Source organism: Equus quagga, chromosome 1 (assembly GCF_021613505.1).
Source record: "Equus quagga isolate Etosha38 chromosome 1, UCLA_HA_Equagga_1.0, whole genome shotgun sequence".
In the NCBI taxonomy this organism is placed as follows: domain Eukaryota; kingdom Metazoa; phylum Chordata; class Mammalia; order Perissodactyla; family Equidae; genus Equus; species Equus quagga.
This window is the reverse complement of record NC_060267.1, coordinates 111,616,321-111,688,409: the sequence shown is the minus strand read 5'-3', so window position 1 is coordinate 111,688,409 and position 72,089 is coordinate 111,616,321. Positions and strand designations below refer to the sequence as shown.

At 40.6% G+C, this 72,089-nt stretch overlaps 2 protein-coding genes across 5 annotated transcripts in view; one reads left to right on the top strand and one right to left on the bottom strand.

Moving 5' to 3' along the window:
* Positions 1-14,606, top strand: part of CNTN4 (contactin 4) — an 870,265-nt gene extending 855,659 nt beyond the window's left edge. For all 4 annotated transcript variants that reach the window (XM_046652823.1, XM_046652828.1, XM_046652821.1 and 1 more), the window contains 5 exons: positions 727-839; positions 1,402-1,588; positions 2,020-2,132; positions 9,260-9,428; positions 12,020-14,606. In XM_046652823.1, coding sequence (XP_046508779.1) covers positions 727-839; positions 1,402-1,588; positions 2,020-2,132; positions 9,260-9,428; positions 12,020-12,120 — 683 coding nt within the window. In that variant the 3' untranslated portion in view covers positions 12,121-14,606. The remainder of the gene's footprint in view (positions 1-726; positions 840-1,401; positions 1,589-2,019; positions 2,133-9,259; positions 9,429-12,019) is intronic.
* Positions 14,607-21,948: 7,342 nt separating this feature from the next.
* IL5RA (interleukin 5 receptor subunit alpha) lies at positions 21,949-63,449 on the bottom strand. The gene is made up of 12 exons (XM_046684269.1): positions 63,381-63,449; positions 59,138-59,236; positions 54,410-54,494; positions 52,679-52,824; positions 51,533-51,671; positions 48,768-48,921; positions 48,506-48,693; positions 46,271-46,416; positions 42,057-42,195; positions 29,419-29,515; positions 28,216-28,300; positions 21,949-24,991 (listed from the first exon to the last, which is right to left on the bottom strand). The coding sequence occupies exons 1-12, from the start codon at positions 63,447-63,449 to the stop codon at positions 24,905-24,907; spliced, it is 1,434 nt and encodes a 477-aa protein (XP_046540225.1). The 3' UTR covers positions 21,949-24,904.
* Positions 63,450-72,089: the final 8,640 nt, after the last annotated feature.

Here is a 72,089-nt window from a genome sequence, read left to right as displayed (position 1 = left end):
AAATATTTAATAGTTATATATTGATTTGAATTGCATTCGAAAAAAATACAGCTATCAAATGAAAACCAGGATTTTATGAATGTTAGTATGCATGACATGGCTAGGTTTTTCTTTAAGAAAGACCACGGAAAGGAAAATATTAATATATAATAATGGTCTATATCTCTGGCGAAAGTAACTGAAATTGGGGAAGCAGTCTTGGTCCAGGCTCTCCTTTGCATTTGAGGATGCTGAGGCCCGTGAAGCATAAATGACCTGTCCAAGATCAAACAGTTTGCTATGTAGAACTGAACAGTCACCTGGCTCTCCTGAATCTTAGTCAAGTCAGGTGACTCTCCTTTTGCCTTTCTCTTTCATTTTCATAATCCAGTGACTAAGACTCAGGTTCATCTATGACAAATGCTAATTAAGAAGGATGTGTGTTAAAGGAATCACTGGCTATGAAAACGTGGTGCTTAAACTTAAGTAGTGTTAGGTTAGTTCCCTTTCACCTACCCCCAAATTTAGACGCCAAAGACTTTGGACAAGTCTCTTCACCACCGTGTTCATCACCACCCGCCCCCCCCCAGCCGTTAATCATGGCTTCTCTATAAAAAGAGGATTTGGATCATAATCACTAAGAGCTATAATATAACCATGGATGCTTTGCACCTTGTAATGCCAGTATCTAGAAGTTTGTCCTGATGCAGCTGATAGAGTGATAACTTTTTCCATACTCATCCTCAGAACCCACCAAACCACCAGCCAGCATCTTTGCCAGAAGTCTTTCTGCAACAGACATTGAAGTTTTCTGGGCATCCCCGATAGAGAAGAATAGAGGACGGATACAAGGTTATGAGGTAAGCAAGAGATATGAGCCTTGAGTCTGGGAAAGAGTCCCTAGGTCTCAGTGACACTTTCAAAACACACTCTGATGCGAAAAAGACCTGGATTCCCATTTAGAAGCATTTGTTTTAGGGAACAATTGCTTCTAGGGGAGCATTAATGGAAGCACAGAACATTCCACTGTGAGATTACCCTTTTCTGTGGTATGCTCCAGAGATGTTTTTTAAAATAGATGGAGGTATAAGCATTTATGAGATAGTTGGCAAAATGAGCTTTAACTTCTGAAATGCCTGGGATTCCTTGGGCTCAAAACAAAGGTGGGAAAAAAGGGAGAAGTAGCCAGCAGTGGTTGCGCCAATTTACATCTCACAATGAAGCTAAGAACAAAAAGGGGCCCTTCTTACTGTGGATAATTTCTCAGAGCATACAAAGCTCTTGGTTCTGAAAGCTCTGCTTGTGAATTAGAATAGAAAATTAACTCAATCATAAGAATCTGTATTTAAAAAAATTACCTGATGACATTGGAAATATCCCCAATAGTTATGATTTTCGAGGTCTTCCTTTTTATTTTCTCAGGTTAAATACTGGAGACATGATGACAAGGAAGAAAATGCCAGAAAAATACGAACAATCGGAAATCAGACATCAACAAAAATCACCAACTTAAAAGGCAGTGCACTATATCATTTAGCTGTCAAGGCGTATAATACTGCTGGGACAGGCCCCTCCAGTGCAACGGTCAACGTGACAACCAGAAAGCCACGTAAGAACAACCTTGCTCAAAAATATTTTAGGGATTCATTAAACATATCCCAAGTTCATTCCGCATCCCCACCTCCCAATGATCATTTGCATACTAATTGGTATCATTATGTGGATTCAAATTTACCTTAGCATTTTAACTGAAGCTTTCTGAATACCATACAAAATTCATTGCTCCAGAGGACAGAAAGATAAATGTTTTTCTCCTTACTGGGAAAGGCTACTTCTTTTAGCTATAAATGTTAGGCGACCAACTGAATCTTTTTCCATTTGCAGTGCTGTATCTCGTCATATTTTAGTGACCTTGAAGACACATATTAGTGCAATAGTCCATTAAATTGCCTCTACTCTCGAATTGTAGTAAGGAGATATTCCTCAGAATCCATTGAGACTTAATAATCTGTGACTTCGTATATCTTAATTTTTTTATAGCACCAAGTCAACCCCCCGGAAACATCATATGGAATTCATCGGACTCCAAAATTATCCTGAATTGGGATCAAGTGAAGGCCCTGGATAATGAGTCGGAAGTAAAAGGATACAAAGTGGGTAATTTCTTTTTTGCAAATGCTGTTAATGGGGACAGTCTCTTCCAATGAATCATATGAACCGTGTTCTCCTTTTCTCTGATGATACTCTCACAGCCTCTTTAGGAATCTCTGTCCTCAAAGTGGTCTGGTCTGAGTTTTATAAATGGTCCCTGGCAATGGGCCAGGATTTAGAGAATTGCCTAAACTTTGGGTTCAGACAGAGTCAATCTGATATGGTTAGACCCTGTGGTGGGGACTCTGAAAAATCCTGAAGAACCACATTTTTAACGTGTCTACTGTCGGTTTTGTTTTGTTCTTGTCTTGGTTGTATTCTTTTAATCAACAACTTCTCAGTATTACTAACGGTTAATCATTTTTGTTCATATTCCTATTGTTAGGGAGATGCGTATATAGAAAAAGAAGCAGAGATTTTTTAGAAAATTCCTTTGCCTGATTCTATAAATGTTAGCCAGACTTTAAAGAGCTAGAAATGAAAATGTATGTAGCCTTGGTGCCCCAGTTAAAATGGGTTATAAATATCTTGGGGTTTTTTACTTTTAAACGACGTTTGAGGCAATCAGTGCAGGTCAAATGAAGGTGGTCTGCAGGCTGACTTAAGCCCATGGGCTGTGACGTTTTTGCACAGCGATGTTGAGAGTAGCAGATTGGCAGTGCTGTCAAGCACTAGTTAAAGAACATGGACCGTTGGGAAGTAGTTGGTAAAGCCAGAGCTGGAATTGGGAGTTGACATAGTCATTAGTAAAGCCTTGGGCGATGTGATTAGAGAAGGATTCGGAAAACCTTCCTTTTCATGGACTGTTTTTCCTTCACCTGAATGGCATAGTGACTTGTATTCTGCCAGCAGAGAAACATTCCCTAAAAACTAATTTGCAGACCTTTCACTGAGTCCTTTTTTAAAGGCAACCTCTTCTGGAAGGGTCTTAAAGTATACAGTCATGCATTGCTTAGTGATGGGGGATACATTCTGAGAAATGCGTCGTCAGGTGATATCGTCATTGTATAAACACTATAGAGTATACTTACACACACCTAGAGTGTCTAGCCTACTGCACATCTAGGCTACATGGCAACAGTCTGATGGAACCACCCTCGTATAAGCAGTCCATTGTTGACTTAAACGTCATTATGTGGCGAATGACTGGATAACATAAAGAAACGGGAGACCTATGTTTTGGTCCTCTATTGGCTATGTGACTTTAGGTAGATCACTTAATATCTCTGGGACTGCATTTTTCTTTTATTAAAGGAGAAATTTTATTTTCTAGTATCTTCATTTTCCTCTGAGCCTTTGCATCTCTGTTCCATCTCCTTGGGACTGTACCCCTTACTTCCACATTCTTAACCAGCCACTCATCTTTCAGTTCTGAGCTTAGAAGCCTTCCCTGATGGCCAGAGCTCTCTCTGTTGGCCATATTTTTTAAATGGCCTTTAAACCTTCCATCCTCTTGGGTAATTGTAATTGGCTGATGCCTTATTGTGAATCCCCATACTGTGGACCTCAAGAGAACAGTGGCTGAATTTCACCCTGATTTCTCCAGCCAAGCATACATTCAGTCTGGTTGTCCTAGAAAGGAGGTCTCATTTCCTGAACTCCTAAATCGTTAGCCTCTTAGTGTGAAATAATGTCAGTTTATCTGATCAGTTTTATACAGGACAAGAGAGACTGGAAGATGAAAGAGGGAGGAGTCCACTAAAATGAGGAAAAGAAAGAAGGCAAGAGCAAAGACAGACATTTGCAACTTTGCAGTTCTATCCCAGGCTAACATGACAGGACCTTAATCACCACAGGAAAGAAATGCAGATGTGATGTGGCCCAAATTGACTTAACCAAACCAAGAGAGACAGTGAAAAAACCGAGAAATTGTCCCTCCCAGCTTGCAGTTTCACCCACTAGAACAGATTAAAAAAGCACAATAAAAGTGCAGAAAGCTTTAAGAGTCCCTGAGAAGGGGCACGAGTTTCGTGAGAGAAGCTTTAACTAGATTTTAAGCTCATGTTCAAGCTGGTGCTGAAATAAAATCGAAGGGCAGGGAGCTACCTAAACTGTTTCAGGCAGCCAGGCAAAATGTTAGCTCAGCAAGAGATCCTAGAGATCATCTAGGCAAAGCCCTTCATTTTACGGATGCGAAAACCGAAGCCTGTTGAGTTGAGTGACTTGGAGTGCCCACAGCTTTCACAGAGGCAGAGATCTGTATGCAAGCTGAAGTTTGCTTCAGTGAACTGGGTTCAAAAGATTATAGGCATGTTTTAGGAAAAAAATTGAGGAACAAGTATTATTTAGTTGCCATTTCTTTGTACTCCTGTCCGCATTCAGAAACTCTCATATGAGCTTGTCTTGGTCACACCTTTCCAAGAAGGCCCTTCTTATATTTTTTACCACAACAGACACTTTGGCAGACCTCTCGGAGATTTACTTGAGCAGCATAGAATCAGGCAGGGTGTGGTGGAATAAAGCAGGGCAAGACAAACTTGGGGCATTCACCTCCCAGAAAAGACCTGCTGGGCCTGGCATAGGATGGGGGGAAATTTTTATTTCCATAGAACAGGAATAAAACATTGGAACAAATGATAAGCAGAGAGCTTGGAATCTTTCCATATCAGAGCAGCAGATCAGATGATATAATCTATTTAAGCCATGGATTTAGACATTTTTTCCAAGTATGGTTTTTCATGTTGGTTCACTGTATCCTGTAGATCTAGATTATTATGAAAAATATAGTGGCACCTCCAAGTTGGGAATTTTGTATCTAAGGAAGCATCAGTGATGGATGGGTGTCAAGTGTGTGAAATGCTGCAGAAACTACATGTGTGACGGTAGAGAAAAGAGAAGGAGGAACAAGGTTAGACCAGATGGTAGGAAAGGGCTCTTTCTGAATTCTTCTTGATTTCCGACTCAAGAACCCTTCTCTTTAGGGCTGGGATTGGAGGAGCCAGAGTCCCCACAGCCCCAGTTAGATCCCAAGGAATCTCACTGTAACTGGCTCTAGATACTGAATTGCTATGTATACCATGTAAATGTTTGGAGATGTATAATTTTTTTAATTACGCATATGATTTGTGTGTGTGCATTTATTTTTGCATTTTTACCTAAATTGTCTAAGTTCATGGGATTTCTGCTTAGGTAAACAGTCTTAATAAGAAGTTGACTTTAGGAAGTTTGAGACCCAGAATATTCTGTCAGCACAAATCCTTAAGCTACTTTGTGACACTCAAGCTAACAAGAGAACATACAGTTTTAGTATCACAAGCCAAACTGCCTACCAAGCCAGGCAGGTTACATAAATGGGTTAAGTTGACTCGGTCCTTTCAACAAATATTGTAAATATATGTGCCAAGCACTGTTGTAATTTATTTTAACTTTGTAATAGCCCATGAAGTAGGTACAGTTATTAGCCCCAATTTTATAGATGAAGAACTCATGGCACAGAGTTTAGTAACTTGCCTACCTCACATAACTAGTCTATTTTGTCCCAGCTTTATGAGATATAATTGACATATAACATTGTATACAAGTTTAAGGTGCACGATTCGTTGATTTGATACATTTACATATTACAAAATGATTACCACCATGGCCTTAGCTAACACCTCCATCCCATCACATAATCACCATTTCTTTTTTATGGTGAGAATATTTAAGATCTATTCTCTTAGGAACATTCAAGCATATGATATAGTATTATCAACGTAACTAGTGTATTGAAGACCTGGGATCTGAATCAGGCAGTATGGATCCAGAGTCCCACCTTTTAGCCACTCAGCTATTCTGTCTACCAGCAATAAACAAATATATCAAGTAGTAATAAAGTACTACCAAGAAAAATAACTCATAGTGAGGGGAGTAGACAGTTCCGTGGAAAAGACAGGAGAGACATTATTTTATACAAAGGCCAGGGAAAGCCTCTTACAAGAGGTGACATTTCAGTTGGGCTTTGACAGAAAGGAGGGAGTGAGATAGGCAGTTCTCTGGGAAAGAGTGTTCCAAGCACAGCAAACAGGATGTGCAAATGTCCTGAGGTGGGCACATGGACACAATAGACAGTGTTGGAGACTGTGACAGACTGCAGAATTTGTGACTGTCCAGAATAGGCAGTGGCTTCTCCAGCCAATTGCTGCCAGAAAGGAATGTAGACCAGCATGGCCACATCTTCCAGTTTTTCAGTAGAACTCAAACTTTTTCACCTATAATTCCTTCATTTTTAATTGGTGACATGTAACTCAAAAAAAAGTAAACACCATAAGGACCAAGCAGTTAACATATGCAGGCCAAATATGACCCATGGGCCATCAGTTTTCTCCTGTCTAACCCCCTTATTTTGCATTTATGAAGACATAGATCAGAGAGGGGAAGGAACTTGCCCATAAGCACACAGGTATGGCCATCCAATATTAGTCAAGAATACGGCCTGTGGACCCAGACTGCCTAGGTTTGAATGCTCGGTCCACAACTTGCTGGCCCCTGGGCAAATTGCTTAACTTCTACAGTCTCAGATTCCTCATCTTTGCAATCAAAATAACAAGAGTGCCTACCTCAAGAGGTAATCCATGTTAGCATTTAGAAAATACAGTGTTTAAACACCTAGTAAGGGTTCAACAGTGTTTGATGCCATTATCGTCATGCCCATGAACCCATTCTTTCTCCTTGTCTTCTATCCTGGGTTGTATGAAATGCAAGCTCAGCCTTCAAGTCAGTCAGCTGAACGAGTGTTTGGTGTAAATAAAGGTTTTATAGGCCTTTATTTAGGTTCCACTGCAGTCGGTAATATTACAAGACTGATAAGCAGTGCTGATAAAAGGGCTGCTTTTTTGTGGAAGTGTTTCTTTTGGATTTATATTTGAAACTAGTTGAATTCTCTGCACTCTGGCAAGGACCAGAGGTAAATCAAAGAAGCAATTTATTCCTCAAAGCCAGATGTGCCCTTGCATCCCATCAGCCAGCCCATGTTCCTGAAGGGCTGTGATGAGATGCTTTGACACTCACTCCTGAATGTGCCTGAGGATTTATTTGAGCCTGATCGTTAGTGAGGGGATGCTGAGTTTGATACAACTGATGCTCCAAAAAAGGAAGGGGGAATGCTTATGAATCTTTCCACCTTAAGGAAATTGTGTTTTCCACCTTGTATTAGAGAGACATAAATTAAGGTGATGAAATGCCAGGGAACAAATGGGATCTAAACCATTTTAAGGGAATTTTATGAATTTCACTTGTGTTTGGTTTTTCTTGCAATAGAAGAGTGACCTTCTGTCTCTAACCTCAGCAGATCAGATTTATAGTGGGCCTTAGGGAAGGAGGAACTAATCTTGTAGTTCTCCAAGTGTAGTCCCTGGACCAGCTGCAATGGCATTATCTGGGAACCTGTTAGAAATGCAGATTTTCAAGTCCCAGCCCAGACATACCAAATCAGAAACTCTGGGTGGGGGCCAGCAAGCTGTTTTAACAAGCCCTCCAGGGGCTTCTGATGCATGCTCAGCTTTGAGAATGCCTGATCTAACCCATGATCCCCAGCCCACATTAACATCACCTGAAGATCTGGTTTTAAACAGTCGCATAGCCTGGACCCTGCCTCTACAGAGTCTGACGCAGGGGGGCTGCAGACCGGTTTCTCAGCCTCCTCACTGCTGCCTCTTCAAGCTGGATAATTCTCTGTTGTGGGGCCTGTCCTCTGCATTGTGACATCCTTGGCTCTAGCTACTATGCCAGTAGCTCCTGTTGTAATAACCAAAAGTGTCTGTGGACATTGCTAAATGCTCCCTGGGGGGCAAAATTGCTCCTCTACCCCTCCCAGCCTTGTTGAGAACCACTGGACTACAGCAGTAGTATTTTCACAAGCTCCTAAGTCCTTCTAACACACAGCCAGGACTGAGAACCACTGATGTCACCCAACCCTATCTTTCCTATTGTCAGGGGAAACTGGAGCTGGTGGGTTATAGAGGTTTAAGAGTACAGGTTTAGGAATCCTCATCCTGCCACTTACCGGCTCTGTGACATCTCTGAGCCTTAGTTTCCTCATCTGTAGAAAGGATTAATACCTGTCTTCTCGGATTGCTGTGATGATTAAACATGGTGATGTCGATAAAATGCCTAGCTCATAGCAAACATCAGAGAGTATTTGTGGGATAGTTATCATCACAATTATTGTTGTATCCAGAAAGGTGGATGCACTTTTCCAGGCTTTTATATTTTGTTCCTCATTGGAGTTGATGATGATCAGCATAGGCACTACCAGGCAGGTGAATGTGTTTTCACGAGACCTAGTTGGCCACCTCATCAAATGAGCCTCTAACCCAGACTCAGAGCCAGTGGCGGCCAAGAAGGGAAACAAAAGTGCGTGAGGGGACTGCTAAAGCTGCAGACACTTCTAGAGTGACTGCGATTTCCACATAACATCCCCTATTTTGTATGTAGCTCAAAAGGGATTCCCAGTGGTAGGAAAAAGGGAGTTATTGCCCTTGCCTTTCAAAGATCCTCTCCCCGTGCTGGAATGCCCTCTCTCCAAAGGATCCACGATAATAGTAGCTTATCCTGCCCTGTGCTTCTAACTTTTGCCAAGTATGCTTCCATCTCTTGTTCCCTTTGAGCTCTCGTAGATACTATTTCTTACATGCTTCCTTTAGAGCCAGGCCTTTCCCTATATTCAGTCCTTGTGCAATCTTGAGAACACCCCAGAAAGGTGGGTATTATTATCCCCATTTACAGATGAGAGAAATGAGGCTCAGAGAGGTGAGGTAAGTGGACCATGGTCACACAGTGGCCAAGTCTATTCTGATGCCAAAGCCCCTCATGTGTAACTGAGCTCTATACATCCTCAAAGAGGTATTAATTTTTTCAGGTGTGCTAGCTGAGCCTTCCAGAGGTTATGTGAGGCCACACAGCGTGTTGGTAGACTCATGCTACCCCCCAGCCCCATGCTGCAGTATCCTTTAAACTCTTTCCTCATGATGAAATGGCAGCTGCAGACATGGCCCTTGCTATAAATGAGCCTCCCAAATGCATGTGGGCAGCCTGACAACCTTGGTGGCCCTGCATTTCACTCGTGCCCAGAGGTGGAAACAAAGGAAGGCTCCATCTCTGGGGCCTTTGTGAGGACAGCAGGTGACACCTGTTCTTTCTGTGTTGGCAGGTCTTGTACAGATGGAACAGACAAAGCAGCACATCTGTCATTGAAACAAATAAAACATCGGTGGAGCTTTCTTTGCCTTTTGATGAAGATTATATAATAGAAATTAAGCCATTCAGTGATGGAGGAGACGGCAGCAGCAGTGAACAAATTCGAATTCCAAAGATATCAAGTAAGAATGCCTTTTTTTCCCTCTCCCTTCTCCCTGCCTAACTTATCTTATAAGCCTTCGCAATGAGTCAGAGCTTCAATGAAATTAAGCCCACAAAGAAAGACTTCTAATAAAAATGGACCATACCACCCCCTTCCTCAGACAACTGGTGTTTGCTGATCACAGGCATTTCATGCAAAAGACAGTTGGCCAGTTTAATCTGTTCCAATCAAAAATTAGATTAAAGCAGCCCCAAATCGGTCACACAGGTTTTTCCATGTGGCCCCATGTGGTTGGCGTCTACAATAACCCCCAAATTACAGCTTAGCAAGTTAAAAGCATGCCTCAGTCAGGAGGAACAAGCAAAAGAGTACTTTAAAGTGCTTTGGCAATTTGTCTCTAGTGAAACGATGTAATTCAATGTCTTTGGCTAAAAGTATTTTGAACTTGACACTATTTATTTTGAATGTGTGTGTGTAACATATGTACATAAATGCATATGTCTATATATAGTCAAGATTATTTGTTTTTAAAGATTGTTGAATAGTTTTGAGAGTATTCTTTTTTGAGCAAATATATTCATTCCTACTTTTCAAATCCTATGTTTGCAAATATCTCAGCACATTTTTTTTTTTGTCATTGTTGTGTGACTTCATTTATTTGAAGGAAAAAAAAACAGAATAGCCAAATCCATAAACAGAAATCAGATTAGTGACTGGCTGGTGGTGCGAATTGTTGTTTGATGGTTACTGACTTTCCATTTAGGGTGATGAAAAAGTTCTGGAACTAGATAATGGTACTGGTTGTACAAAATTGGAGCCACTGAATTGCACACTTTAATTTAAATGGTAACCTTTATGTTATGTATATTTTACCACGATAAAAAAAAATTGTAGTTAGATATCTAAGTGTCAATTTTCATTGGCCTTTGGATTTAACAGTCTGGAGATAAGCGATTCAGTGAAGACTGGAGATATAAATTTTCAAGCCCTCAGTGGAGAGATGATATTACAAATCATGGGCAAAATCCTTACTGCAGAGTCCTGAGTTTCAGCCCCTCTGCCAAGTGTCCATCGCATTATTTTTCAGATGAGGAAAGAGGTTAGTGTGTCTTGCTGATGTCAAGTTAGAATAAAGCATCCACTAAGCAGTTTTAGTTGCGTCTATAACATTCGGATGCCTCAAATCAGAAGAGAAAATGTTCATTGGTCCTTTCACCCTTCTTCTGAATAAGCATTTGTTAATATTAACGAACAGAACAGGACTTCAGATGGGAAAACCAAGGCTGCAGCAAGCTATGCTCTGAACTCAGGAGTAGTTTGCCAGTTTCCAGATGAAGTTTCTATTTATTACACCTTTTTTGCATACAAAGACTAACAGCATTTTTGTCTTATAAGAAACTGGGGAGAATCGAATTCTACACCTCGTTAAACCAAGGGCTCTAACTTCTGTTGAAAGGGAACCAGATTTATGGTGAGATGTGGAACTAATCTCAAGGCCACAAAAACAAAACAAGATTGGGGTTTGTTTTGAGGTTAGTTTATCTCACTTTGTTAAAATCTCACTTCACACTTTCTTATCATTGCAAGGATTATAATTTTTTTTTTAGGGTGACTGAGATTCTTGGTTTAATTGCTTAGAAAAACAAAGTTTAAGCAATTATCTTGGTATAACTAGCAGATAACAAGGATGTAACTTTGAGCAAAACATGATCTTTTCCTCAAGAGATTTTTCCATTTTTTTGGTCAAAGATCTGACAATCTTGAAGAAACCTCAAATGACAGTTGCTAACCTCTTAGTATGAAAAATGTAAGACCTATAAGAGAAAGTTTTTAAAGGATTGAGATTATTTTGGGGGGTCTGGGGGTGTACATAAACAGACATGGGATCAGATCCCAATTCAGCTGTTTACTAGCTAGGCGAACTCGGACAAGTTCTCTTACTTCCCTAGGCCCCAATTTCCTCATCTGGGAAATGGTATAGCAACAATACCAGATATTCTTAGGGTTTTTGTGAGAATTGTGTCATACTGCTCGGTGCCCAGCACAAAGGTAGAGTTCAAAAGGGAGTAGCAATTTTTATTTGGGTGCATCATTGATACATCATATTTTAATAACATTACCAGTAATATTGAAGATTCTTCTTGTGTTAGATGTGGACATCCTCATTCTACAAATGCTTAAATGGAGGTCCAGAGATGTCCCATAGCCTACTCCCACATTCATAGCTAGGAAGTCATGAAACTGACATTAAAAAGTCGTTAGGAAGGGGCTGGCCCCGTGGCCGAGTGGTTCAGTTCGCGTGCTCTGCTGCAGGTGTCCCAGTGTTTCATTGGTTCGAATCCTGGGCGCGAATATGGCACTGCTCATGAAACCACACTGAGGCAGCATCCCACATGCCACAACTAGAAGGACCCACAACGAAGAATGTACAACTATATACCGGGGGGCTTTGGGGAGAAAAAGGAAAAAAATAAAATCTTTTAAAAAAAAAAAGTGGTTAGGAAATGGTCATTTCCAGTAGAATCCAGCCAGTTCTGCTGTTTCCAAAAGCCCTGTGGCCTTGCTTTCCAGGGTGAGGCGATGTTGAGTGAATTTATTTTCTCTTTGCAGATGCCTATGCAAGAGGAGCCGGGCCTTCCACTTCAAATGCATGCACGCTGTCAGCCATCAGCACCATCGTGATCTCCCTCACAGCTAGGTCCAGTTTATGACGAAAGTCATCTAAAGGACTTACTGTTTATAATATAAGCAACATTTAGCTAGTTGTTTTGGAGACACCCAGTACTAAGTAATATTGTTGTTCAAGTACATCTTATTACTGGAAAAAAAAAATGTTTTTTGCTTCTTTAGGAATGGCATTATACAGTACTTCCTCAAAGCAAATCTAGCTTTGTCTGAAGTTTCTTTGGAAACTCTGCAATGCACTGAAGACATCTGTAATATGATGTTACCAAAGCAGTTTACATATGTCCTTATATGCATATTTTTTATTATATATTTAGTGTTTTATAGAATTTTTTAAAGTTAACATGAAATGTAGATATTAATTTTTTTCCTCTGCTGTAAAATGCTATGGGCAACACGATCATACAATTATTATTTGAAAATATTTCCTTTAGAGACAGAATTTGAAACTCATCTTGGTAAATAAATTGCAAATGACTTGTACAGTTTTACAAGGATCTAGTGCAGAGCAGCTGAAGGCTTGGTCTGTAACTCAAGGCTGCTGTCTGTAAATGACTCTTCAGATGGTTAACGCATTGCATCAAGTCCTTTTGACACGTACACTTTGTTTCCCAACCTGTTGTCAATTTTGTTTGACCCAACTTGAGATGGTTTCAGGAATGGCTGCAATCTCAAAACCTAAACTCACTGCCCAAGAGGTACCTTGTGCAATACTCCCATCCCTGAATTTAGCGGTGTACGGTAAGACTTTCTTTTCACACCACTAAGTTAGCATCGTCTTTGTAGTAGCATTATCTTAGACATTAAATTTGAAGTTAAATATCCTGTAGTAACATAGAGCAAAAGTTACTATACTCAACCCAGTCTTTCAAAGGATAAAAGATAATTTTACTATCTTTAAATGTATCTGTTTTGAATGTACATTTTTAAAAAAGGTAATTCTCTGTTGATGGATTCATAATTTCTTTATATATAATATGTGTATCTCTTTAATAATAGAGCCCTTCTTTTGAATCAAAATCATGTACGGAGTTTGGCAGATTTCTCCTATTTCAGCAAATAGTTGCTGCAAAGAATTTTTTCATGATTCTATAAAAGATCTTTAGGAAAATTGTATGGTATCTTGATGATTCTCCTGTTTTGCAATAGTAGCCTAGTTGCTTTATAAGCTTTACCTTCTAAGTCTTAAAACCACACATTGGAAAATGACAATATCAACAAAACCGTATTCTTATGAAAAGAACTATTTGTTATAATGGGGGAGGTTTTGTAAGTTGACACTAGTGGAACAGTGCATATAAAAGGCAAAGAAATTTTCTATAACAATTTTCACATGTAAACACGCTACCACCTTTTCTTCTTTCTGAGAGAGCTCAAATTTGCCTGTAATTTGTCGTTTTCGCTTACAAATAATATAAGTTAAATTTCAACCTTCTAGCTATATTTATCCAATAAAGTCATAATCAGGATTCCACGTGTGTAAAAACTAGAGTGGTAACCAGAAAAAATATTGTCAGTATTTCAAGCTGTGTTCCTTTCTTAGTTTGATATGGTTACATCTATGTTAAAACAAAATTTAAAATCACACGCAAAAAAATCAACAAAATAATAAAATGAATGAAAAAGAAATGACACCCCAGGTAGTTCCCAACCCCAGTGTAAATGATATTTACCAGTGATCCAGCATATGTAATCTTTTTTTAAAGGTATTGTTAATAAATATTCTGTCATTTGTAAAGATACTTGTCTTTTGGGAGCATTTTTCCTGCCTGCCTGTCAGGGAATTTGTTAGCTCACCCTTGTGCTAGTTGTAATTTGAGATCATAGAGGGACTCAAAAGTCTCTGGCCAGGATCCAAAGCTAGATGCCCCTGAGCTATTCCTTTGGAACTGATAGCCCTGAATACACCATTTCAAATCCTCTTTGGAAGTAGAGAGGGTTGAAATCCACAAATAAATGTCCTGAAGATCAAACGTGAATATTTTCTCTTGATTAGCTAAATCTTTTGTACACTTAACCTAAGGATATCTTTTGTTTGAAGGTTTCCCCACCCGTGCTGCTAAAAGGATAAAATGTAAACCTGAGCATTTAAGGCCCTTCTTAATCTAATAACTCAACTTTGTACCCAGCCATACTGAGCCCTCACTGGCCCCTGAACACTGCTTGCTTTTGGTCTCACCTCTGTGCCTTTTGGTCACATGGCTGCCCCTCCCTGAAATACCCTCCTCACTCTTCTTTCTCACCCAAATCCTAACTGTCCTAGGGTGGCTCCAGCCCCAGCTCGTCTGTGAAGCCTTCCCACACCCAGTCCTTTGTGATGTTCTGCCTCTGAATTAGCTGCAAGCCCTGTCGGTACCACTCATTTAGTAATTAATCAGGTACGACTTTTGGAAATCTCTTGTACTGTTATCTTGCATTTTAACTTAACTCCTGTATTGTTACTGAATTTTCCTTGTATGTATGCCTTGTCTTCCCAACTAGATTGTAAGCTCCTTGAGGGCAGGGACTTCGGTCTTATCTTCCATGTACTCTTCATAGTGCCTAGCACAGTGCCTTGCAATAAATAATCATTGATTAATTGATTGAAGGGGTCTTTGAAGTAGCATTTTGCATCAGTTGCCTGCCTGTGTGCCATAGTGAACCAACCAGGGAAGACTGTGTCACTGCTTCTGTGAGGTCATGGAAAACGTTAGAAGGCCTGGCTTCTAATTTTATGCCTTGGAAAAGTCCTTTAATCTCTCAGCTTCATGATCTGGTAAATGAGACCCTAGCTGAGTCTGACTGAGCTGAAAGTATTTTAGAAAGTGCCTCAGAGGCACCTTCACCCAAAAGTGTCTGATTTGTTGGCTTCCATGGTTGTTGCAGGTTGCGTTCACTGGTTGCGAGCAACAGAAACAACTCTGCTAACTTGAGCGGACAAAAAGGAAGGACACAGATTAGACCACATGAGCCAAGGAAACACTAAATGGCCAAGCCTTGGTGAGAATCAGAACCAGGCCACTCTGAGGATCCACACTGTGGGAACTTTGGAAAGTCTTTTCAGGGTGCTGTTGAGGGGATGAATCAGCTCTGTTTCCAATTTTAATGCCACTTTGTTCAATATCTAAATTCCTAGAAGAATCTGATCAGTATAATTTGTGTCACACAGCCAGAGCACCTTGATCACGCCAATCCTGCACTCATGGGAGAGGGACAGTTTCTTAAAAGAAAATTGAGATGATGTTTCCAGAAGGTGGGATAATAGATACGGGGACGGTCTAAGCAACACACTTTCCATGCTTAGCCATCCAAGGGGACTTCCCCAGGCCCTAGTCCCAGTTAATACACTCAGATGGAATTTAGTACTGCTTCAGATTTTTGCATAGTGACTCTGAAGGAAGGGCACTGGAAAAGGGCTTATTTGCCTTACTTATTTAACCTTTTCAAGTGCTCACTCTTACCCTCTTTTTCTGTGTGTAATCTATCTGTGATTTAACTGTATAAAAGGAAATTCTATTTTTCCAGATAATTGGATTCTCTCAGTGTACCTGAGTTTTTATAGAGCTCACACACCCTATGTTCAAAACAACATCTTTCCATGGAGGCAGAAGACATGGGTGATAAGTTTAATTTCTCAGGTGAGCTCATAATTCTTCCAGCCTATAAGGTGGGAGCTTCCGTAAGCTTTTATCTTAAGATAGAATGATTGAGTTATTCTACCATCAAATTTTTGGTTATTTACATCCGGAAGGCAACATTCAATGCTGATTAACCTTTTCCCAGGCTCTCCCACACGCTTACCTTACTGCAAATATGCTGAAAGAAGGTTGAATTATAAACGGTACATAAATAGTACATAATTAGCTACTAAAATGTCATGTAATTTTTAAAGTAATTTAATGTAATGTAATCAAGCACCAGGTGGTTTTTGTAAACTGTATTGAATTATCAATGCCACTGTTCTCCTCTGTTAACACAGATAATCAAGAATTGACTGTATTTTCCTCTTACTATGATTAGAACAATTCTCTGGCCAACCATAGTAATTTGAGGAGCAAGCCTTTTAAAATCAAAGATTTATCGTCAGTCTGTGGACATACCCCAGATGATTCCATCACAAAATGACAGACCTTGGGACCTTACACAGGCAGCCTGAGACAGCAGCTAAGAACGTGGATTCTGGAGCTGACTGCCTGGGAGGCATTGTGATAATTGCCACTTATTAAACAAGATAAAGTTTGTAAAGTTCTAAATGCATAGCTTTCCAAATGTTAGCAATTATTTTATGTCAGTTATTGCTCTTTTTCTCCAGGGCCTTGAGACAGTCACACAAACCAGATGTACAATGTGGATGCTTCCCATGACCAAAATGAGTCAAACTCAACTGACACATCTATTATCACCTTTTATTTATTTTCATTTCTTAATATAAACATTAACATTTAATAATGTTAATAAACAAATAAAGATATTTAATAATATTAATTTAATAAAAGAAGTTAAGTAGGGTTCTCACTCAGATGCCGGGTTTTCTACAAAGCCTCGCTCAGGTTCTCCATCTGGCATTGGCCTCTTGTTTCTCCGACCTCCAGGGCGCGTCATCAGCACCCGCGCACGTCTGTCATCCCATTACCTGGAATTGAGATCACTGGCCTCCACGTCTTCTCCCTCCCCGCAGACAGTCTCCCAAGGTTAGAGCCTGGCTGTCATTCTCGACTGCGGTCCCCAGCACCGGGGCTGTACCCACCCATCTCTGACCCTAAAAAGCCAGAAGGAGGAGAATCTCTGGCACCCTTTCCAGTGATTTCCCCAGCCCCTGCCCTCCTCCCAGGGCATGATTACCATATGCCAATCAGGCTGCCCAGTTCTGAAAGGAGGCCCCTTTCCCCTTGTGCTAAATGGGCCATGCAGATTAGTTGTTCCAATCTCATAGCTCAAGTGTAAAACTACGAGACTCCACAGAGCTCACAATTTAAACAAAATCGGCCTCTGTCCTTGATCACCAACAGGTGTGGTCAGCTGTAGCTCAGCAGGGCTTTAATAACATAGACCACACTGAGAGAAAGTTTTTTTTTTTTTTTTTTTTGAGGAAGATTAGACCTGAGCTAACTGCTGCCAATCCTCCTCTTTTTGCTGGGGAAGATTGGCCCTGAGCTAACATCTGTGCCCTTCTTCCTCTACTTTATATGTGGGACGCCTACCACAGCATGGCTTGCCAAGCGGTGCCATGTCCACACCCGGGATTCGAACCGGCAAACCCCAGGCCGCCGAAGCGGAACGTGCGAACTTAACTGCTGCACCACCGGGCTGGCCCCCAAGAGAAAATATATTTTTCAAAAAGGTCAAGCATATGATCTGAATGTCTGGAAACTGCAAGGCTGAAGTGACTTAAATGGGATCTTCTCAATTACTGTCAGTTGGTCTTTTGCTGCATATTCTTACCAATTGTTAAGAGTAGCACAAACTAGACCGGGAATATGTGTGTCTTAGGACTTTAACTAACAAAGAGTAATATGTTGTTTGGTTTTTATAGTTTTCAAAGTGCCTTTCACACTAAGGAGCAGGAGATGCAGGTTTTATTCCTTTTTCATTTATGAGATGAGAGCAGAGAGGTGATACAACAAGCCCAAAGTAGCGCGGACAATTATAAAGTCAGGACTAGAATATGAAGCTCCTAATTCAGGGCATTTCAGAGAAAGGACAAGAGAGAATAAGGAGCTAGTCTCAAGTTCAGCTTGAGAGCAGTCAGGACACTGAGTCGGCAGGAGGAACAGGGTGAGGTGGGAACGTGGGATGTCTGAGGTTGGAATGGGGGAGGTGGAGAAGTTCTGAATGATGACCAGGCCCAGGCACAGCCGGGAGGAGCGGCTCCCTGAAGTGGGTTTGGTTGGCCACTCAGCAAGAGACTATTGGCCATCCTCTGTGTACCAGGCACTGTTCTAGGCACAGGGGAGTGGTGTGGCAGTCAGAAAGAGAGACCCCACGAGGGCCAAGGGATGAAGGAGATGAAGACACTCTGAGGCCAGCGTGAAATCACCTGGTTTGGAGTCAGACTGTAGGGGGAAGCCAAGGGACCAGTAGTGGTATTTTGTGACAATAAAAAGAAATGCAACAATAATAATAGCTAACGATTATGCTTCTAGTACATGCCAGTCTCTGTAAATCAACCTGGTGGTTTAGTTACCATTTATTCTCCATATTTGATACATGGTGACCCAGGCTGATGGGTTCAGAGGTTTTTGCCCAGGTCACACAGCTGACTAGGGAGGCCAGGAATTCAGGCAGTGGTGGCTTGCGACTCCAGGCCCCATTGCAAAACATTGGATATCTATATCAATAGGCAGGTAGATAGATAAATAGGTGATTGATTGATAGATAAATAGAGATAGATTATAGAGATAATAGGTAGAGAGATAGATGGATGGGTGGATGGATAGATAGATAGATAGATAGATAGATACTGGTTCCCAACAAGAAGGGAAGAAGGTTGTGTACTTCCCAAGAAGTTGTACACAGGTTGTTGAAAAGCAGGCAAGGGCTTGGGCCCCTTTCCCAGCTGTAGGATTCCCCCAGAGGCAGCCCCCGCAGCTCAGGGGTGGTGATTTCTCTGCTCCAGAGTGGCCCATTGGCTGCTTCTCTCTTTGATAGTAAATGGTGTTTTTTGCTTCTTGGTTGTACTTGGCTTCAGGGGTCTCAGCTGTTTTGCAAACTCGAGCTATCCTGCAAGATCGGGGTTGCCAGGAAAATACAGGAGGCCCAGTTAAACTTGGATTTCAGATAAAAAATTAATACTTTTTTTTAATATAAGTATGTACCATGCAATATTTATCTGAAATCCAAATTTAGTTGGGCCTCATCGGTATTTATTTTCGAAGTCTGGCAACCTTATGCAGATAGGAAGATGCATCCTCATTGAGGTAATTAATTTCTAGTGCAATATTCCAGGGTCTTGCTGAGGTGTTATCAGATCCCTGAAGGTTGATGGCTCTGAGGGTGCAGCATGAGGTTTGGTGTTTTGAGTTCTGTTTGGTTTGCCAAACTCACCTTCCCCCTTTCCTTGGATGGTGTGTGTGTCCAGGGAGCTAGGGCTGGTGGGTGAGTTTCCTCTTAGAGCTGGCAGGAAAGAGCATTAACACAAAGGGCTCTTTTCAGAGCAAAGCCTAGATTATGTGACAAGGAGGTGAAAAAGGGGTGGGGAGGGGGATTCCAGAAGTATTTTACAGGGTTATAAAAATGGACTTTTTACCTAGAACATAACCTATAGCACAACTAGTTGGAAAACAAATTGGGTGGTTGATGCACCATTTTTCAGTCTTTACCAAATATCTGAGACTAAATAACCGGGAATTTGAATTGTCCCAATTGTTCCTCCTTTATTTAATTGTCAACAGATAAGGTGTTGAGTGCTAATTATGTGTCAAGCACTGCACTGGGCACTAGAAAACCAAGATTAATAGGATTAAGGCTTCCTTCCTCATGCTTCACTGGAGGTGACAGAAACTCACACTTATTTGAAAGATGGTGTGAAAAGTGTGAACAGTAGGAATATGGACAGAATTCTGGACCTAAGTTTCTTGCAAAACCAGCTTATAACAAGGTTAAGTTCAGTCAAACACAGGATTTTTCACCACTACCTCTCCCCACCCCTCAGAATGATTTTCATTTGATTAAACATAATTGTTATTTCCTCAAATTGGTTGCTTGGCTTTTCTAAAATAGAAAAGAAACACTCAAACGTCACATATTTTGGATCCATTAAGTTATGTACAGATAAATTTTGGCCCACAGTCCAAACCTGGCTCATCACTATTCTTTGTAAATAAAGATTTATTGGAATACAGCCACTCTCATTTACGTACTGTCTATGGCTGCTTCTGTGCTATCATGGTGGCAGCAGAGGCCCTATGGCTCTCACAGCTGAAAATATTTTCCATCTAGCCCTTTAAGAAGCAGCTTGCTGACCTTTGAACTATGACACCAGTACTTTATTGTTGATTTCTTTCCCGCAATTTTCCCCCAAGTTTATGACTTCTTTCATTTTATCACCTGGCAGGGACAAATCTTTGCCTTTAATGTGAATAGATAAAACAAACTTAATAACACACTTTCACGGTGAAGAGTCCACTAGAACTTTAAAATCACACATGGAATACATGGGCTATTTTTGTTGCACCTGACGCCCTTATGTCGAGAGCCAAATGGTGGAACCAGCTCCAGGAAGTTCGACAGGAGCTCCGTGGAGCCCAGGTGACGGCTGGCTGCTGAGTAGAGGGAGGTGTTTCTGAAGCAAGAGCCACACCAACTGGGAGTTCTTATTACTTCATTATTAAACTCTACTGATGATTGGATTTCTGCTGTCACATGACAGCTTTAATAAACGTCTACCTATCAGAGCTTAGTTCTTTAGATCTAGTTGAATATAGTTTTCTATTCTGGTATAAATTTAAGAAACTTGCTTTTTTTCCATTATCTGGCTAAGTCCAACCAGTTCCTACTCAGTTCTTAAGTACACAAAAATAAACAGGAGACTGTTCTTGACCTCAAAATGTTTCCACTTGGAGACAGAAAATTTTTAAATAATATAGTAAGTGATAAAATAGAATCAAACAGCAGTTACCGGAGGAACTGTATGTTCCTAGTGACTTCCTGGTAGCAAAGAGCCGAGGCTTAGGAGGTAAAGTGTCAACGAAATGCAAAAAAAGACTGAAAAGGCCTTTTCCCCCCGCGGAGAAGCTTAAGCAGAGGTATGGAGGGGTGAGAGAACATGGTGCTTGTCATAGCACCCAAGCACGTACTCCTTGGGGATGCGGCTGGAGAGCGACTGAGGAGCCAAGTCAGGGGACTTTGCTTTAAAAGGAGCTTTAACTTGAAGGTGATGGGAGTTATTTAAGGGCTTTGGACGCGGAGTGACATAGGCAGATGTGTCTTTTACATAGATCCTTCAGAGGAAAGAAATACTGAGGGCAGGAGTTGAGAGACTACTGGTATAGTCCTTGCTGAGAGATGATGAAGACCATAGTGAGGACAAAGAAGGAGACTATTTGGGGGGAAAATGAGAAATGCACTCCTGTTCAACTTGCAGCCTTGGACAATTCATTGTCATTCACGTTTAACATTTCCAATTCTGAACCTCATTTACATGGACAGCTATTACCTAAAACAGGAGGATTCTGGGGGAAAAACAAGATTGTCTTTTAGTTCAATATAATGTTCTAAAAAAAGGAATGATTTTCAAAAGGTTTGTACCCTGGAAATAGATTTGGGCTGTGGAGGCAGGAATAGCTACACGGTCATTGCCACAAAGATACTTGGGCCAAAACCAAGTCCTGTTCTAATTAGGTTTTTCACCTTTACTTGTGCCATCAGAGATTGTTTTCAGTTCTCTGTTCTCGCTTCCAGATATCTACTTTTCCTTTAACAAATTAGCACCTAAGGTTTATTAATTCCATCAACAGATGGTCCTGACACCTACAAGTCTCACCATGAAAACGTTTGGATTTTTAATCAGGATGTTCGTGGCCCATGTGGAATTCTTCCCCAGCCTGCATAAATAGCTTGAGGCCTTCAGGCATTTCAATGAGCCTCAGCTGGTTGAGCTGTTGGCAAACTGAACTTCACCCTCCAGTCTCCCCAGCGCTTCCCCTGTGCTGCACTCAGAGAATTCCAAATGCCAAAGAAAGAGATTGAGCTAAAATCCTTCCTGAAAAGGATGTCTTGGAGAACCACTATTTGCTCTGAGCCTGTGACTCTGAAGGCTTTTAGGAGGAAGGTGGCTCTCCGCCCCGTCCTGGTGGAAGATGGAAAGACGTGGGTGCCAATGTCCAATCAACCTGCTGACAAGGGTGTTTCCTGTAAAGCGAATGTTCACACTCCCATTTGCCATGACAAGCCTAGTGAAAACTGTATAGACTACTCGAAATGGCCACTTCCAAAGCCCATCTCCTTTTATACAGCAATTTATATGCCACAACTTAGACACATCATCAACAAAAAGAGATCCAGGTTATGCTAGCCAGATGGTCAGGCACATGAGTCCTGGTTATTTCCAATCATGTTCTCATTACACACCCATCTTCCTCTCCATGATATTACTGTAGGCCATGATAATCTCTGTCAAATATGGTTCAGTTCCAACTATATGCAAGGAGATATGCCAGAATTGAAAGAGGGTTTAAGAGAGCCCAATAAGCATTTATGCTTTCTAAGGGCCAGGTACTGTCCTAGACACTGCAGATAAAAAGATGAATTTCACATGAGCCCCATCCTCCTGGAGTGCACAGTCTAGTGGGGAGACATCCAAGCTGGGAATGGCATATACAATGCAAAACTCCAAGACAGAGATGAGGCCCAGAATGAGACCCCAGGTGCAGGATCAACCAAACTCTCCTTTTAAAGGCTTCAAGGAGAAGAAGATGTGGGATATGGATTCCCAAAGAATGAGTTCCATAGGCCGAGCAATGAGGAAGAAGAAGTATTTGTGTTGCTCCTGACACACATACACCGAGAGACAGATGGTGGTAGCGGCTCAGTACCCAGCTGATGACCGGCTGCTGAGGCGGAGAGAGGCGTCTCTGAAGCGAGCACCACATCAAACAATGAAGAACTGGCCACATTCGGCGCAGCTCCCTTCTCTTCCAGCCTCCTAGGCAGTTCCACAATCCTAGTTTTCCAGGCTCCAGTTTGAAAGTGATCAGACAGGGAGCAATAAGCCAAAAAGGGGGCAGTTGTTTTGGAAGGACTTTTCCATCACTTATTCCTTCAACAGTTAGTTTTCAAATTTTGATATTCATCAGAATCACCCAGGGCAGCCGTCCTTAAAGTGTAGTCCCTGGACCAGCAGCAGCAGCCTCACCTGGGAACTTGTTGAAATGCAGATTCTCAGGCCCCACCCCAGAACTGCTCAGTCAGAAACTCGGAGGGTGAGCCTAACAATGTGTGTTTTAATGACCCCTCCAGGTGATTCTGATGCACTCTCAAATCCACATTACTGGGGTCACTTGGACCTGGTATTCAGCTTCTCACTTGCTATGCCATTTCCTATCTAACAATCTCTCCAGGCCTCAGTGGTTGCATCTGTAAAATGGGAGCAGTGATACTGACCACGTGGGCTTGTCAGGATTAGAGATGATGCGTCTGAAGTACCTGATGAAGTTCCTGACACTTGGTGTCTTAGCTCAGGCTGCTGTAATGAAGTACCACAGACTGGGTGGCTTATAAACAACAGAAATTGATTCCTCACAGTTCTGGAGCCTGGAAGTCTGAGATTAGGGTGCCAGCATGGTCAGGTTCTGTGAGAGTCCTTTTCCTGGGTGCAGACTGCCAATTTATATCTTCACATGGGGAAAGAAAGCTCTCTGTAGTCCTTTTATAAGAGCACCAATCCATTCATGAGAACGCCACACTCATGACCTAATTACCTCCCCAAAGCCTCACCTCCTAATATGATCATATGGGGGGGTGGAGTTGCAACATATGAATTTAGGGACATACAAACATTGAGTCCATAATAATTGGAAACAAGTAATAACCGACAGCTGCCATAACTGCCGTGACTGTTGTCCTGGGCCCAACTCCCTGCTCGTTGCAGTGGATGGTTACCAGAAAAACACCCCCTGGAAGTAGGTGGTAGTCAATGTGCCCCATTCTTGAATCAAAACTGACTAAACCAACTCAGGAAAGCATATAAAGAGTATGCCGCTGTGGAGGGGTTCTGAGCACGGTGACCTCCTTTCCCTGTCCTGAGCTTCCTGCTTCCGGGCCATGTCCAGTCAGCACTGTTTGGGTCCTTGAAGTACTAACTGTTCCTCTTGTCCCCTCTCTGCCCAGGGCACACCTGTGCCTGGTTCTACCTGTAGCCCACTGCCTGTCACAAAGGCCTGTCATCTAGATGCAGACTCATACAGAAGGATATGGAGAGGAGGAATTCCCGTCTGGATTGGGCTGTTTGATGAGATGGTCTATAGGACCCTTCCAAACCTAAGGGGCTAGGATCCCCCTAGCGCTACTTGACCAGATGCCCAACAAGTTGCTCTGAAGTCTTCGCCAGCAAACATCTCTCCAGAAAGTTTACTCTTGATCCAGTGACCCCCTTCACAACCCACTTCTCCCAAAACCTTTCTCAGTATATTCCTGAAATGTCAAGGCTGACTTCAAGAATATAATCTTGAAACAAAATCCTGTCCTCTCTTGATACAGAGTGACGTAGTAGCTCATTTTTTTTAAATTAGTTTGCCTTAAATGATGCTACCTAGATCATGCCTATGCAACTTAATCTCTGTTTCTCTCTCTCTCGCTCTCACTTATACACACACACACACACACAATCGAAAGAAAAAGTATTCTAGAACTCAGAAGAAAAACACCATGGCTCCCATTTGTCATAGGAAAGACTGTCTTGAATCCAAGTTCATGATTCCCTGCAGGCTCATGCAAAATGCTTTCTTCCTGAGATTTTAGCTGAGCATTGGCAGCTTAAACAGTCAAACTAGCACCTCCAGCAGTAAATAGCGTTGACTACAGCCTTAAAAACTGTCTCTTGCACAAGAAAGGTTGAGGTAAGTAATGCAAATCACAAAGACTGGCAGGTGCTACCCTGTACAGAGTAGGGAGAGAAGACATGACAGAAGGGTCAGGAGAGTGCATCGCCCCGAGTGAGCGAGGAGGTTTGGGTGAGGCATCCACATGTTTAAGAGATTTGTCTGGGCGTGTTGTCTTGCAGCTGAATTGAATGCTCAGTAAATTAGGAGTTCCTGTCCACCAAGAAACAGCCACTCCCGTTCTAGCTGAGGCTTGTGAGTGTGAGTTCATTTTGAGAGTGTGTGACAGCGACAATCAAAACACAGAATCTTCCAGGACCTCAAATCCAGGCTCTTCCACATAACTTATGACTTCAATTTCTGTTTCATTGGAACCGGTTTTCTGCAAAACAAAACATCCTTCCTTAGATGTCTTTTAGAGAACTTTTCATTTCTTAATTTCTTTACAATTGGTTTTAAGTCTGTTTTGCTTATAAAAATAGTAAATGTTCACTGAAGAAAATGTGGAAAATCAAGTAGAAAGAAGACAAAAAAATACCCATATACTTACCTCACAAAGATAGCCCACTGTTTCTCTTAAGCCCTTTTTTCTAGGTGTAAAGTTATCTTTACAGTTATATGAAGGCGAATGGATAAACGGCTTTATAAATTGGTTTCTTTCTGTGTAACATCATAGAATATTTTAAATTATATTGTTATATATTCTCTGGCTGCATCGTTTGAGTAACTCCATGATATTCCGTCCGTCAAGGAAGTAGGAGGAACCGTTAATGTTCTCCTAAATTTGGATATTTGTTATGTCCAATTTGGGCTATTATAAATAATGCAGATATTAATTAGAAAATTTGTGACAAAAAATACCACCTATACAAGATCTTATTCCTCTACCTTATTTACTCATTCAACACATTTAATGTCTGCTCTACACCGGACGCTGTGCTATGCATTGAGTATGCAGCGAGGAGCACAGCAGACGTGGTCTCTGCCTTATGTACTTAACTAGTCCAGCGTCTACACTTTTGGAAGGAACCGTCTCTGGTTACCATTGTAGAAACAAAGAACAGCTTTAAACTACACTCTAACAAATTGAAAGCTCTCAATAAGATTTTTGAAATAAGCCTTCTTTTTTTTATTGCTAAAGGTCAACTTATCCCCCTCCTTCATCCCTCCCAGTATCTATCTCTTGAATATTACAAAACAATTTCTAACTAAGATCTGGACAAGGAAAAACTGGCTTAACAAGACCTCTGCGATGGCAGCTGCCCTCCAAATCCCAGGACTGCAGGTACGCACGCCAAGCTCAGAGGCGTGAGTCATAATTAAATGCCGAGGGTTTCCTTTCCCACTAGCTGAACGCTTCCCAGTGGTTTGGCAAACTGTCACTGCCGATAGCACCAATTGGCCCCCTTGTCATCCTTGTCACAGAGACCCCAAGAGTGGGTTGGATAGGTTCTGCCTTTGGAGGTAGAGGCTAGGGAACCGCCATGTGGCCCAGCTGTGGTCAGCTCTGCACTTGCTCACATATTCTTTACGTTCCCAATTCTCCCTGCTCTGTCTCTCTCTCACTGGTCTGTTTTTATGTGAAACTACAATGTGAGAAGAGAGTACGTTGTCCTGAGGAGCTTGGCAGTGCTGAGCTGTGACATTAATCCTTTTCTTTTTCAGAACCCAGCTTGGCTACCCCAAGTTGTTATTTTGCACACATGACTTGATCTTAATTAACGACAAACCACAAGCTTATACAATAAGCTCGTAAGCCAGTTTCTTTTACCGACCTCAGAATATTAAAGGAAGTCTTTGGGGGCTCCGTAGGGAAATTAGATACCAGCAGGAAGATGTTCCATTAAGAGGCTGGGACAAATGACTTCAGTCTGCTGCTTGAATCAAATGTAGTTTCTCAGGGATGAGTATGTTAGAGCAAGGAGGGATTGACAACACAGATTCAGGTGAACCGAAACAAGGTTTCACGCGGGGACCAGCTCTCCTTCCAGAAAAGCTGTGGGTTAATAAGAGCAAACTAGCTGTTCCCCTGATAAAGAACAACACAAGGATTGAACTAAGGGGTTCTTTCGCCAGGCCCAATTCTCTGCTTCACTAGGTTAGTAACTATCATTGTCTACAATCATTTCAAACACCCAAACTGCAAACTCTAAAGAAAGGTCACAGCTTATTGAAATGATCCATTTTGGTGCGTGTCTGATCAACCCTTTCCTGCCCCTGCAACCAGTCACCGGTTGGTTCATCTGAACATGAGTCACTTTGTTACAGAAAAGACTAAATTTGTTAAGAAAATTGCTTGATCTACATCAGGGGCCAGCAAACTAGAACCTGTGGGCCAAATCTGGTTTGTTGCTTGTTTTTATAAATAAACTTTTATTGGCAAAGAGCCAAGCTCATTCATTTGCATATTGTCTGTGTCTGCTTTCACACTCTGATGGCAGTGTTGAATAATTGAGATAAATCATTTGGCCCTCAAATGTTTACTGTCTGTCTCTTTATAGAAAAAGTTAGCTAACCCCCTGATCCTAAATAACCATTCAATTCAAGGACAGATTTGACAAGCAACGTGCAATAACTATACACTGAAAATCACAAAACATTGCTGAGAGAAATTAAAACCTAAATGAATAGAGTGATATGTCATATTTATAAACTGGAAAACTCATTTTTGAGGTGTCACTTCTCCCCACATTAACGTTTAATACTACACAATCCTGATCAAGATCCCAGCAGCCTGTTTTGTAGAAATTAATAAACTGGCTTTAAAATTTATATGAAAATGCAAAACACCTAGAGTAACCAAAACAACTTTGGGGAAAGAAAAGTCACATTTGGAAGGCTCCCCTACCTGGTCTCCAGGTTTACAATAAAGCTACAGAAATCAAGATAGTATTGTATTGCATAAAGACAGACAAATAGATCAATGAAACCAAACAGATAGTCCGGAAATACACCTACACATATATGGACAATTTATTTTCAACAAAGCTATCAAGACAGTTCATTGGGGGAAAGGAAGGTTTTTTTCACCAAATGATGCTAGAACAATTGTATAGCCAAAGGTAATGAGCATTCATTCACTTAAGCCTTAGTTCTCTGAATGGTGAATAGGGCCAAAGAAAATGCATATTTGGGGAAATCATTTGCCTTCTCTATTGTGGTTTATACTAAGGAACTGGGCAAAATTCCTCTTAAAACTTTGTTGATGAGGGTACCCATGTGCAGAAACATGGATTCTCAAAATGTAAGACCTAAACAGGACATCGGACTATCTCATCTGTGCCCCTTACTATACAAAAAAAGAAGTTAGGGCTCATGGAGTTGAAGGAATCTCCCAAGGTCAGTTAAGAGACAGCTGACAGAAAATTAAAATTCAAGTCTGACTGGTGGGACACTCAGTTGAGTAGGACCCTTCCAACATTCAAAGACAGTGTTGAACATCTTTAACAAAACAATCGTCCAAAGAGCAGAATGACTAAAGCAACATAAAGCATCTGGCCTCCTGGGTAAACACCCTGCCTTGTAGTATGGAAAACCCACAACCCGGTGACAGATCCCTGGGGACCCAACCCTGGGCGGATATGACATAAGAACCTTCAACATTACCTCATAGTGGGTGGTTACAAAGAAATCTTTAACATTACTTTTTGGTGCTGGAACTGGTGGAAACAACTTGGTCCATAAGTGACATCTGGAAACACAGTAAAGGAGGGAATTAGGTGAGCAAGAGCATCCTTTCTTGTCCTTAAATATCTACTCTAAAAATTGACCTAGTTAATCCCAGGACCTGCTGTTTCATAAATTCAAAATCTTTATTGACCAAGACTTCCAAATATCTACATTGTGATAATAGTTGAAGACCTTGAGGATACTGCAAGGCTCTGAGATGGCCTCTGAATCATCCAAGACAGACAGAATGGTAATTGCTTCATGTTGCTACCTGTTACCAGGCCTGATTTCTGAAAATGGGCGTCTGTGTCAAGTGTGCGGTGCCCTGTCTTTACCTTCAATGCTGGTTAGCAGCCCCTCCCCAGCTGTGCTGGCTCACAGAGTTTACTTTCTTTTTCCTCTCCTTTGAACTCACCCCCAACCCATAGATGCCATCTGAATATAACATTTATAATACTGAAGTTGTTTAAAATAAAAGTCATTTTCAAAATTCTGAAAGGGCCAAGAGAACACATTCTTAAGCCTCCTAAATGGCACTTTGTCTTACTGAATGCTAAAATGTCTGAGGAATTCTTATGGGGAAATTTGCAAGTTCTAGGTTTGGTCCCCAGATCTGCATGGCATTTTTAGAATCTGTGTTTGACCTAAGAACAATCAGCCACTTGGGCCCAATGACTTAAGGGCCAGGGTGGGAGCTGGTACCTCATCACTGGGGATCATAATGAGGGAAGCACTGTGGCAATTTCAGCCTCCAGTGGGCTGTCTTCCTTTACGAAAGACGTGAAAGGTGTGTGCTGGTGGCTCAACAAAGGCAACCAAGTCCTGAGTGGAAGGTGGTAAAGGAATCAAAAGAACATGAATGTAAAAGCCTTCACAGAAATACATAGACTGTTGACAAATTCAAGAAGGGGCTCGTAATGGCTGAGGGCTATATAGTGCTCTGTCCAGTTTCTGTAAATCAGCTACTGGTGTTTTACACTTTTTGATTTGGTCCACACTCATCTTGGAAAGTCTGTCCAGAAGACACAAAAGTGCTGTAAATTCCATCTGATCACAAGAACACCAATGGATGCACAGCAAGAATGTAAAACCTCAATACTCAGACCCCATTGGAAGCACCCAAACATAAAGAATACTTACATTCTACAGGTGAGGGAGAAAATTAACAAGAGGAAGCAGATGGTTGCCATAAGCACAATAAGAAACCATTCTGTCAAGGGCTTCTGTTCGTCGTTTCCTGATGAAAAAAGAAAGAAAGAAATCAGAGCTGGAATCAGTGGCAGGTAAGAGAAATGACTAGACTCTGGCATCAGAAAGCTTGGGTTTGAGTTGCCGGTGCTGGGTGACGCTGGGCAAGTAGCTTAGCATTCCCTGAGCCTTAGATTTCTCATCTGTAAAACGGGGGAATAATATCCATCTCCTAAAGTTGATATGAAGGTGACACAATTAATGGCAGTGAGGCCACTTTGAATCTTAAAGCATTATTTACTCAATCAGTAGATATTTATGGAATATATTCTGTGTACTATGCCACTTGGATCTTGGAGCTTATCAGCTTTTGGTGAGTAGTAAGGTTTTTAGATGAAAAAGCTGCAAAAATGTAAGCCTATTTAGTAACCTAACCGCATTACAATCACATATTTTACAAAGTTGGAAATTAAACTTTTACAGGAAGTAAAGAATGGAATACTCATTGTTAACAATAAAGGCATCAGACCCTGAGGTCTTTACAATCTTAATTATCCTCAAAACACCTCTTACCATGACTCCCATTTCACAGACAAGAAAGTAGAAGAAAATTGGCACTAAGTCAGTATGGTATAAATATGTTGCGTGCCACCTTCCTTCCTAGTTAAATTTGCTCGTAATTTGTACTCAGGGACAGATTCTTCTACGGGCTTTGATGGGAGCTTTGGGGGTGTGTAATTTTTTTTTTAAGGTACTGGAAATGCATTCAAGAAAAACTCAAGGCCAAAAAAAAAAGAATGCAAAAACCTGAGGTCATTTACCAAAGGGTGTTTGGTGTTTAAAGAGGTAACGTGCTTGTTAAACTGCATGATTCACTTCCAGAGAATAACGCAAAGCCTGAGTTATCTCGCTGAATACAAGCTTCCTTTCTGTGGTAGAGGCCACTCATTCATTCCTTTAGTCACTCATTTAAAAAATACTTATTAGGCTCCTGTTGTATGTTTGGCACTGGACAAGTTGCTGGGAGATGGGTTAAAGAACTCACGTGGGCCCTCCCCTCGTGCAGTTTAGAGTCTGTCACCGAAAAAGAGCACTAAGCAAAGAATGACACAGGTAACAATTTGATGACAGCTGCACTAAGTACTGAGGTTATGTTCAAACCACAGAGCACCAAGAGAAACAGGTCCCAATCTTCAGTTCCCCATTAATTGTTTCTTCTACAAAATGAGAAGTGATGAATGTAAGTGGAACTTTCAAGTCCTTGTAAATATCCTGGAAGCTCCAAAATACTTCAAATCTAAAACGTTCAAGGTATCAAAAGGGAGAGATGTCTTGAGGATTTAATGCTAGTGAGTACAACTTTGCCTTGATCTCTTGCTTTTTTGCCTCCTGAGAACTCTTACTTGGGGTTTGTCTTCTACGTTCCAAAAGCTTTAATCTCTCCTCCTTCATCTCTTCCCGCCACTTTCAAATATTCATAGAGTCCTTTATCTTGAATAAGCCCTTACTTTTCTCTGCCATCACTCCCAACCATCATCACATACTTTCTTACTCTATTTCTCAGCCTAATTTCTTGACTAGGGGATTCAGGCTCTTCATTTCCCCATCACAGAAACCACTTTTTAAATCACTTGTAGTTTCCACCTAGTTGAATCCAAAGGACTCTTGGTTTCTTTTCCCAACTTTATTTTTCCTGGCCTCCCTCCTGAATTTCAGGCTTGACGATTGCGCCCACATTGAAACCAAGCCATTGGCTCTTTTACCTAAATATTCCTCTTCAATGACATTTCTCTCTCCCCTTTCTAATTTCAATTGACTCTCGCAGCTCAGCCTCATCGAAAATGTCAACTCTTTGATATTTTCCACCACGGTCTCTTCTTTGAGCTTCGAAAAGTTTGTTTAGCACAGCTTCATCTTATAAATCCATGCAATCTTCTCCCAGTTCTTTATTCCTGGCCCAGCCCTGACACACAGCTACAATTCTAGGTCTTAAATTGCCCACATGTGAAACCCACTGGGATGTTTCTCAAAGTAGATGACATTCAAAACCAAATTCATGTCCTTCTTCACATCAAAACTACCCCTGCTAACATCCCCATCTTGGTCTCTACTCTCCCAAGTTCCCAAACTGGAATCCTTGGAAGTCACTTTGATTCTTGCTCTTCTTTATAGCCCCTGCCTCCTTTCCTCATTCTCTCAGTTTACATCATTAATTCATACCCAATCATAAATGCAAGAGAGGCATGCTTTTGTCTCATGCATCCATACCTAGTCTGGAAACCCAGTTCTATTCCCAGCTTTCTGTGAACGTGGCCATTCCAGGCCTCAGTTCCCTCATCTGTTAAAATGCAGGAGTGGAAATATATGACCCTTAAGATCCCTCCCAGTCCAGCACGTTTCTAGTCCCACTCACTCAATCCAGGGCATTGTTATGTCCTGTACACTTACCTTTAACAAAATTGACTTTTGAAAAGTATATTTCCATTGCTGAAAGTTTCAAAGTTATAGCAAAGCATAAAAAACTAAAATAAAAGTCATGAGCAACTGGAAGTAACTGATAGCTTATTTTCTATACATATCTTTATATTCGCTTTTTCTGACTGCTCATAGGTACTAGATGCTATGCAAAGAGTTTAACATACATTCTCAGTTTAATTCTCACAGCAATGCTTCGAGGTGGGCACTACTATCCTCATTTTACAGATGGAGAAACTGGAGCAGAGAAGGGCAGAATAAGTCGGCTGAGGACAGGCAGCTGGTAGGCAGGGGAGCTGGGACTCAAACCCACGACTGGCCTAGCAGTGATGCTCTTAACCATGATGTCAGGATCCCATTCCACTTTCACGTCCCCAAACTGAGCACACACTGCGTAGGCAGACGCCTCACTGAAAACATCCTAAGCATTTCTCTGTCACTGAGCACTCATCATCTTCCCAGCTGGATACCACTTCCCTGCAGGGCAGCACTATCTTACTATTGTGTCTCCACTGTCAGACATTGCTAGGTTTGCAGGCTGCATCCCAATAGAAGGGGGCTGCTTTGCCAACTACCATTCCTCTTGACTTTCCCTAGGCTCTAATTGGGACTGAATCACTTTATTAAAAACCTATGACCACAGGATTAAAAAAGTTTTATGTACTTATATCTATTATTCCACAAGCAGGCATTAGCTATACTTTGCAAAACGATGGAAAACAGACCGTCAGAGAGGCAAACCTTTTATTTTCTCAAATCGCGCAGCTCCTCAATGGTTCCAGGATTAATATTCAGTTGTCTGGATTGTAACCGAGTGCCCTGTTAAACCTTTTTTACTGCACTTGCTTATAGCTAATATAAAGAGCAACTGGGGTGAACGAATACCGTCAAATCAAATACTGTCTTGCCTTATTTCCCAGTCTGATTTCCTGAATAAGGGCTTCTGCCTGCTTCATTTCCCCATCTCTGAAGCTCACCATTCCATTATACAAGTACCCTAACAAGTACATCTAGAAACTCTAGCTTCATATACGTGGAATACAAATTTAGCAAAGGGTATGTCAGCAGAAAAAAAGTTATCCTGTTTATAACTAGGTTAAACAGACAGGTAAAGTTTGGGTCCTGCAGAAAGAATGAGCAGTGTTGCAAATATTATCGGGGTCACACACGCAGTCCCATTTGTGTCTCAAATTGTGCAATACCCCATAGCTTGACATGTCAAGTCCTGATAGTAGTACCGTTTACTTCTGACCATGATTACAAAAATCTTTTCAGTTAAACCACTCTCTAGTTATTCACTTCAGCTCTCACATTGATAAGCAAAGATTCTCACTGAATTAGCAAAAATATAGAGGCAACTCATTTTATTTCATTCAATCAAAAAAAGTTATTGACTCATGCAAGGTACTATGTGGGAAGCAGAGTCATGCTCACTGCCTGGAAGGAGTTGGCAAATTAGTCATTTCTCCTGGCCTGACTTCTGCAGTGTCCCAAAGCGCGTTAGAACTTCTCTCCTACCGCCAACTGAGAACAAGACTAACCCCCAGAGAACAGAGCCAAGGTCAGCTTTACCCTGAAGGAAACATAAACTGGCAGGTAAATTTAGTACAAGAAAAAGCTTTCACATACTTTCCCAAAATGGAAATTATTGTTGATGATCTACTGTTCAGTTATTTATTAATAAAAAAAATTTTGAGAGCCAGTTATATAAATAAGTGAATTAAAATTAGCATTGACTCTGATTTCACTGAAGGGAGCAAAGGGGAACAGATCCCAGTGACAGCATATAACATTCAGGGCAAAATGATTAAGAATTTCAATACTGTAAAAGTTGGGAGGCCCCTGAATATATTACTCATTTGAATGCTGAGGTCTCTGGCCCTGGAGATTTTCTTAAGAACAAGCATTTCCAGGTAATGTGAACCTTTTCTCTGACTCAAGGAGAATGCCTTTCCTGCCATTAAAATGGAAGCCACAGATGTTTCTTTTCAAAAAATTGATGGGCACCACTATTTGGTTATGCAGAGATGAGTTTTAGAAAGCCAAAGTCCCAGGGGCCGGCCCGGTGGCGCAGCGGTCAAGTTCGCACGTTCCGCTTCTCGGCGGCCCGGGGTTCGGGGGTTCGGATCCCGGGTGCGGACATGGCACTGCTTGGCAGCCATGCTGTGGTAGGCGTCCCACGTATAAACTAGAGGAAGATGGGCACGGATGTTAGCTCAGAGCCAGGCTTCCTCAGCAAAAAAGAGGAGGACTGGCAGTAGTTAGCTGAGGGCTAATCTTCCTCCAAAAAAAACCAAAACCAAAAACAAACAAACAAAAAAAAGCCAAAGTCCCAAAGCCTGTCCTTCTAAAGAAGAGAAGTCCTCATTCCTGGATGCTCTTCGTACACTGCCAACTTAGAGCATTTGGGGAGCTCAGCTGTCTGGTTACTGGTGAACTTGGCTTCTGTCGTTTTTGACACCTCAACCATTTGCCCTTAGACAATAAGGCAACTAATGAAAATTCTGCTACTGTTCTATCACCTGGGAGCGTAAAGAGGGGGATAGGGAGTGGGATGGGATGGTGGCAGCCGAGAGGGCAGGAAGACGGAGGCACTGGGCCTGAATTAGTCCCAGCTCCGCCTCTGGCTGCCTTGGGAGCTTTGTCAAATCACTTCCCTCCTGGTGCTGCAGCCCCTTTTGTTCTAGAATTCTATGATCTATGTAGTTCAGACTAATAACTCCTAGGAGATCAATTTGATTTGGAGGCCTGCTCCACTTTAAATTGCCCATACAAGTATGACTTTCAGTGCTTCCATATTGATTTTGAATCTGATTTCAGACTCAACAATAGGTTTTGAGGAAAAAGAGCTAATTAGTAAATTGATGGAACTCTTCTTATAAAGCAGCCCTGCTCTGTGTTCATAAAAACAGCAGATGCTGGCTGAAGTTCAAATGACACCAGCAGGGCTAGGTATTAGAGAGGACACCAATGCGTTAGTCTGTGAAGCTGCCTGTGGCTTGCCTCTTGTTGCATGGAGAGGCTGTGTGTCATTCATGAAGGAGCATCCCAAACCAGGTCACAGGCTCACAATGCAAGCAAAAGTCAGAAGCAAACGTTTTGGGTGGACGAGCTTTCCGAGTCAGCTGTGGGCTGTGGGCTCTACCTGGTTTAGACACAGAAAAAGAGAGGGGGCAGTAAATGCAGCCTCAATGGACAAAGCATAGAGTAGTCCAGGGCCCAGAGCAAAACGCAGGAAATTTGCACTATGTTCATCTGGGGAAACTAGGCTCGAGTGAGCGGAAATATGGAGAGGAAACGGAGACCCTGTGCAAGTGTGTATGTGCACATGCACATTCAGGAGTCACTGGATGGATCACTGCCCTCCTATTGGGGTGCATCTCCCCAGTAGGGCTAGACTTTATGAAGGTGAATAGAGAATTCCCTTTTGCCATTTTCTTCTTCTTTGCAGGCTTTCCCACATAGCACCAAGCGCTGTGTGCCTTCTGGGGCCCCCAGGCAACCCAAAACTTTCTTCCTTATAAGGGGCTGCTGGGCCTGTTCTCCCAACCTGCTAATGCAGCTGAAAGCTGGCTGCAGTCATCACATAGCAGTAAGAAGCAAGAGGTTTAATCATGGTTCTGACATTTGCTACCAAGGTGACCTTGAACAGGGTGTCCTCTCCAGCTTCCATTGCCTGCTTCGTAAAATGTGAATAAAGACTGAATGAGTTGATACCTGTAAAGTGTTTAGTGCAGTGCTAGTACAGAGTAGGTGCCCAGTAAATATTAGTTATTATAATTATGATTGTGATTAAACACATTGTGTCAGAACTAAGGCATCAAGATAATTTCCCTAAATCATCAGAGTAGGACTAAAATTCGAGTGCTGTCAGAATCCTCAAAACACAGAGTGATAAGCTCAGCCCTGGAGGGGAAAAAAAAAACACAGCAAATAATCCAGACACTAGGGAATAGAGAGGGGCATAAGGCATGTATGATCGTAACTCTCAAGGAGCTATAGTAAAATGAACCCTATGGACAACTTGGTCATGAGCTGGCAGAGCATCCCCTTTCACAAACCCCAGCCCCTACTGCCCATCTTCCTGCCTTAGTCTCCCTGGCTGGCACCATGACCTATGGGGTGACAAAGCATCACAGAAAGAACAAGGCATGGAGCCAATCCTGTGGTTTGGTTGCAGGCCCAGGTCCACCACTTCCTAACTCTGGCACTTTGGGCATTTCCTTAACCTCTCTGTATCTATTTTCTCAAAATCTGTAAACCTGTGTAGTTATGAAAATCTTGTGTCTGTGAAGATACACAAGATAATGTAGGTGAACATGCCTAGCACAGTGCCTGGCCCAGTAGTAGAGTCCCTCCTTCCTCCAAGCTGTCGTCCTGTCTGATGGACCCAACATGAGGTAGAATTCGTACGTGGAAAAGCAGGACAGGCACCACTAGAGGTAGCCATGGCTGAAAGCACAGTGGGAGTTCCTCCTCCTGACATTTGGGGACAGAATCTGAAAGCTCCCTGCTAGCCCTCCTTCAGGCCAGTGGAACCACTTCCCTGCTGCTGGGAACAAGTGATGGAGCTGCTAGGTGTAGTCTAACCAGCCTTGAAACCAAAGGAGCCTGGATAAAAGGAAGCAGTTGACTAAAGCAACTGCCATGTTACCAACCTGAAATCCCCCACTTGCGAAGAAAACCCAGAATCCCCACAGGTCATATCAGTCTCCGGTAAGCCCAAGTGGGTTTTTCAGGTTATTGGGTCAACTGCTTTTATTTTTCTACCAATTTCTGTCACCATTGACCTAGAGGAAACCATCTCTTACCTCACGAAGGCTTTAGAATTTGCAAAATTCTTTTGGAAGACTAGGGAAATTTAATTTGGGACTTCTACAATGTTTCCTCTTCAATCTTTCCCTTTCCTTGTTTTCTCTCTGTTTTACCACAGTGTGAGGATTTAAAAAGAAAGAGTCAGGTGAAAAAAAAGAAAAGAAAGAAAGAAAAAGAGAGCATGAGGGCACAGCCACTGAAATCAGTCAGAGGGCTAAGGATGAGAGCTACAGGACTGGGGTCACGACTCCACCGGCAAAGAGTAAAATGAAGGAGATGCATTCTATGGTCCCAAGTTGTCTCCAACCCCTCCAGCTTTTGATTCCAGTGCCCCGGGCCAATGTACTGGGCCCCCTCACACATTCACAGCCCCTGAACGTCAGGTCAGAGGACAAAGGCACAAGAGTTTCTCTGTGGGAACGTTACTTCGATCTCAGCCCAAATTCTTACAGGCCCCCTGATTTTCTGCCTTAATTTATTACGTCCTCTCAAGCTCTAGGATGTGTCACACAGCCCTGAGAACCAACGCCCACCCCCACCCCTCCACCCCCAACTGTGACAGGAAAGCCAAGCCCAGGATTTCCTATGAGTAACCCTTCTTGTTGTGGAAGGAGGTGCCCCAGAAGGCAGAAGGCACCCCTGTTAGCCTTGACTGCATGGCTGAGCCATCTGAGAACTGTGGTCAACCTTGTTCTGCTCCCCTGGGTGCAAGTGCTACACATCTCAAGGCTAAAGAAATTTTTTTTGAAAATTGGTAAATTGGCAGCTAGTACCATCAAGGCATAGACCCTGGCCTTCAGATATGACCTTCAGTGAGGTCAGGACAAAGCTCAATTGTTTGTTTGAGCGGTAAGACCCATCACTGATACACGAGCCTGACCAAAGACACAGCCGGAAATAAATGCAGGGTGGACTCACATAACACTCTTTTCTACAGGGAAGGATGTAACTGTAGGAAATTTGTTTTCATAATTGATTGTTTCATGCATGGAATTTGAGCTTCACGGAGGGCAGAGAAGAAGAGAAGATTATGGACTTCAGAAAGCAAAAATCTTCACTAAAACCAAGGTCAGGAGAAAAATGTTTTGGTAAACAGGAGATAGCAGAGATAATAAAGGAACAGAAGAATCCGGAAGTTAAGAAAGTTTAAAAGGAGAAAGACTTGTTGAAAAGTGGGAAGTTAGTTCTTAAGATAAGACAGAGAAGCCAGTTGAGGAAGGGCAGTTGATAACGATAACTGATAAAATGAAACTGCTACTTCCATTTGAAAAAGAAAACAAAACATGTACCATATTATGGAAATTCTCGCACAGGAGGGCTGATCTATGGCACCTTCAGGCCAGGCAAGGAGCACGCACTTGCTGGCTGTCCCCCCTAACTGCCATCCCCTGTGCCTCTTGACCGTTCAGGGACCTGCCAACCCGAGCTGGACAGCAGTCCTGTCTCCTCCAGCCTCCCTTTTCATCAATTGAAACTTACTCATCCTGCGTCTCATGCTCTATTCAATAACCTTGGGCCATAATGGGTTAATTAGTTAATTGAATCTACTCCAAATGGTAACTGACTCATAAGTCACCTATTTGAGAAAATTACCAATTAATAGCCACCACTTGGTTTTTTGATAACTACTGAATTATTTAATATCTCTGGGCCTCCATCTCCTTACCTGAAAATGCAGGAGGTAGGCTTAATAATATCTAAGAAAGAGGTGATATCTGAGTTGGGCCTTGGAGTGAAATGGAAGGGGAGGGCTCCAGAGTGCCTTTTATATGACAAGGTTGGAGAGGAGGAAGATTGTCTAAAGGAAATGAATGTAGCAGCAAAATTGCCTGATAGACTGCAAGCTGAGCATAATTATTGCTGCATCCTCAAGGGGTAAGGAAGAGCCATGCGAAGTGTCCCAGAGGGGCCCGGACTTCCTATTATGTTTATTAATCATCCTGATGAAAATGGAAAGTCTGCATTGATTAAATTCACTAATGATCCTAAACTGAGCAGGGGAGTAAATTCCAGAAACGATGGATTTATAAGGTGAGTAGTAATATTAATCAGCTCATCTTCATGAAAAGGGTGGCAGTAAACGAAATAGGATTTGCCATAGATAATGGCAGTGAGGTACACCTGGGGGGAAACGATAATGCGCCCAGTTCCAAATGAGGAAGCCGTTATTTAGGAAATAATAATGGGAAAAGAGCTCTAAGTGGGGAGTGAATAATAAATTAAAAACAAACTTAAAATAAACCCTCCTTATGGGTCACAGTCTCACTCTCAGCACTTCTGCGGTGGGCTGATGGAGTATAGAAGAACATGAAGAGCGGAACTGGAAAGAAGTGTGGGGTGCAGCACACATTTTACAGATGAGCAGACTGAGGCCTAGAGAGATTAGGCATGACTAACTGGTCAGAGGTGGCAAAACCCTGGCATGCTTGTCACCACTCTGTGCCCTGTCGTGGTGACAGGAGATCACCACTCCTTCTGATGCCCTAAATGTAGCCTGAGAATCCTTCTCGACACAGACACAGCACTCTAAGCAGTCTCTGATTACTTGGCTCATGAAATATTATCTTTTGCCATCTCTAACTTGGCTCATAGAGCTAGACATTGGCAGAGCCATGGCTAAAACCTAGATATCCTGATTTGTCTCTTGTTTCTTCCTCACTGTATAAGTTCTAAGTTCTCTGCAGTCAACACTGACTAGAACTTCAAAACTCACTCAGAAAGCAGAACTGGCTCCTTAGGGTTCCTACCTTGGTCTTTGCCATGCTGGTTTGAGGTCCTTGGACAGCATTAAAAAATTCTCTGAAACTGTATATGTAGAGATGTTGGGAAGACACTTAGAAATATCAATAATTTGGGGCCAATGAGTTTTCAACGAGTTTTGTGTCCTTGGGGAATAATATAAAGCATTTTAAAAAACAAATCCACCAAATGTGAGTAATGGAAATTAATCTACCATAGGCATTTGATAAAATTAATAACTAACCTTGTTAAAAATTCCCTGGGACTGACTAATGTTTCTCCTGTTTGTGTCCCTTTCCGTAGTGGAGTGAATTTTATTTGTGCAGATGAAGCAGTGTGGAGGGAGGTCCTGTGTGTGCTGGTCTGTTTAGTCCAGTTTGGGCGTCCAATCTAAGGAGGAGCAAGGGGAGGGAAGATTGGCCTTGGCAGAATGATGAAGCAAGTGCAGTTGGCCTATTCTCCGTTTCTTTTATCCTCCTTCTGTTTCCTCTCCCCAGGACGGCTCATGCTGCTCTTCTGATTCCCAGCAGGGTAATGTTGGGGCCACCCCATAAGGCTGTGCTGGTTGTGTGTTGCACAACTCTAGGAGGCACCACTCCCCTTTGGAAACTCAGTAACTCAGCATGACCAGTACCCTTGCAAATTCAGAACAGGCCTTCATTTCTCAGGCCTTTTCACATCTTTCCCAGTCTTCCATGGAAATCTACCTGACATGTGTCTGATCTGACTCACATCCACATAGGCTTATGGGTCACTGCCCAGGAATTTCCTGAAGACCCACCCAGTAACCTAAGTGAATGAATTAAATAATAGAAAATTTTAGCACATGCCTGAAAGAAATCTCTCCTTAAGTATACTCTTCAAATGATCATTGAATACCCCATAGGGTGAGAGAGAGGTGACATTCACATGCTTGACCAGCAATAACCACAAGTTAGCCACCAGGAGCTCTTAAATAAGTCTCAATTGGTTTAGCACTGTGCAGCTTGCAAAATCCTGGCGCAGCATGTCGGGGTGCTAAGAGCGCTGGTGCTGGAGTCAGTCAACCTGGATTTGAATCGCATCTCTGCCCCTTGCTGGCCACGCCGAGTTAAGCAAAATAGGTTTGTTGATAGGACTAACAAAGGTAATACATGTGAAGAATTTAGCACAATGACTAGCAAATAACCATCAATAAATGTTATCTGCTGTCGTTGTTATTGTTTTTATTTCAAAATACCCTGTGAGGCGGGCAAAGTGGATATTATCTGTCTTGTCCTGGGAACCCAAGCAAGGGCAGAGGGAAGTGATTTGTTCAAGAGTATGCAATCAATTTTTGCCAAGGCTGGGCATGAAACCCGTGCTTTCTATGTAAGATCCTAGTGTTCGTTCCACCGTTCCAAGTTCTTGTAGATCTTATGCAGCACTTAACCATGTATGTCTGCGCACCCAGGCTGCATGATTGCAGCCTACAAGTGAGATACACTAGTTGTTTTTTAACCATCTCCTTCTCTCATAAAATGCCTTTGGGTACCCAAGACACCCAGATAACCCAGATACCAGTAAACACAGGGTATGAATTTTCTATCTTCAAGATGCAAAGCCATGTCTCCAGGATATGAGATTGCCAGATGAAGCAGAGTGAGAAAGGGAATGTGCCCTTTCATCCAAAGCCTCCATTGGGTACTTCATTACCCTTCACAGATCCCACTGACAGATGCAACGATCATTTTATTTGCTACATAAACTGGGCAATTTGGTCAAATAAAAACAGCTGCAGAACCAACGCAGGTGCCCTGGTGATCCCCAATCCTTTTGATCCTCTGTGTCTGTTATGCTGAAGACCCAGGGATGGATCCAGATTTTGTGGGCCCCGAAGCTTATTCAACTTTGGAATCTTCTTTAAGAAAATAAACAAAAGTATGAATTCAAAATCCCGTATGGAAAATTATAGAAATGGAGAATGGATTAGTAGTTGTGATGGGTTTGGAATGGAGGAGAGGGAGAGAGAGATGACTGTGTTTATAAAAGGGTAACAGGAGGGATCCTCATGTGATGGATACATGAACCTACACGTGATAAAATTGCATAGAAGTAAACACACACAAATGAGTACATACCGAATTGATGAAATCTGAATAAGATCAGTGGATTATATCAATGGTAATTTTCTGGTTGCAATATTATACGATAGTTTTGCAAGACGTTACCCTTGGGGGAAACTGGGAGAAAGCCACACAGGCTCTCTCTGTATTATGTCTTACAACTGCATGTGAGTCTACATTACCTCAAAATAAAAAATTTAATTATTAAAGATTGAATAGAAGTAGAATCAGATAATCTGAAAAAAAAAAAAGAGGTACAGGGCCTTGGAAAAGGCTCAAGCTAGCTTGCCTTATCTTCATTGGCTTCTCAGTAAATCCATCTCTGGTCAAAAAGGCAGTAGACTGACATGAAGAGGCTTAGCAGAGATGTGAAAGCATTTCAAGACCCACAAATGAATGTGTATACTTTCCAGGATTATCTGTTTTAAAATTGCTTTGTTTAGCTGGTTTGTTTTAAAATAATCACAAGACACTTACCCACATAAATAGGCTGACTCCACTCGCTCCAGAGCCCCATTGCTCTGCACACGGAACGAACTGCTGCTCTCACTTGAATGGAATACTTAGAAATATCATCAATTATTGAGGTGAATGCATTGGTCGTCATTTTTTCTGTCTAAATGGGAAAAAATTAGCATTATAAGAATCTCGGGAGACATAATTTAAGTAACACCAATTATTGGAATGGGAGGTCATGTATAAATAATGTGCCTCACTGTTCAGTGACTCATTTAAAATCAATAAGAAACACATTGATTATTCTAGACTGCTTTGGTGTGGGAGTGTTGGCAGTCACCCTTTAGGGCAAAGCTATCATGTAACCAAAATTTTAAAAATGGGCAATCATAAGATCTAGATGATCCATCCAGGTCCAATTAATGTTTCCATATTGAAAGACTGGAGTGGCTAAGAGCAGAATGCATAATCCTCCGCATCTTGTCCCTCCCTATTCTGTAGTCAAGTTACTAGACAATATCACTTGGTTTCATAGTATTCAGCAGACATCAGCAGACTACAGTCTGCGGAGCAGTCTGGCCTGCTGCCGGTTTTTGTAGGGCCTGCAAGCGAAGAATGGTTTACATATTTTTAAATGATTGAAAAATATCAAAACAATAATATTTCATAACACACGAAAGCTACATGAAATTGAAATTTCGGTATCCACAAATCAAGTTTTCCTGGAACACGCTCACACCTGTTTGCTTATGTGTCATCTCTGGCTGCTTTTGTTCCATGATGGCAGAGCCAAGTAATTGTGACAGAAATGGTATGGCCTGCAAAGCCTACAATATCTGAGTCTTTACAAAAAAGGTTGCTGATCCTTGATGCACAGATATGTCTCAAATAACTGGAGCTGGGGGATGCGGGGTGAGGGGGTACATAGGGAAGTAGAAGCAGCAGAGACCTTGAATCTAGAAAGGGCGGGGTTTGAATCCTAGCTCTTCCTCCAGCTAACTGCAGGGCAAATTCCCTGACCTCTCTGAGCCTCAGTTTTCTCATCTGTAAAATAGGAATAACAATACTAGCTCACGGATTATCCAGTTAAATGGAATTATCTTTGTAAAGCCCAAGCTTGAGGATACATTAGGTTGAATCATGAAAACTGCTAATATTCGACCCATCTTTGATCTGCAAAAATAGCAGTTTTGGATGGACCAATCCAATAATATGTGCTCAGTAAATACTAGTTTGCCACAGGCAACTTAGGCTAACATTGTCTAGTGTTGAAATGTGGCTATTTTCTCACAAACAAGACCTTCTCATATATTCCTTCTACTGGTTAGTGTCACCACTATCCAGCTAGTCCTCTGTGCTCCAAACAAGAGATATGTCCTGACACCTGCATCTTACATAGTCTTGGATGTGTTTCTCCCTTCCTTACCCCTGCCCCATGACCTCTCCCCATTTTAGATCTCATCATCTTTTGCTTGGACAATTGCAGTAGCCATTAACTGATATCCCTATTTCCAGATGACCTCTCCCCACCCACATCCAGCTTTCATGCTGCTACCAAAATTATTCTTCAATTCTGCAGACGTGGTGATATTTCCATATTGAGTAAAACCTGACAGTTGCTTCCACTGCCCATGGCATGGTTTTAAAAAGAGGAGGCATTTCTTTTTTTTTTTTTTTAACAAAATCTTGCATTTTGGAGTCATTGTGGGAGAAGTCCCAGTATCGGATCTAGAGTTATGATCCCAATGTTGGCCTTCCGTCCAGGCTGACTAAATCACTGCCGCTTGGCTGAAGGAACCACGCTCTCTCAAGTCTTTGAGTTATTCCTTCTGCCTAGACCCCCCACGATTCAAGTGTGGTTGGCAGACTGGTGTGGGTCAGAAGCCGTTTATTACTGACCCGAGATGAGGTAAATACAGACTATAATTCAGGAGGTTTCAAAGGAATTTGACATTGCCATGACCTCCAAGTCTGCGATCATTGGGCTTGTCTGTAGGTATATTTGATTTTTCTAACAAATCATTTGCATTTTATTTTACAAAAGTACCAATCTCTAGTGGATTAGAAATTTAAAAAGGAAAGCCAGTCTTTCGCAATAGGTATTTTGGGAAGCACTGGCTAAAAAAGTCCTCCTCTTCTTTCACCAAGCAAATTCCTATTCATCTTTCAAAGTTTCATTCAATTCATTTCTCTGGAGGCCCTGACAGGTTGCCATGCCCACTCCTTCCTTTGTACCTCTGTGGGCCTTTAGTGTGGTAAGGCAACTCTGAGGCTAGGTAAGTGTGTCCGATAGACGAGGTCCCCTGATAGCCACAGTGTCTTATTTATCTTTCTATCCTCCACAAAGAAGCCAAGTTGTAAATATTTGTTGAGTCAAATTGAATCAAACTGAATTTGCTATACCTACTATCAGTAAGACATGAGTTTGAATGCTGACTTCCCTATATTTTTCCAGCTTTGTGACTTTGGGCAAATCATTTAGTCTCTCTGTGCCTCATTCTCCTGTAAAATAGGAATAATTACATAACAGGGTCACTATGACAATAGAATAAACTAGCATAATAAAGCTTGACACACAGTTTGATGCTCAATAAATGTTGGCTTTCTTCACAGTTCCTTTCCCCTTGTTGTCCATTAGTGCTAATGAGTTTCTTAAAGTTGTGGTGAAATACCCATAACATGAACTTTACCATCTCAACTATTTTTAAGTGTACAATTTGGTAGTGGCAAGTACATTCACATTGTTGTGTAACTAATCTCCAGCACTCTTTTCATCTTGTAAAACTGAAACTGCACCCATTAAAGAACAACTCCCCATCCCCCTCTACTCCCTGGCAACCACCATTCTATATTCCTGTCTCCATGAATATGACTACTCTTCATATCTCATATAAGTGGAATCATGCAGTATTTATCTTTTTGCTTATTTCACTTAGTTTATTGCCCTCAAGGTTCATCTATGTTATTGTATGTGTCAGAATTCTCTTCCTTTTTAAGGCTGAATAATATTGTATCGTATATGTATACCACATTTTGTTTACCCATTCATCTGTCGATGGGCACTTGGGTTGTTTCCTCTTTTTGGATATTGTGCATAATGCTGCTATGAACATGGATGTATAAATTTCTCTCTTTGAGACCCTGCTTTCAATTCTTTGGGATATATACCAAGAAGTAGAATTGTTGGATCATATGATAACTCTATTTTTAATTTTTTGAGACACTGCCATACTGTTTTCCATAGTGGCTGCACCATTTTACAATTTTTATCTGATCCTTTGTATTATTTTCAAGCCAAAGTATGCCCTTTCAAGACACAAGGCCAGTAAAGTTTGGTTTATTTTCATAAAACCTGGGTAGATGTAAGTTAACTTTGACCTTGTTAGATCCAAGCTGCAACCAGAGCAGTCACTGAAGGTAATTTAAAAATGTTTCTATTCCACTTCTGGGTATTTATCCAAAGAACATGAAAACACTAATTCAAAAAGATGTAAGCACCCCTATGTTCACTGTAGTGTTATTCAAGATAGCCAAGATTTGGAAACAACCTAAGTGCCCACCAACAGATAAATGGATAAAGAAGATGTGATCAATATATACAATGGAATACTACTCAGATAAAAAAAAAAAAAGATTAAATCTTGCCATTTGCAACAACACAGATAGAACTTGAGAGTATTAAACTAAGTAGAAATAAGTCAGACAGAGAAAGACAAACACCGTATGATTTCACACATATGTGGAAAATAAACAAATAAACATGTAGATACAGAGAACAGATTCATGGCTACCAGAAGGGAAGAGGGATGGGTGGAGGGCAAAAGGGGTAAAGGGGTTTATGAGTACAGTGACGGATGGCAACTAGACTTTTGGTGGTGAACACAATGTAGTCACTACAGAAGTAGAAATATAATGATGCACACCTGAAATGTGTATGTTATAAACCAATGTTGCCTCAATAAAAACAAAAACTGAAAAAAAAGAAGTAAACTGAGGCAAACTCAACAAAATGATGAGTTCATTCAGGAATAGCAGAGGAATTGAAATTTGGGACAAGCAAACTATGGCGAGCCATAGACAAATGCAAAGAGACAAAGAGAAGGTTAGCTTTTACTAGATTTTAGGAGGAAATTGGGGAGGGTCGTTTTTAATAAAATTCATCGGAGAAGAACAAGAAAAAGAAATATTTCTAAAAGAATGCTGTCATCGAATATTGGAATGATCTGAAGAATTACCTGAACATAACCCTTCCTTGTGTTGTAAATTTTCACTTCATAGTCAAAGCAATGGATTGGAAAGGCAGAAACTGGTTTCTCCCATTGGATAGAGAGAGAGGTTCCTTCAATCTGTGCTGTGATGTTCACTGGAGGATTTACTCGATCTAGGTTAGAGAATGAGAGGTCAGCTATAGGAGCTGATAAATCCAATCCACTCAGATTCAAGGCATTTCTAAGATATGGTCTTCTCAAGTATTTACCCTCAGGATTTAATTAACTGATCTCCAAGCCACAGGACTCCAGTGCCTCACATATGACTCCCGTCTTGTAGCACTGAAGAAGTGATCCCAGCGATAACATTCAAAGATTCCTACTCCAAATGGCATTGAATGGTTGAATCCCTTCCCCTGTCAGCTCATTGCAAGACCCACCCCACCATCCCTTTTTACTTCTCAAGTGGATCTAAGCCTAGAATAAACCTGATCCTGGAGAGAAATTGCCCTGCAGCTCCTACCCAGCCCTGCTTCTACTGAGCAGGTGTGTGGCCCTGGGTAATCGTTTCCCCTTTCTGGGCTCCAGTTTTTGTTTCATTTTGTTTTGTGTGTCTTATTTTGGTTTGTTTAGGGGATAGAGTAGAAAGCTTTAGTTTTGTCTTGCATAAAAAGAATGGATTGGGCTAAATTTGTCTTTGCTTATAACTCTACAGTTCTTTCCTCTTAGAGCTTCTCGCTTGATTGTCTTATGGCCATGTGATACGGGTGGAAACTATTTTTAGGGGAGTGTTCTTGTCTTAGGTCATATGACTTAGATCTCACAGTTAATGAATCATAGGAATAAGCTCAGAATGGGACCCAGTGGCTCCAGAGACTGCCGTTCCCTAAGCAGAAAATATTTAACCAAGAAAAGTATTTATTTCTTTTAGTAATCTGAGGAATTAGTCTCAACAAAATGGAAATCACATAAGAAAATGAATTCCTGTGGTCTGTACAAGTTTGTGTCCACTTTTATATTAATATCATTGTTTTCCAGGATCACCTCAGCATTTTTTATTACCTATTTTCATGAAAGTGACATTTTTAGGTCATTTAAGAAATATACTATCGAAGAGAACTGAATAACCTCTTTAGTAAGCACTGGGCAGCTCTTTAAACAAAGTTATACTCCATTTGATATAGATCTAGATGTGCCACAAGCCAAATCATGTCCTTTAAATAATAGCATTTTGCACATTTATTGGGTACTTATACCCAGCACTGTTCTAAGAACTTTATAATTACTAACATAGTTAATTGTCAAAAAAACTTTATAAGAAGTATTAGTTTCTCCCCATTTTTCACATAAGACTGAGGAACTGAGGAATGACCAGCTTATCTAAAGTCACCAAGTCAGTGGAGGAGCCAGGATCCAAGTCCAGGCAGCCTGGCTCCACAGCTCAGCCTGATAACCATGCCACCACTGAAATCTTGAGAGTTAATAACCAAGAATGCTATGTGAAAGGCACTGAAGAGTTTCATTAATATAAGTATCTATGATAAAGGAAAATATCTTATATTTTGAGAACTGAGAAAATGAAACCTTCAATAATATATTTAGATCTGAAAATCACATGCTGAGAGAGACATTTTAACTCAAAAACATCCAGAGGAGACAGACCCAAATGGCAAAGGAAGATAAGAAGAATGCATGAGGACTTGAGGGCCAGTAGCTTGGGGAAGAGAAATCTCAGGATGGGAAACCTGGCTTCCTTTGGATGGCTGAGAGACCATCTTGTGGGGAAAAGGGTCAGAATTGTTTGGGGGTGCTACCAATCCATCACAGGATCCATGGGCAGAAATTTCATGAAAGCAGTGAGAGCTGCTGAGAGATGAAATGGGCTCCCTTCAGCAGTGAGTTCACTTTCCTTGGGGCAGTGATTTTCAACTGGGGGAGATTTTATCCCTCAAGGGACATTTGGAAATGTCTGGAGACATTTTTGTTGTCACAAGTGGTGGGAGGGTGCTACTGGCATCTTGTAGGTAGAGGCCAGGGATGTTGATCAGCATCCTACAAGGCACGGGACAGCCTCCACAACACAGTGCTCTCTGGCCAAAAATATCAGTAGTGCTGAGGTTGCAAACCTTGCCCCTGTGTTTTTTAAGCAGAGGTTGGACGATCACTTAGCAGCAGAACTGTAGTCAAACTAGGTGATCTTTACAATTCCTTCCAATGCCGAGATTTTGCAATTTGGTTATTTCAGCTTTAAGTCTATCTTACCAATTGCGTGAAGAGCAAACAGCTGATCAAATGGCTTGATGACAGCATGCTTGCTTGAGCCGTTAACATACACTGCAAGCGAGTCACGCCCTTTGCTATTGATAAAAGTCCTTGGAAACCAGCATGCAATATTTCTCTTCAGTGTGTCTTTGCTGTATTCTTGACATTCTTCGGTCCGAGAGCCATACCTAAATTGGAACATTCATAGGTTTTTAAGGTTGGAGGAAACAACCCATTTGCATAAGTAAAAATAGGTACTAACCTATAGTAGAGGAAATACTGTGTATCCTCAGGAGCCTCCTTGCCAACAAGCCAGGTGCAGTGAAGAGAAACTTGGTATGGCCTTAAATCTGTATAATTATTTGCTGCAGTGTTTGTGGTGCAAGTTAAATTCACAACTGAGGTTCCAGGAGACCCTAGATGATCAAAAATAAAAAGAACAAAACATTGCCATGATAACTTCTGAATTTTCTACTTCCTTTGAAACTGTAGTGATTGGCAGCATCTTGTCTCATCAAAAATTAATCATCATCACATATTTGTAGAAACCTACTATTTGCAAAGGGCCAACTTACTGGGGGATGAAGGTAGGATGACAAAATTGTAGTTTCTGACATCAAAGGGCTTTCCAGCTACTTTTGGAGGGGGGGATAGTTGTGTGTGACGAACATGAATCAAAGTTCAAGAGCAGTACAATACGTTGTCACTCAGAGCTTGGTGTCCAACAGCTGTGGTGTTCTGGTGCCACATTTGTCAATAACTAGCTGTGACACCTTGCACCCTACTGCTCTGGGCCTCAGTTTTCCCAGCTGTAAACGACAGAGTGGGTGGAGGAAGGTGTCCAATGCCACTTTCCATCCTAGAACTGTATGATTCATTAGGTTGTACCCAAATGAGTCATGAAAAACACAGATTGCTGCTCAGAAGGAAATGAATCTTGGCAATACTGTAAAATAATACTTCTTCTTTGGAGACTGAACACACACTAGCACATTAAAGTCCTCTTTAGTATGCAAGGACATTAAGGAAATCTTGAGATTTTCAACGGAACCTGTTCCGTTCATTTCACCCAGGATTTCCCAAGGTTAATTGACTGGAAAGCCTTGTTTTTATTTCAACCCCCTTGTCACCATGCTAATGAGTGCTCTTCAGAACACATTGTGGGAACACTGGCCCTGTGGTTGCTCAGAGGGGGAAAAAGCACTTTGGGCCGAGGGTCAGGGAGGACCTCATCAAAGTGGGAGCCTTTAGACTCAACCTTGAATGATAGAAGGGAGTCATTTTAGCTTAGTTTAAGTCAGTTATAAGATCATATTTATCACTGTCAGCCAGTGTCATTCAAGGGGGAGAGGAAGAGACCCCTTTGTTGTCTGTAGAGAAGTTAAAGACAAAAGAAAGACTGGATCCTTTGTATTATCACCATGCACTCCTGGATATGTTTGTTTATATATATATCCACATATATAAATATATAAACCCATATCTATATATATGCCTGTACTGAATGCACTGTCCGTGTACTAAATGACCGGATGGTCCATGTCCAAGTATAGTTTAGAGTTTCCTGAAGTCAGCTTGTCTCCCAGGTCCCTTCCATGGAATTATTTGGTATGAATTCAGTTTGATTCAAGGCAGAAATAATTAATTTTTCATTAGTGTCAATCTGTATTGGCACGCTCAGAGAATAATTAGGATTGCAGAAATGTAATTCCGAAAGGTACGTTACAGGTACGCTCCCATAATTCATTACAGAGAGGTGGAAAAGTGGTTTAATGTAAGGCCCTCAATGACCTGTGTTTGTGATCTTGTGGCCACCTTGGATTGTCTGTGTACTTGGGATCAAGCCCATCATAAATTGGCTGCTATAGGATCTAGATAATGTGTTAGAATGAGTAAATAGGATGATCTTTGATCTTTACAATACTGTTCTTAGTCACCAACACAATTCGAGAGCCATGGCCTTTCCATCCAGTGGTGTGACAAGAGAATGGCTTGACAATTACTCAGGGGCCAGACTGGCCAAGGTAATTGTCATTAGGTGCACTCACAAATCCCAGGACTTGGAGGTCTGCTCCTCCTCTTTTCTTTCCCTATTGTATGTATGTCTAAGTGTTTAATCAGAAGCGTCACTAGTTCTAAGCATTAGAATCCCCAAATTTCCCCTGAAGGACAGTATAGAGACCGTGAATGTTGTCTTCTTTCCCCATGGCTGTTAGGTTGTTCACTGTGGTGGCTTCTGTGAACTGTCAGCAAAGTTTTCTTCAATTTGGTATGAGAAACTACAGAACTGGAAACAAATCCACAAACTCAACATGAGGGAATACTATGCCTAAAGCATGTACAGCTTGTTATGCTCGGTGCAACATAGCATGAGACATCGTCCCTTGCCCTAAAGAACTTAGAGTTGGGAAGGGCGGCGTAAAAATCTATTTATTTGTGAAAGATAAATAATATAATGTTGTATGTGCCAAATGAGTAGCACAGCCCATGAATGAGTTCTGAGGAGGAAGAGCACCCTTCAGAGTATAGGACGAGAAAAAAAAGGGCTTTACAGAGGGTGTACGACTTGATCTGGGCTTTGACATATGGGAAGGATTCAGAAAAGCAGGCAGAGTTGATGAGCCCAGGAAAGCAAGGTCTCCGAGGCAGGAGCGTGCTGGTGTGTGGGGATCATGGTTAGATCCATCTGAGACAGCAGAGGACTCAAGTAGGGTGTAGTTGGAAAGATGGCTTAGAACCCAATTATGAGGGACCTGATGGGCCCAGATTTTGTTTATGACCCTGTGGCTTCTGAGCAGGAGAGTGAGAAGCGTGCGTGATGTTTGCAGAGACGTGCCAGATGGAATTGGATGGGTTATGACAACAGGGAGTGATAAAAGCCTTGGTGAGGATGTTCATGAGGTGGAAGGATATGGGGCAGGAGCTGGTGACCGACTAGAGAAAAGAAAAGCGAGTTGTTAGTTTTTTGACTTTCCCATATCTGCAAAGTCTGAAATATAAAACTGGACTTTTAGAGGCGTGCCTTACCTGCTGGGGCTTCAAGATCAGCAGAAACCCAGCTGCTTGCTGGGAGGGAGGGGTCGGTCCACAGGATGGTCTGCACACTTGCTGAAAAGCCTTTGTGAAGGATGGTTACACGTTTGCTTTCAGTGCTCCTGGTTTCATACTAAAAATAAAACCCACAAGTCATGATATGTAAAAGGGAAATAGCCTTAAAAGACCTACTTTAATCAAATATGTATTTTCTTCCACTTTTTAAATGGCACATAAAATGCAATGAAATTTTTTGCTAGAAAATAGTTAACCTCACAGTTTCACAGATATATATATACATATACTCCTAAACTCATTGAGTTGTATACATTAAACATGTACAACCTTGTACACATCAGTCATACCTCAATAAAGTGGTTTTAAAAAATAAATAAATTACCCAATTTTAGTATTTGGACATGTTTTTAAAAAACCAATAAATAATAACAAAATACTTAATTCTTCAGTGATACACGAGCACATTCTTAGAAAAACAAAGAAAATATTATAATTAAGGCTCAAATTCCCTTTGACCACCATCTCTAGTTCCAGTCTCCTCCCCAGAGGTAACTTTTTGACAGAAAATTCTCTAGAGTTCCATCTTGACCAAAAAATCGTTGATACTAATCGCTTCTCCCTTTGTTTAATTTTCTTGCCCACCTACAAGGAATCAGGCACTTTAACACATCCCCCGGTGAGCCTGGGGCGTGAGGGGTTAAGTGATGGGTCCAAGATTACAAATGGAAGAAGTGGCTGAACTGGATTCGAACTTGGCCACTCTGACTTGGCATCTGCCCTCCTCCCATTTTACTCAGCTCTTCTCTTCTCTTCTTTTGGCTATTTCAGAGGAAACATTGAAATGAATACCTAATCCATTGTACCTCAGAAGTCACTAAAGTTTGTTTTTTAAGCAAAAGAATTGTCCCAAATTTAAAATGTTCTATACTGTTGTTTCATGCTAAGCGACGTGCATAGCACTATTCACAGCCATTTCAACCAGAGACACTACTTTACTGGGGACGTAAGAAAAAGCCCTTTAGCTGTTTCCTTTTTTTGAGCTAAAACTTCCCTTGATAAGTAAAATGCAGTCAAAATTAAAATTTACTCTAAATAAGGATTGCCATCAGAATAAACACTTACGTCTTCTTCTTGTGGAGCACTTATTTTCACACGATATCCCAACTTAACGTTCCTTCCTTCTTGATCAGGATTTGGTTCCCAACGTAAAAGAGCTTGAGATAAACCGGAAACTTCAATGGTGAAATTGACAGGCGGGAGAAGCACAACTGTCAATCAAAAGAAGCAATACAATGTTCAATTGTGCACAGGCAGCACTTTTTAAATTTTTTAAATATTTAATTGTGCAGTATAGCATTTTATTCGGTATGGTAGTATAGTATTTATTTGCTATTAGAACATATCATACTGAAACAATTTTGGAAGAAGTTTCTTTAAAACTGCTTTTAACTCCTTATCTTGTTTTACCTTGCCCAGGTGCTTGCCTATAACATCTACAGGATTTTTGTTGAAATATGAATATTTTACTATATCTTTATTCGTTATAACCATAGTTTTCAAACTGAGGGTCATTATCCATAAATGGCTGTGATAATTTATTGGGTGGTGACTAGCAATTTTTTTTTTTAATGACAGGGAAGAAAATAGAATAGAAAATACCAGCATGCATGGAATATAACAAGTATTGTTTCATAAACCTTGTTTCCATTATATATTTCTATGTGTACTGGTTCATGATACAAAATGGATTTATGTGTTATTACAATTCAAAGTCAAAAAAATTTCTGAGTAAAACTACTTATAAAGGCATTTACAGAAAGAAAAGGGTGTTTCCCCCCTAATTAACCACTCTCTAACTTTGCCTTCAAAATAAAAGCTTTTATTTAAATTACAAAATCAATGCCTATTCATTTTAGAAATGTTGGAAAGCATAGATGAGCAAAAAAAGAAAAGAAATCTACCCACAATCCTACCACTGAGAATGGCATTAATACGTGATATATTCATCATCTTTTTTTCCTGGACATATGTTTACACAACTTTTTACATTTTTTTCTAATATAAGAACAATATTGTACACACAATTATGAAACCTCCTTTGACTCACTTACTATGTGGTCAGGATGTTTCCGCTGATGTTTAATATTTGACAGCCTTCCCAGCCTTCCACAACTCCACATCCACACCTGCACATGCAGACTTCTAGAGCTCTGTCTGTACTGCACTGTCCACTATGGTAGCCATTGGCCACATATGGCTATTTAAATTTAAATTAATTTAAATAAAATCAAATGTTCACCGCCTTAGTTGCATGAGCCACATTTCGAGTGCTCAGTAGTCACTGATGGCTAGTGACCACTGCATTTGACAGTGCAGATATAGAACATTGCCATTATCATAGACAGTTCTCTTAGGCAAAGTTAGATGGGGACCATGTGACAGTTTTCTTTTCTTAGACTCTGTCATCACACCAAACACATAGATGATCAAGTTTCTGAACCAAACATAGTGGAAATTTTTTATTCTTTAGTCGTGAGGCCTTCTACGTATTTCCTTGCATGGCAATATACTCCAATTGTGGCCACCAGCTCCAGTGTCATTCCATAGCACTCATACAACCACACTTGGCATATGACTTCCCATTGTAGCATAAAATTTGCATTTTGGCCAACTTACCTTTCTTAAAATATAGCGTGTTTAAAGAGTTTGTATTCTGATGATAGCCTATCCCTTTTTAAAAATCCACGTGTAACTGCCAAATGAGGGATCATTTAGGAGAAAATAATACTATCATTTTTGTAATGTGTTTTTTTTCCCCAAGAAACATTATTAAATTTAATAGATGGCACTTACGTTTCTTATCAGGAAGTAAATCTACTTGCAGTATCCCTGTGGCCCACAAAAGAATCAGTAATGTGGGCGCCATGGTGATCACATCCTATGGAAAACAGAAAGATGAAGATCAAAATCGCCACCTGCTGCCATTTTTAAGAAAAACTGACAGCTGCTTTCTAAAGTAAGATGTGGTCATTTGGCCATTTAACAGACATTTCTGAACGGTCTGTTACATGCTAGAAATACAAATATGAACAAATCTTGGATTCTGTCTTTCAAATGTCGATCCACAGTCTGAGGGGCAGAATGAAAAGTAAATCAATCATTGTAGTCCAGTCTAAAAACTGTTGCAATAAAAGAGTGTGTAGGGCACAGGAGGATCAAAGAGACTTCTGAATTGACTCCTAAAGGAGGAACTAGAGTTCTTGACACACATGCAAGTGAGGAAAGGCATTCCTGGTGGCATGCACAGCATGTGCAAAGCCAGGCAAGAGGAAAGTAAGAAGCAGAGAATTGGTGTTCAGCCGGAGACCAGAGCCGATTTTTGAACAGTAAAACTTCTAGCCACAGTTAATCAAATTGAGAATAAACATCATTACCATTTCCATAACTGAGTATTTAAATAGGAGCCAATATGATGCAGGGGAGCAGAATTTGCTACTCCAAATTGGGTCTCTTATGCCTGATTATTTTTAAGAACAAAAGACTCAGGAAGATATGTTTTATTTTCCCCCTGATTGCTTAAAAGAATTTAAGATAGAAGGCCTGTTCCAGGAAGGTCTGTCACCATAGAGAACTATAATATGAACTGGTGTGGTGGACAGGGAGGAACCCAGCAAGGCCCTTCGATCTAAGTCCTCTCCATGTCCCATTGTCTCTGCAAGGCACCGCAAGCATCCATTTACTAAGCATTTGCTTTCCATTTCCATGTGAATTGGCTTCCGCCCCTTTGAAGTCCGGAACCACTAGTCCTCCTTTGTCTTTAGCTGGTGATGGTATCTAAGGTGGTGGCTTCAGCCACTTCGGCGAGTTAGTTGAGTTTTCCTGGGTTTCCCCCATGTATACACGTTATTAAAGTAGTTAGATTTTCTCCTGTCACTCTGTCTCCTGTCAGTTTAATTCTTGGACCGGTCAGAAGAACCTAGGGAGGTGGAGGAATATTTCTGCCTCCCCTACGATGACAAGAAACATAAATTTAAAACAATTTCAAGGTGGGAAAGAGAAACTTTGTATCACAAAGCCAGAATAAATTTGTGGTACTTTGAACTTTGGAGAGGCTGAATTTTTTGGTGAACCCAAATGCGAGCAGACTATAAAAGGAATAGAAAACATAGTTATGAGCCTGGAGAAAATAAAAATAATATGTCTACCTACTTAAATAATCAGACAATAAAAATGAGTCTTGAATAGAAATGTTCTAATTCTGTGAGGCCAGTGTGAAAAAGTGGATAAATCATGGCAGCATCTTGTTTCACACGTCAAAGAAGAGAGTTGAGGATCTCTTTGTGGGAATTGTAGATTAGAAATCTTGAGTGTTTCCTCTGAAAATTTTGAAAGGCATTTCTCATGTGAACTTAATTTTAACGAACAAATAATAGGCATAGCTTCCTCCTGTTGTGTGCTGCCCTCACTTTTACAAACCAGTTCTTCCTATTGTCTCTCATGTGCTCTCCCCCAGTGATTTGCTGTGTGGCACACATGGTTATTATCCAATTTACAGTGACGAAAAGGAGGCTGAAAGGTTACAGAATTTGCCAAAGATTAAGCAGCTAGTAAATGATGGAACCTGGACCAATCTCAGATCTTCCAACAGCAGAACCTATGTTCTGTACTAATTTAAATGACACAATTTCCAGTTTAAAAATTTATTTAAATGGCTTGGTATTTTCCAAATATAATTTTGATAGAACCACAGAGGACAGACATCGGCTAAATGGGTACCTTTAGGAAATAGCAAAAAACACTCAACTTCATTATTAATTCTTAACTAACTACTTGACTAACTTACTACTTAAGTTACTACTATCACTGCTTAACTCACTAATGAAACTGGATAATGCTACAACATAGAAGACAGAAACAGCATATAAATCAATTCCTTTTTCAAATCAACTTAGATATTGCTAATCAGAATTATACCACTTTTCATAAGAATAATTGTGTTTCTTTCTCTCTGATGATTCTACACCATGTAGAAAAAGAATTTTTTAAAATGACAATGACAATAAAAGCAGGTACTCTAGTATTTTAAAATTTTCAACACGTGAGAATTTTAAGGAATTAAAGGGAGGCATTAGTTATGTACTGAGCCTGAGAGGCAGATAAAAAAATCTTTAACAAACAACAACAATGATGCCTTCCTCTTCAAGTTAAGAAGGTCATGTCTTTGATATCATTTCCCAAAATAATACTACATATGTTCTTTTTTTTTTTTTTTTTGAGGAAGATTAGCCCTGAGCTAACTGCTGCCAATCCTCCTCTTTTTCGCTGAGGAAGATTGGCCCTGAGCTAACATCCGTGCCCGTCTTCCTCCGCTTTATATGTAGGATGCCTACCATAGCATGGCTTGCCAAGTGGTGCCATGTCCCCACCGGGGATCCGAACTGGCAAACCCCGGGCTGCTGAAGCAGAACGCGTGAACTTAACCGCTGCGCCACCGGGCCGGCCCATATATATGTTCTAACTTTGCATTAATTGTCATTAATAGAAGGAATTCTAGGTCAGAAAAATAAATCCTAGGTCATAAAAGATTGCAAAATTGATATTTCCTAGTGACTTTTACTGACGAGTAGAGTAAGTAATATGTTATAACCATACCTTTGCAATTAAACTGTTGACATAATGAAATTGTTGAATATTTTGGTGGGAAGATAATTGAATATTTTACAAGTACTCTCCCTTAGAATTTATCATGTATTTTGATTTTATAGGTGCTGGAAACAGAGCTATTTTTCAGATTCAATCATTCAAAAATTTTTAGTGATTAAATTTTTTTGTCAAAAAACTACCGTATGATTCTTTTCACATCTCATTGTGATATATTCTGTCAAAAATGATGATGCCTTTGAAAGAAAATTCGTTGTCCTTTAGAATACACAATATACTCAAATAAGAGTCTAAATATTAACAAGAACGACAATTTTTGTGAGTCAGGAAAATCCACACAAGGCTGGGTATTAGCGAAGCTTCAGCAATTGACCCCATATTTTCTATAATTCTGTTCTCTCTCTGCTCTGTTCCCTGAAACTTCCTCCAGGCTTTCGCCTGGCACCTTAATATTTCTGGTCCCAGGCATAGCAATTTCGCCTGCTGGAAAAACAGCTCACATCTCTTTGGGCCATCTCTCTCTCTTTTTTTTGAGGAAGATTAGCCCTGAGCTAACTACTGCCAGTCCTCCTCTTTTTTGCTGAGGAAGCCTGGCCCTGATCTAACATCCGTGCTCATCTTCCTCTACTTTGTACGTGGGATGCCTACCACAGTATGGCATGCCAAGCGGTGCCATGTCCGCACCTGGGATCCGAACCAGCGAAGCCCGGGCCTCCGAGAAGCAGAACATGCGACCTTAACCACTGTGCCATCAGGCCGGCCCCTGGGCCATTTCTTTAATCCAAAGATATACTGTTAAATAGATGTCAACTGGGCAATATTTATCATTTCATTGTATAAGAATAGGGCTACTTCACTAGCTTAAAACATATATCAAAATGACAATATTCTTCATCTCATGGCTGCCAATTAAAATCCAGCAGAAAACCATTAAATTGTTAAGATTCAAATTAAGCGGAACAAAGCAAAGACCGGCAAAAGCATTGCCTATGTACAATGGTCAGAAATAATCTCTTAGAGATATCATAGGCTACCTGCTCATGTGACATTTCATTGAGTCAACTCAAAATTCCTCGAGTGTCTTCTGAGAATCTGGCTTCTGGTAGATGTCATATTCTTTGAAATTTGGGAGACAATAGGAGCACTAGCTCTTTCTGTACAGATGTTTCTAGAAAGTTGGGTAAAATTTTGACAATTGGCAATGGATTTCCCCAGTGTTCCTGAGAATTGGTTAAATTCTACTGAAGTTCAGACTTATAAATATTTTCCCCTCTTTTTTTCGTTTCAACTTATTTTTCTGCCTGGGGCATTTGTTTTATAACCAAAGTTGTATTTGCAGGCCTATTTTTAGAGCCTTTTGAGTCAGCTGTGGTGACACCCAACTCCAGACTCAACTTCAGTGCATAGAAATTGAAAAGCAACTGAGAGGATTCATGCTCTATTAGGCCCTTAAAAGTAAAGAGTTTACTTTTTACTTCCTCTTTTTTTCCCTGTACAGTGTAATCAGCAATAAAACCTAGCTCTTGAGGGATGAAGAATAAATAAATAAACCAAGGTGTAAAATGCAAATGATATGTTTAGCTAGGTACATTGCATTACCCCCAAATGAAAAACTCTGCACGTTCCTAAAAATATAAATGAGTAATAAGGAACATGTATAATGCATGCAATTTTTTAAAATACTGCTGGATTTCTGATTAATTTTCTAAAATAGTCATAAAATATAACTCATGGATTCAAATTGTTGCCACAGACATAAACAATCTTTAGGCAAGGTAGAAATGGTGCTGCCACCCTGAGCATTTGGACAATGGAGGAAGAAGTTTGCTGCAACTCTCCCAATGGTTAAATATCTTCCAGCTAATCATGCCTGATGGGATTTGTCATCCCACATCCATGCTCCCCGATTCCTGGGCATACCTGGCTCTGGCGATCCTCTAGTTTCCGATGACCGTACTCAGTAGCAGAGCGCCAGCACTCTGTCCATCGTGTCTGTGCCTGTGGTTGCAGCTCCAGCACCTAGCACAGTATCAGGCACAGGGCAGATGCTAAATGTGCCTGGGCCTGTATAGAGTAGAGGCAAATTAATACACACCCCTACCAAGTCAAGCTATGTGGGGAAAAACCTAGCACAGGGACAAGCTAGATCAGTGCACGGCAGGCTGGGAGCATGTAACAAGCCCGGTCCGTTTGGCGCAAGGTGAGATACATTTGGTAGCTTGCCTAAAAATTTCCCCAAGCAGCACTTCAAGTAATGAAAACAAATGAGGTGATTTGATTTCCAAAGCTTTATTATGTTTTAAAATGCAAACTTTTAACATATGTTAATACATTTTTTGATAACTATGAAGGACGGCATAACCTTTCACATGAAATAGAAATTGTACCAGGTAATGAAGTCTTTGGCATGATAATTCATTAAATCGGGTATCAAATGTATTAATAATATGGCTATAAAAGTGGTCACTTTTCATGTGTTTATGAGTTTTAGGCTCATGAAGTATTAAGAGATTCTGATTTTTCTTTCTCTTTCTTCTTCCATTTTTTTTGTTTGTTTCATCCCATCCATTTCCTCTGTATACGTGGAAATATATTTATTTTGCTTTGGGTACATAATTAAATTAGTGAACATAAAACTCAATGAGATATTTCAGCAAATTCTTGTACATTTTATATAAAACTAAACAATTTTTAAAATCCCAGAACCCCTAGGAGAAACAAAAAGCAGTCTGCCTTCAGTTAGATGCAATGCAATCGCCTCTTTTTTTGCTGCTGTTACTTAAGTTGTAGTTTTCTTAATAAACCCTGAAACTTCCTCACCAAGATATTTTATTATATCCTATACCCTATTTCCTAAACTCACATACTTTCTAAGAAATCTTGGCAGAATATATGTTTTCATTTTAATCCCTAAAGTATCCACAGCTGTGAGAAAACAGTCTCGATAGAACAGCATCAACAAAACTATAGGTATTATTTTAATATGACTCACCTTGCCATGGCTCTGTACACCTCTGTTATGCAGCCAATACACAAGAATAGAATGCTACACACAGAATTGATGTGACCTGTCCGGTACATGTTTTACAGCACCATTATTAGTTCTGTCCCAGCTAATAATAGAGTTGGGTGGGGGGTTGTTTCCCCTTTCCCTTTATTTAAAAGTTTGCCATACATTTATAAATCAGTATTTCTCGCTATTCCTAATCTCTCCCTCCCCCATGTAATGAAATTATTAGGAGGTGGAGCACAAGGTATTATCACAGAAAAAAGGCATTTGCTCACTCTGAGATGAATCAGCCTTGTATCCCCACTTACTGAGAAGTGCAGTGGCCATGCCATCAGAAGCAGCCGCAGGGCATTGAAAATGAAGCTTATCTCTGGGTGCACTTTTTGACTTAGAGGCAGTTCTTCTTCACCGTTTCATCATCGCAGCTGTAATGGTTGAAAACTCACAGGCAGTTTCCTTTACAATGGGGCGGCAACAGGGCTTCTCTAAGAACACCCCCAGGAACATTGGTAAGAGAGCAGTTATGGACAAGCCTTAACTGAAACTCCCCAGGACTAAACGGACAAATAAAAGGCTCTCTCTTGTCCAGATAGTCACTATCTGATAACTGTCTCATCTGCATTTTCACTCTCTTTCAAGTTGTTTTGCTCCATGCGGGAGTAGAAATGAACGTTTGCCTCTGGAGGACAAGGTCATCAGGTTTTCTGTGGGCACTCTACAGCATCGCATTTCTATTTTCTTTATGTGCTTCATTCAGCTGGAGTATTTCTTGTGCCTCTATCACCTACATAGCACCAGGCACATGATTTGACAAAAAAATGGGGCATGAGGAACACGCCTCTCTCTGCCTGCTGACCATTAGCAGCAATTCTCAGTCCTTAGGGAATGCTTTAGCCCTTCTCTGCTTTGTTCGCACATCCTGCATCCTCAAGTAAATATGTGTGTGCTGGGGCGTGGGAGAGTTTCTGGGTGTGAGAAATTGCTGGCATCTGTAGCCTGGACTCATCCAAACAAATTGTGACAGTGGCTGTGTTGATCTGCAGCACACCACAGGACCTTCTCCCTCTTGTCATCTCCCAGTTCCCAATGGAGCCTCAGTATGCATCAATTTAAGCAATCCAAGTAGTGTTTTCCTGTCCTTTGTTCCAATTCTGTCTGGGGAATTTCAAGGTGACTGACTAGCAAAGCTGACTTTTAAAAAAATATGGCATAGGGTATGAATTGATAAGAATGGCGCATAATATATGAAGTCTCTGAGCCAGGTAGTAGTCCTTGCCTTTGAGAGGGGACCTCCAGGCTTAACCCAAGGGGCTGAGTGATGATGGCCCCTGAGAAGCCAGTGAAGAAGCAGGAGCAGAGGGGCCAAGGTCTCCTACAGCAGACGCAGAGAGGCGGTTGCCAGGTGAGATCGGGGGCTCCATTTGCTAGATGACAAACCATGGGCACCCTAAATGAGGCTTCTCAGAAGGCTCAGTTTATGTACTGTGCCAGGACAGCCAGTGCACATATTGGGGTTCCCAAGGTAACCATTTTACTGGTTGCTAAAATAAAACCAGGTCAATCGTTATTGGATGACCTGAAAAATATGATTTTTCTTGGGGAAAGAGAAAGCAGAAGAGGGAAGAAAGAGATCCATTTATTTGCTAATAAGCACCCAGAAAAGTTTAGATATAGTATCAGCCATCTGGCCTATTCTTTAAAGTCCTACACATCCAATTTTAGATGCAGCATATTTGTCACTATTGAAGTCTTAAAAATAGTTATTAATTATTGTGAGGACAGTAATTTCTGGCCTGAAAAGCTGCTTTAACATTCTCTATATGTCTTACATTCATTTACTCAGCAAATATTTATTGAATGCACCTATGCACTATGCACTGTGATGGATATAAAGAAAGTTAGACCCGGATTCTACCCTGGATGCCATCTTCCTGGGTATATGATCCTTTATTAACTAGGCCAATAAAAAACCTCAAAAAACAAAAAAAACACATGTGCACATTTTGTCTCCATGCCCTATTTCCGCATAAGCCCAGAGGAAAACAAGAGAGGCAGGGCTGTGTATAGTTTATTTTTTGTGGCAACAATTTTCTTCTTTCGAATAAACTATAAATGTCCAAAGACATTTACAATGGAACATGCTGGAAGAATTCACAAAAATAGTTTTTTAAAAAGTTAAATTAAATTTGCCTGTATCCCTTAAGAAGCAAAACAATCTGGGTTTAGCCAAATAGTATAGGTGAAAATATGAATAGTAATAACATGGAAATCAGGAAATCAGTGGCTCCACCTCGAACTCTGGTTAAACGAACTTATTAAAGGTATCTAGGAATCCATTCCAAGGGAAAAATGTGAAATGTAGACCAAGGTTTATACGAGAGAGAAAGAGGGGGTAGAATTCATTGTACTTTGGGGCTGGCCCCTGGCCGAGTGGTTGGGTCCGCGTGCTCTGCTTCAGCGGCCTGAGGCTTCGTGGGTTCGGATTCTGGGCACAGATCTGGCACTGCTCGTCCGGCCATGCTGGGGTGGTGTCCCACATGCCACAACTAGAAGGACCCACAACTAAAATGTACAACCATGTACTGGGGAGCTTTGGCGAGAAGAAGGAAAAATCAAAAAATTAAAAAAAAATTCATTGTACCTTTACTTATAATGGTAAAACTAATATAGGAATGGTTAAGAAAAATGTACAACTTTTAAAGGTTGAAATATGCAGATAATAACAGGAGTGTTTACCAAGAACTTTTGATAACACAGGGTATTATGGAAAAATGTTAAGTAAAAACAACAGGAGAACAAATATGTATGAATATAACATTTTTCATAATCTCATTTTTGATCAAAAGGCCAAACTGATAGGAGTGATTTTCTCTAAGTGGTAGGTGTATTAGTTAGCTATTGCTAAAGAACAAACAACCACAAACACCACAGTGGTAAACAATGATAAGCGTTTATTTCTTGCTGAAGTGTCAGAGTTTTGGCTGGGGTCTGGCTAAACTTGCCTGGGCTCCAGATCACAAGGTGGGTTCAGGTTTGTTCCAAGCATCTGACATTCGTTTGGAACCAGTGATTACTCTGGGCTTATTCTTTTCATGGTGATGCATGAGAGCAAGACCAATGCACAAGTACACTGCAAGTATCTGTTCATGTCACATTCACTGACACACCAAGAGTCAGAGCAAATTGCACGGCCAAACCCAGGTCCAAACGGACCAAGGCCATAGTACACTCTACCTACCGTATTAAGACGATGACAAGAGTGTGGATGTGTACAACTACTAGAGGGGAGTGAAGAATGGGAACCAATGATTCATTCTGCCACAGTAGGATTAATATTTCTTCCAGGTTTCTCCTTATGCTTCTATATATACAGATGTTTTATTCTATACAAAGCGCAGGAAGAAAAAAATTATTTAAAACCATATTAGAGACAAACAGATCAATGAACTACAATGGAGAGTCCAGAAACAAGCCCTCACATTTATGGTCAATTGATTTTTCCCAAGGATGCCAAGACAATTCAGCAGGGAAAGGATCACTCTTTTCACCAAATGGTGCATATACACGTGCAGAAGAATGATACTCATCCTCTACCTCACACCATATATAAAAATTAACTCCAAAGGAATCAAAGACCTAAAAGAAGTGATAAAACTAAAAAATTCTTAGAAGAAAACATAGGCATAAATCTTCATAACCTTGCATTAGGCAATGGTTCCTTAAATATGAAACAAAAGCATAAACAATGAAAGAAAAAATAGATAAATTGGACTTCACCAAAATTAAAAGCTTTTGTGTTGCAAAGGACACCGTTAAGAAAAGGAAAAGATAATCCACAGAATGGGAGAAAGTATTTGCAAATCATATGTCTGATAAGGGACCTGTATCCAGAAAAAAATAAGAAGAAATCTTACAACTCAATAATGAAAAGACAAATAACCCAATGAAAAAATGGGCAAAGGTCTTTTTTTTTTTCTTATAAGTATGCTTCCTATCCCATCCCCTCCCATTCAGTATCCACTGGACTTGCCCTTTTTTCAAAAAAAATTTTGTTTGTTTTTTTCTGGCCCTGAGCCAAAATCTGTTGCCAATCTTTCTCTTTTTTTTTTCCCTCCCCAAAGCCCTGGTACATAGTTGTATATCCTAGTTGTAGGTCATTCTAGCTCTTCTATGTGGGATGCTGCCACAGCATGGCTTGATGAGCAGTGTGTAGGTCTGCACCCAGAATCTGAACCCACAAACCCCCAGCCACTGAAGCAGAGCGCACAAACTTAACCACTCAGCCACGGAGCTGTGGGCAAAGACTTTGAACAGACATGACTCCAAAGTAAATAGGACAGTAACCAATATGCACATGAAAAGCTGCTCAATGTCATTATCCATCAGAAAACTGCAAACCAAACCACAGTGAGATACCTCTTCACTCCCATTAGGATGGCTAAAATAAAAACGACAGACAATAATAAACAGTGTTGGGGAGGCTGTGGAGAAATTGGAACCTTCATAGACTGTTGGAGGGAATGTAAAGTGGTGCAGCCACTTTGGAAAACAGTCTGGGAGATCCTTAAAAGGTTAAATATAGAGTTTCCATATGAGCCAGTAATTTCGTTCCTAGGCAAATGCTCAAGAGAATTGAAAACATACATCCACACAAAAATTTGTATGTGAATGTTGATAGCAACATTATTCATAATAGCCAGAAAGTGGAAACAACATCAACTGATGAGTGAATAGAGAGTAGTGGTGTATCCATGCAATGGAATATTATTAAGCAATAAAAGGAATGAAGTTTGATGCATGCTATAACATGGATGAACCTTGAAAACATGAAGCTAAGTGAAAGAAGCCAGACACAAAAGACCACATATTGCACGACTTCATTCTATGAACTATCTGGAAGGGGCGAATCTGTAGAAATGGAAAGTGGATTAGTCGTTGCCTAGGGCTGAGTGCGGGGAGTTGGGGAAAAATGGGTAGTGACTGTTAATGAGTGCAAGGTTTCTTTTAGGGTAATGAAAATGTTCTAAAATTGATTGTGGTGATGGTTGCCAATCCTGTGAATATACCGAAAACCACCTAGTGACACACTTCAAGTGAATCTTAGGACATGAACTATATCTCAATAAAACTGTCATAAAAAACACTAGAAAGATGCCCTAACAGGATTTAAGTAGAATTCCAGGTAGTTATCAGAATAATCCCAGAATAAAATCAATCTGTGGATTTACCACATGTAGCTAAAATTAAAAGCACATCTTTATTCCATACAGAATCTCAGAAGCTGAAGCTCTTTCAGCTCTTTACTCAGTGACCAGTTCTTTGCTCTTAAAGCCAGATGTAGGAAAGCAATCAGAATGTGAGGGGAAAAAAAAAAAAAACCCAAAACAAAAAAAGCCATACAATTAAACTTACTTTATTTTTTATTTATTTTTTTGAGAAGATTAGCCCTGAGCTAACATCTGCTGCCAATCCTCCTCTTTTTGCTGAGGAAGACTGGCCCTGAGATAACATCTGTGCCTACCTTCCTCTATTTTATATGTGGAACGCTTACCATAGCATGGCTTGCCAAGCAGTGCCATGTCCATACCCCGGACCCAAACCAGCGAACACCTGGCTGCCAAAGTGGAACGTGCACACTTAACTGCTGCGCCACCGGGCTGGCCCCTAAACTTACCTTATTGGTGTAAATTAGCACTCCATTTCAGTCAAGAGAGAACCTGCTGTGTGCCTGGGACTGTCCACTGCTTTACACACATTACCTTATTGTAGTCCTAGAAACCCATTTTACAGATGAGTAAACTGAGGTTCAGAGTTCTTGCTTAGCACAGCTTCTTCATGGTGCTCCCCAAAGTCACATTCCTCAGGATGGCAAAACTTTAATTCCACACTTGTAACAATTATTGTAAAAGAAACAATATAAAAAGTGCTTAAATGGATCTAAATACCTTATTAGATGGTGGTGAGGGAGGAGATTCCTCTTGAGAAACTTCCAATTAATTCAGATTGATTCTGAATATCACCTCCTACACCAAGACCTTTGACTCTACTCTCTTCCTCAAGTGTACATTCAGCTGCTGCCTGTGCGTGTCTTTATATTTTACTAATATTATGTGTATAACTCGTCTCTGCCACTAGACATGAGGACAGGTCTTAATTTCATCTAGCTTGGTTTTGTCAGAATCCATCAGAATATCCAGTTTTAAGGAAAGAAGTGGGGATTTGTGTGGTTACAGTAGGGAATTCCATAGGAAGCTATATTTAAAGGTAAGAAAGGCAATGGCGAACATCACAAGGAAGCTGTCGCGACTCTTCTTGGTTCTGATCTCTGCTGCGAAGTCAGAATTGTGAAGGTGATTATTCTCAGCCTTTACCCTTGGGCCTCTGTTCTTTTAAGTATTATTGAAGTCCCATCTTTTAAAATTAATGACCCAGTATGAAATTTCAGAACAGCTAAAATTGATTTGTCTATTTACTTACCTCTTTTAAATGTAAAATAAAATTGCATTTGTGTGTGAAATCCCCTAGCACCAATGAAAATTGCGATTCTACATTTGCCGAGAAATATCTTTATTTGTCCTCTGGGAGATCTTAAACTTTAGTTGGCTTCTATTAAACTTTCATGAGAACAAAACGAGTGAATGACTTTTTCCTCAAACAGGTACTTTTTGTTGTTTCAAAGAAAGAACACATTCTTGAAACAGAACTTGTTCTTTTAAACAAATTACTCAGTGTTACTTACAAAGAAAAAAAAGGTTTGGGGAGGGATTTGAGGAGCCAACCACCATCACTCTAAAACTGCAGAATATTAAAAATAGGTCACAATTATGTTTTTATCTGACTTGTCTAAATATTGCCTCAGATATCTTCCCCAAGGAGCCTAAAATGCTATCACTTTAAATTCAGATCTCTTTGTGAAGCATTATTTTCCATTCTCTGTCCTATTTTCAAAGGCAGATGCTCCTGGGAACAGTGACATATTAAGGACTGCTGATGCCAAGGGTCCTGGCGTGAGATGTGACAGGTGGAGTGGAGAACTCTGATCTGAGTGTATCACTCTGCCATTTAATGGTTCCACCTCTGTTCAGCCATGTGTTTTTACTGGAAATCAAACCACGTGTCTAAACCCAGGAAGGGGAAAAAATGGAGGAAGTATTCAGCATTAGGGTCGCTGCAGTTAATGTCCCAGGTTGACCAGTCACTTGTTTTGTAACATAATAATCCTTGGTGCTCCTGTGTCTTCCCATCCCCATAATTACTAAAACACACATTTGGGGCTTGCAGGAGGCTGAATTCTGGACCCTCAAAGATGTCCATGTCTTAATTCCCAGATGCCGTGAACATGTCACCTTACACAGCAGATGTGATTAAGGTGAGGATCATGGGAAGATTATCCTGGGGACCCCAATGCAATCACAAAGGTCCTTGTAAGAACGTGGCAGGAGGGTGAGAGAGGAAAGAAGATATTACTCTGCTGGCTTTGAAGAGGGAGGGAGGGAACCTCTAGAAGCTGGAAAAGACAAAATACCATATTCTCTCCAAGTACCTTCAGAAGGCATGCAGCTCTCTGGATCCATTTTGGACTTCTGACCTTGAGAACAGTGAGATAATACATTTAATATTAATATATAATACATTTACCAGGCCCTTCCAACCCATCCTCCATGCTGCAGCCAGAATAATTGCATGAAAACACAAATGGATTTATGAAAAACCCTGCTTGAAAAACCCTGCTTAAAAAACCTTTAATGTCTTCTTATTACCATTAAAATGAAATCCAAATGTCATCATGTAAAGGACCAGCCCTGCATGATCTGGTCCCTGCCTGCTTCTCCAGCTTTATCAGAGTGCAGTAGTGGTTAGAACATCTGGCTTTGAACTCTGTTTGTGCCATTTACCAACTGGGTGACCTTAGACAAGTTCATCTCTCTGTGCCTGTTTCCTCATTGGAGAAATACCTCATTGGGTGTTTGTGAGGATTAATGAGTTAATACAATACCTGGCACCATTCTAAGCACAATATAAACTGTTAGGTAATCTTATCATTATTGTGCTATTCATACATGCCATTGGCACATAGTAACACTAAACAAACATCTGATGAGGGAATGAATGAATGAAAACAGTACTACATTCACAACTGCTATACAGAAACTATTATTTCTCTCTCTGGTTTGCAGAAATGAATCAGTTTCAAAGAAACACAGCCAAAACTTAGATGAACGAAGAGACAACTGAACATTTAGGAGCCACATTTTGGCCACTAGATGTATAAACTGGAATCAAAGATCTGATTTACTGTGAAGAAAGACGGAAGCGGTCCACTCTTGAGAGAATCTTTAACCAGCACTGAAGTACATTCCAACCAGCGTGAACGGGTTTTCAAACCAGCACTGATAACTGTTAAGACCTAAGGTTGGTATATACAATAAATATTGATATGTATTTCTAAACTGTTTTTATCTCATTTTCTTGACTTTCCTTTTTAATAATATGTTGCCTTCTAACTGCAGAATAATACTCATGGCTGTAGTGTTTCCACAGTATGATAGAAACCCACCTCACCCTAACAGTACCCTCTGTTCCTGATATTTACTTCCGGGTATGTACTATACAAAGAGAATACTTCCTGGAGGAATTCTGTGTAGTAAATGCCAGTTCCTTTGCACGTAAAGTCTTATTTCACTTACAATGAGTCTGTACGAAGAGAGAACAGTAAACGTGTGGGGAGAGAGGACTTTCCGTTGTCCACACCAATATACTTGGGAGGGGGGTTGAGGGACATTCTATCTACGGAGTTCTTTTCCCCTTTAGTTTAATGGCCTTAAAGTCCTTCATTCTACCCTCATCTGTAAATGCTTTAATAACTGAATTCATTTGATCAAGCATTCCTTGAGCGCCTTTTAAAAAAATATATATATTTTACCCGTGCCAATCTTCCTCTACTTTATATGTAGGTCACCGCAACAGCATGGCTGACGAATGGGGTAGGTCTGTGCCCGAAAACCCAGGCTACTGAAGAGGAGTGCACTGAACTTAACCACTATGCCATGGGACTGGCCCAATATATATATATATATATATATAAATTAATATATATCTACATTTTTTGTTGGTGAGGAAGATTGGCCCTGAGCTGATATCTGTTGCCAATATTCCTCTTTTTGCTTGAGGAAGATTGTCCCTGAGCTAACATCTGTGCCAATCTTCCTCTATTTTTGTATGTGGGACTCTGCCACAGCATGGCTTGATGAGCGGTGTGTAGCTCTGCACCCGGGATCCAAACTTGTGAATCCTGGGCCACCGAAGTGGAGCATGCTAACTTAACCACTATGCTACTAGCCCCCCAATACATACATTTTTAAATTTCATATTCTAGTTGTTTTTTGCTAATATATAGAAAGACAGCATTTTGAGCATGTTTATTGAGGTATAATTTACATACAGGAAAGCTTACACTTTTTAGTTCTATGTGTTTTGACAAACACACACAGCATATACCACCATTATCAAGGTACAGAACCATTCCATCACCTCCCTCGCCCCCAAATTCTCTCATGCCTCTTTGTAGTAAACTCCTCCCTTCATCTCCAGTGCCTGGCAACAACTGATCTATTTTCTGTCTCTATAGTTTTCCCTTTTCCAAGATGTCATATAAACAGAATCATTCAGTATGTAGCCTCTTGAGTCTGGCTTTCTTGACTTGAGATTTAGATATGCTGTTGTGTATTCCAATAGTTCATTCTTTTATATTGCTGAGTACTACTCCATTGTATGGAGGTACCACAGTTCACTTATCCATTCCTCTGTTAAAGCAAATTTGGCTTATTCCCAGGTTTGTATGATTATCAATAAAGTTACTATGCCCACTGACATATGTTTTTTAGTGTGAACATAGTTTTCGTTTCTCTCAGGGTAAATATCTAGGAGTTAGATTGCTGGGTTGTATGGTAAGTGTATATTTAACTTCAGAAATTGCCAAATGGTTTTCCAAAGGGGCTGCAACACTTTGTATTCTCACCAACAATGTATGAAGGTTCTAGTTGATTTGCATTGTCACCAGCACTTGATATTGCCAGGTTTTTTAATCAAAATATTCTAATAGTTATGTGATGATATCTCATTGTGGTTTTAATTTGCATTTCCCTAACAACTGATGATGTTAAATATCTTTATATATGCTTGGTTGCCAAAGATATAGCTTTTTTTGTTAGATTTATTCCTACATTAGAATCTGTATCTACATATATCTATAAACAGTTTTAGCTACTACTAAAATTAGAATTTATTTACAATTATTTGCTGCTACTATATAAAAATACAATTGATTGTTATATATTAACCTTGAATCCTAAGACCTTGCTAAATTCACTTATTAGTTCTAATAGTTGTTTTGTCAATTCTTACGATTTCTGTGTACACCATTATGTCATATGAAAACAAAGAGTTTCACTTCCTTCTCAATTGTTATGTCTTTTATTTCTTTTTCTTGTCTTAGGTTAATGGTTATGAACGATGGTAAAATGTTAAAAAGAAGTAGTGAGACTAGGCATCTTTGCCTTGTTGCTGATATTAGAAGAAAAATGGTCAGAATTTTACCATTAAGTATTTTAGCTATACATTTTTCACAGATGTCCTTTACCAGACTGAGGATATCTTCTAATCTTAATTTTTTGAGTGTTTTTTATCATGAACGGGTGTTGAATTTTAAGTGCTTTTCTGCATCTATTGGGATGATTATATAGTTTTTCTTTTTTAGTCTGTCAATATGGTGAATAACATTGATTGGTTTTCAAATGTTAAATCCACCTCGCATTCCTGGGATAAACCCAGCTTGATCAACTGAACTTGCTGAATTCAATTTGCTAATATTTTATTAAAGATATTTGTTTCTATGTTCATGGAGATATTGAGCTGTAAATTCTTTTTTTGGTAGTATCTTTTCAGGTTTGTTATCAGTGTTATGTTGGCCTCAAATGATAGGAAAAGTGTTCCCTCTTCTATTTTCTGAATAAAAATTGTGCAAGATTGGTGTAATTTCCTCCTTAAGTGGTTGATAAATTTGACCACCGAAACCATCTGGGCCTGGAATTATCTTTGTGGGAAGTTTGTTGAACAAAATTCAATTTCTTTAATAGTAAAGGGCTATTCAGATTCTAAAATTTCATCCTGTTTCAGTTCTGATAAGTTGTAGTTTTCAAAGAATTTGTCCATTTCATCTACAATGTCAAATCGGTTGGAGTAAAACTGCCCATAATAGCTCCTATTATCCTGTTAATGTCTACATGTCTGTAGTGATGTGCTCTTTTACATTGAATTCTCTGTATTTTTTTCTTGGTCAGTCTAGTCAGGATATACACATTCATTAGCGTGTAAAACAGTTGGATTGAATCAATGCTGTCTGGATGGCAGCTTGGAAAGCTAGCCCTGTGCTTCTCAAAATGGGATAACTCACACCTCTGAAGATAAGAGGTCTAATCATTGGAAGCCACAGAAATATCATGGCACACGAATTTTTCTAGGAAAACTTCAGGGAAGTTAAATAATTTAAAGTTATATTAACAAGACTACATTTTTCCTTCAAGTAAAACACATACATTATGTGATGTAGATTTTATTCACTTTTAAGATAACTGGGAAACATTATGAAAGTTTCCCATTTTAAGGATTTAGGGCTACACTCCCACTCCTTTGCCACTTCTTTTTTTTCTTTTAGGAAGCCTAGCTCTGAGCTAACATCTGCCGCCAATCCTCCTCTTTTTGCTGAGGAAGACTGGCCCTGAGCTAACATCTGCCCATCTTCCTCTTTCTGTGTGGGACGCCTACCACAGCATGGCTTGCCAAGGGGTGCCATGTCTGCACCCG

Coding starts and splice junctions, on each gene's coding strand:
- IL5RA (XM_046684269.1), bottom strand. CDS start 63,449: ATGGCCTTGGTCCGTTTGGACCTGGGTTTGGCCGTGCAATTTGCTCTG. Junction 52,825..54,409: donor TTTACTTCCTGATAAGAAAC/GTAAGTGCCATC, acceptor TTTGATTGACAG/TTGTGCTTCTCCCGCCTGTC. Junction 48,922..51,532: donor TGATCTTGAAGCCCCAGCAG/GTAAGGCACGCC, acceptor TTGATCATCTAG/GGTCTCCTGGAACCTCAGTT.